Raw genomic sequence first — 72,089 nt, 5'->3', positions numbered from 1 at the left:
CACCCATGACACCCCAAAATCCAGCCTGAGAATCATACCTGCAGAAGCAAAAGTGTAATCAAATCAATCACTGCAAACTTTTAGACTATCACTCTAAACTGAGATAACTCTTGCCAAAATGATATGCAAAAGGCATGTGAAACTACCAAAAGATAATGTTATTTTGTCAAATGAATCAGTGCAGATGATAAGAACTTAACCGAATCTATATGTAGCAAAGAACCCTTTTCTGTTTTTGAAGCATACTAACCAGTAATTTCCTGGCTGGATTGGTCCAGCAAACTTTTCAGCCTTTTTAATCACTCGATCTGGTATTGGCTGTCCATTTACAGTAACACTACTTTTCCCATTATCTTTCTTAATAATGTTTGCTAAAAATGAATCACTCCTTCTGTTAGACCTAGGATGATCATGTTCTCTGCTTGCATCACCAGAATCCTGGGAGACCCCAGTGTTAGAATAATCAATAACATCCATCTCAGTTGCAAGCACTACTTCTTTCAAAGAATTTTGCCTTGAGGCATTCTTCTCTACTTTTTCCAGCTCTTGATCTGAGCGACTACTCTGGTTGCCTTTCCCCAATCGATTAACCGCATGGTCATTGAATGAACCACCAGGTGAAGGAGATGGAGAGGCTTTAGATGGCTGATGAATGGACCCAGTAGCTTCACCCGGTGCAGTCATAATTTCTGGACTATTTTCATCATCAGAAATACTGGGAGATGAAGAATGGAAACTTTGCGTCGCTCGCGACTTTAAGGTTGAGTCTTCAGCCAGCATAGAAGGTTCTCTATCAACCGAGTGAAAATCATAACCAGAATAATCATCAGATGAGAAGTTCACAGCACTCGTGTTCCCATCACCACGGGAATGGGAAACACGACTGTTCACAACCTCACCAGTGGCATCATCAACCCTTGTGGATGTGGTAGCTTCCTCCATATGAGGAGAAATTACTAGCTTCTTATTGATGATAGCAAGTTTCATTTCAGAAGAACAAACTCCACATCTCATTTTCTTCTGCTTAAGATTTTTAAGCATGAACAGTGTCTTTTTAGGCAGTTGCAGTAACTCAAAGCAACTATGACAAGTGATGAAAGGAGAAGCGCCTGCTATAGGAAGGCACTGCCGAGTACTACTCAAAGGCACTGCTTTTCGAAGATGGCTTCCAACAAACGCACCCATCTCAGAATTGTAGTCTCTAGGCCATCTTGTACGAGGTTGTCTTTCATGGATGGCAGCTCTAGAATTATGAACATAAGGACCAACTGCTCCTGGGATCTCATGACCGTACAACATAGGATCTTTTGGGGCAGGGGTATGAGGGAATCTGCTGTTAACAAATGAAGCAGGTGGCACTGGCACTGATTCTCTTCTTTTGTTGTTATAGCAACGCAAACAAGAGCAAGAAGGTGGGTGAAGCATGGCATTACGAGCATATGGATCATATGAATCTGGATCAGTATCAGCATAGCGTCCAGGAAAGTAGGGATGCATTGGTTTTTGTGGGAACTGGTGGGGTAAAGGATGTGAATCTCTCATCATTGGGGACACAAAAGGATCCCCATATCCAGAAGCATAATTTGGATTATGCATGGAAGGGTGAAAGTTGCGCATACCCATTTCAGGACCTGCTGCATAAGCATATGGATCATGAGGATAATTGAAATAAGGGGGACCTGACATATGTTTATTAGGGCCAAAGAATGGTCTTGAGGTTCTGCTCATAGCTGATGATCCATATCCTTCAGGAAACCAAGTTTCAGGGCCATTATAAGGATCTGGAGGAACCATTCTTCCATCAGGAAGAACCTTTTCTTTGGGGTTACCAACCACCTCAGAAGACTTGTTCAATTGGTTGGTTAACTCATCCAGCTTCCTTAGTATATCGGCTCTATCTTGCTCAAGATGCTGAACTTTATTCACACCATCCATGTCCTTGAAATTCCTCCACTGTTCACCATAAGAAAAACTGGTATAGCTACTTGAAGATCCTTCATTAGGATAACTATGAGTGGGAAATCTGACACCTTCCATATCAGTTTGAGACTTTCTCCGAAACCCCTCCCTCTCACCTCTCTCCCCATAAGGCCAATTAGACACTCTCCCATAGAACTGGTCCCCTACCATGTGAGTCTTCTGCTCCTGCTGCTCTCTTCCAATTGATTTACCCCTTTTGTCCTTACTCACAAAATCACTCTCCAAAACTCCTTTCTCATCCCCATCCATGGAACCATCCAAAAACTTCTCAAGTCCTTTATTTGGTTTCCCCAAACCCCTTCTTTGACCCTCCATTGAGAAACCACCATTGAACCCAACATCAACATCTGAATTATCCCTCAAATCAACTACCCCTTTACCCAAGAAACTTTCTGATCTACCTTCATCTCCTCCACCTCGTCCCTCATCTGAGCTTTCCCACAACCTAACACCTTCAGAACTTTTAAGCTTTCCTACAAAGGAAAAACAAAGCGGAAAACACAATAAGAAATCAGAATATCCAACCCCTTTTTGAGCCTTTGACCTTTGAATACACAAAAAGAAAAAAAAAAGTCCTAATTTAATACAAACATAAAGCTCCAAAGCACATTAAATCAAACAACTAAACCATATGCTAAATTTACGAAAGGGTACCTCGAAGAACAGTACCACAACCACCACATTGATAAACAGTGTAATTGGCATGCTCGGGAAGAACATTCTGACACTTGGGGCACTTCACCAAACGCAACTTGGCCGAGTCCTCCATTGCTGAAGCTGAGAGATAATACAGGAACACACTAACCAAGCACCATAACCAAACAAAGAAGACGCAGCAGCAGAATCCTTGGTTACTTATTAAGATAGAACTTTCACGTAGAGGTCCAAAAGGAAGTGCTTGGCTTCTCGGAAACAACAACAACAACGTCAGAGAGAGGAGTGTTGATGTGTTTTCTGCTTTTTCTTTTTGGTGCTGGTTTTCCTTTTGGGTTTTCTTGTTTTTTTTCTCAAAATCCAAACACCAAAAACCGAAAAAGGAGTAATGAAGAGAGAAGCACAGTGGGGACAAAATTTCCTCTCGGAATCTTAGAACTTTGCAAAATTGATCCTTTCATTCCATTTTCAGTTACTGAAATTAAAAATCGCAGCTTTATATTATTATTGGTAGATTTTTAGACAGAGAAAGAAAAATAGTAATGTGAAATAGTTGTACGGAGTGGAGTTAGTTGGGCCGCAAGGAGAAAAAACAAAACCAAATAATTATGTCTCCAACCAAAACAAAACATGCAAGTGTCTTTTTTTTTTTTTTTACATATAAGATTAATAAATTTCATTTGACATTAAATTTAAAATGAAAGTAACTTAGGTGTAAATACCTATTATAAAAAAAATAAATGTGGACATGAAATTAAAACGAGTAGTAATTATAATGAAAACATTTCTTAAATATTAATTAGTTTTTAAAATTTTAATTCATTAAGAATTATCCTAAGAAAATATGGTACTGCTATTTCCTCAGTAGAATGTTAAAACTGACATAAACATAGGCTGAGATCATGTCAACGCAAAGAATTCGATTCGAAGTTAATTAATGGATTCGATTGGAACGTTCCCAACCCAAAGGAATCGGAAATGGTCTCTGAAAACGCAGCTTCCAAACGCGGCATGAAAAATCTCTTCACGGAAGTACTTTTGAAACGTGTGAAGTGATGAAATTCCAGAAATTACTCACTTTCAACCAACATTTATTATGTGAAAAAGTCTTCTACTGTAGTATATATATTTCTTTCATGTCTTCTTAGTTGACCTACTTCTATTAAATTCACAAAAACTCATCAAATAGGAATGTTATATATAAAAATGCCAAATCATACTAACTTCTTGTAGTTCTATTTTCAATCAAGTTTTGAAAATAAAAAATAGAACATTTCAAATAAAAAGATTTATGAGTTTGTTTTTTGTATAAACTGGATTTTCAATTTAAAGTAATTTTAAAAATTAAAAACAAATTAATTCATTATTATTTAAAAAAAAACTTGCTCTTTCAAATTCAGACAAAAATAAACTTTATTATACTTGTATATAAAATAATAAAATCAAACACAAAAACAACTAACTAGATTTTTTAAAAAGGTAATTTATTTTTAAAAAATTAATTAAAGTAGAATTTAGTGTAAAGTTATAATGAATAAGAGCTGACACACCGAAGGTAAAGTAAAATATAAATTAAAGAAAAATTATTTGAGAATTGAAATAAGCCGTATATATAAAGAATTCAATTATTAAGAAAAGAACATAAATTTAATAAATCCATACATTTAGTGAGGAATAACTCTAAATTTCTAATATCATTTCTCCTTTTATTATTATTTTTTTGGAATTTTCAGATATTTAATACAGAATATATTTTATCTTGGATATCTATTATATAATGTTGAAATTTCCTAGAGGGTTTCAACTTTCCATGTCTTTTTTAATTTAAATAAATAAATTTTCTTTTTCAATATGTAACTCCTATTTTTATGCATAATTTCCATTTTGATAGAAAAACATTTATTTAACCATGTTATAAATATATTAAAAAAATAAACTTCATTTTATAATTTCAATTTAACATTAAATTCATATGTATTTATTGCCAATCATTAAAAATTTAAAAAAGAAGTGAATGCTAACTTACCATCGGAAACAATCAACAAAATTATGAATTTTCACTTATACTAAAAGCTAGACACTACTAACATTCCCAATTTTGAATACGAGAATTTCATTTACTAATATTCCGAAAATAGAAATAACACTGAAGTTGCTTAAAAATAATAATCAATCACGTGTAACTTTTTTTTTTTCAAACATGCACTGTAACTTCTGTGTAAAACACAAATTTGACACAATTTTTATAAACGTGTTGAATAGAATTCCAAACGTTTTTCCACGATTCCACCATGAACCAAACTTCTAGTATTATCAGTTTTCTTGAAATTATTATTATATTTTATATGAAAATCATAGGGTTTTGACCTCAAATATATTGATATAGTATTTTTTTTATGATCAATCTGTCAATCACTATATTTAAATTATTATTCACTTTAAAATTTATAACTTAGATTCTATTTTTAATCGTAACTCTGTAAATAATTCCATATGGAGAAATATATACATTTAATAATGTTAAAACTTTACATTTAACAATGTAAAAACTATTTGAAAGGAGGTTATAAGAAAGCATCGAACTGAACCACATAATTTTATTGTTAAAATACCTTTTTTTTTTTAATTTTCGTCAAATTTTGTCAAATAAGTCTTAATTTAGTTTTGTGTTTAAAAAGATTCTAATTTTCGTCAATTTCGTTTAATTAGATCATATTTTTTCTAACACCGTTTAAATCGTTAACGGTCATGAACAGTGACTATCAAGTGTCACTTTGCGGTTGTTTTTTTTTTTGAATTTTTTTGAATTTTTTTGAATTTTTTTGAATTTTTTTTTAAATGTCCACATGTCAACCCCACGTGTCAAAGTCAATATTTTATATTCAATTTGGTCCCTATATTTGTTATTTTTGTTCAATTTAGTTTCAATTTTTGTTAACATGGATCAATTTGGTTCATCTCCAAATTGAAACAAAATTTAATTTTTATATTAAAATTCACATTTTTTATTAAATATTTTTATATAATATATTAAAATTCTCATCATTATAACTTTGATATAAAAATTAAATTTGGTCACATATTTGATAGGGACAAAATTGGTCAATTTTAAACAAAATTAGAACTAAATTGAACAAAAATAACAAATATAAAATATAAGGACCAAATTGAATATAGAACATTGACATTGACACGTGACACGCTACTGGGTTGACACGTGGACATTTAAAAAAAATAAAAATAAAATTCAAAAATAAAATAAAATAAAATTCAAAAATCACAAAGTGACATGTGACCGTCATGGCCGTTAATGATTTAAACGTTGTTAACAAAAAATGACCAAATTGAACAAAATTGACAAAAATTGAAACCTATTTGAACACAACCAAAATTAAAATTTATTTAACAATGACAAAAAATTGGGACAAAAAAATATTTTAACCTAATCTTATTAATTTCTATATCACTTGATATTCATCTTCTTTTTCAGGTTGAAAACTTTAAAGACACACTTATACACAGATTAGTTAAAAACTATGATTCAAGACCACTTATTAGTTTTTGAATTGATAGAGACACTGTTTAGTTTCATTTTCTTGCAAAACCCTAGAAAGAAGCAAAGGGTGATGTTGAGTGGGGTCACCCTTCTTTAATGTTGTTTGATTTCATTTGTTGCGATTGCTGTGTTGTTTTCTTGAATCAATAGCCATATGTTATCACTTTTCCTTTTCTCTATCTGTTACCGACATGCATTTGACTTAGTCCTTTGATTTGTGTGTTTGGAATTTATACAAAGTTTTTTTTATATATATAATAATTATGTTAAAAGTTACATTTATGATTTTTTTTTTTATATTTGAGAGTAGACTTTTTACATAACACATTAAAATTAGATTTTGTGATTGAAAATTATTGAATTATATATATGTTGTGGTATTGAACATTGATTAATAATGCATATAAACTTTTAATTCGTTGTATTATGCTTAAAAGTTATTGCATTTTAGTTAATTTATTATGCTTAGTGGATGTTTATATTTTAAATAATTTAATACTTGAATCTAAGTTATTTGAACATTGTTTTGATTTAAAATTATTTGATTTTTATTTATGTATGACCTAATTTGGCTAGCTTAAACCATGTATTATAATTTGAGTTGGTATTATATACCAAGTCTCACTTTAATGATACGGAAAATATAAAGGTAAGAGATGGAGCACTTAAAAGTAATAATTTTGATTAGTGGTATATTTTTTTTGGTTGTATTAAACCGCTAGAATGAATATAATTTGTATTAGATTATTTTAACTGTAATAACTTGATCCTTTTATTGAACAATGTTTCTCTTGTACTACAAATTTTTCTCAATCTCGGTCTGAATTGTTTTTTTATCTCTTTCTCTTAAGCTTCACAACTCCAAAATCTTCTCTTTATCTTGACGATGTTGACCTAGAAAATCATAGAACTTTATGGTTTTCATTGCTCATTGGCAATGTAATTGCCTCTTGTCAGATCGGTTGCACTTCCATTGTGTCTTCCTTCGTGTCCTCCTCCGATGTTTTTGCATGTGTCCTTCAATGTGTCTTTGCCTGAAATTTCTAGAAACACTTAAAACACTTAGTTAATGTAATTAAAAACCAAGATATATCTTTCTCAAATATATAAGGTCCATACATGCATGACATTACTTATAACATCCGGTCACAAACTTGCACAATCCACTTCAAAACTATATTTTTCATTACATGATGAGTGATCTCTTGTCATTTAGGTAATGTCAATTTTAAACAAAAAATAATTGCTCCAACAATTATTTTGCTCGAACTTGAAGCCTTAAGTGATTAATATAGTGCTTGAGTGAGAATTCTCTTTCTTAACAATTATTACCATTGCATGAGTACTACTCAGCAACCAATCACTACCATAAAAAAATAGGATTTTTGCATATAATATTTTTGATTTTTTATGTTTGTTAATAATCTTACATAAATAATGGTGACACAAATTTATGTTGGAATAAATCTTCAACGTAATTAACATCAAACCTTATAATATTCGATGTAAATGTTTTGTTTTTTTTTATAAATTGATTTTGGCTTAAAAGCAAAACCTGAAATACAGAAAAATATCAATTGCAATGACTTTGTTTTACTTACATGAAACACAAATAAACAACAATATGCAAAATGAAAGAGAGTCACAATGGAGAGATATTCATCCATTTTCGTTATTAAGATCCCAAAAAATAATCGCAAAGATATAAAACACTTGACCTACAAAAACTCCAATTCAAATAGAGTAACCACCATAAAACACCCATTAGTAGTACCAAAACTGCTTTCTACGACATCAATTGATGACATTTAACAAGTCACAATAGTAAAAAAAAATATGTGGTGGCAAAATTGTAATTTTTGCAGACTTTTTAACAATGATTGGCTAAATAATCATCGTTAAAAATGGAAATGACGACAATTATACAAATAACCATCGCTACAAGTGTGACAAATGAGAAACATTGATGAGTATATAGTCAACCGTCATTAAAGTCAGAGAAATAACGATGGTTATATAGAAAACTGTCGTTTAATATGCAATACTTTGATTAAAAAAAAGAAGAGGTATTTCTTTCCTCCGTGCAACTTTCATTTAAATGTTTCCTCTCTCCTACGCTTTTATTTTTTCTTCTTCCTGAACTTTAATTTTTTCTTTCTCTTACACTTTCATTTTCTTTTCCCCCCTGCATCTTCACAACCACCGCTATCACTAGTGGTAAATCTCTGTGAAGTATTGTTGGTCTTTGTCGCACCATGCTGTAAAGCTCATGCCGCTAGACTTCTCTCTATGAAGCTCTCCACACCGCACCATGAGGCTCCTCCGTGAAGCTCTCCTCACCGTTCCGCAAATCCTTCGTTGAAAGTTTCCTCCTTACCTATGGTTGGTACTTCACATTTATTCAATGATTTGTTTTACTTGTTTATGATTTATCTTTATGACTTCACAAGCAAGCAAATACTAAACATATGGAAAACTTATATGACTTTGTTAACACTCAAATGAAGATGTACATATGCTCTGCTTCAGTAAGTTTGCCTTTGTTAATTTCTTCGTGATATGCAACATGTTATTTTTTTATTTTTTCATAGGGTTTAGTTTTCTTTTTCCTTTTTTCTGAAAAACTTTTAATGACAATTTAAGAACAATCATCATGTTTAAAACTTTTAACGACATTTACTTTTTATCCTTGTGATTAAACATAAAAGTTATTCTTATGTAAAATGTAGAACTGCACTTTTTAAAGATATATTCTTTTTAGTCAGAAATAAATCATGTAATATAATTGACTTGTTTTTCGTTAATGAGTTCAAATCTCATTAGATACAAGTAAAAAAAAAATCATAGATTAAAAACCATGAAATAATCTATCTAACAAGTTTTAAACATCATAACAAAACTTGTTTTTCTCTCATACATGAAATATATACCATTTTACTTCAATTTTGTCTGGTAATACTAAACTTACCAAAACAAGCAAAACAAATAGTTATTAACACTACACATACTTCCAATATTTCACAAATCATAGAATTACCGATTTAACTCCATAATACTCAAGATTTATTTAATTATAGTGCTACAATGTTTTGTAGTGTTGCAATGACACTACTTTATGTGTATTCAAGTTTTTATTGTAATGCAAATTGTAGACAAAGTCAACTTCAACAATATTATCTAATTATTGTAATTACACCAAACCACACACCCAACCCCTCATGGGTCCTTCGAATCGAAATTGTGAGGTTATTATATATTGACTCATGATTATTATAACTAACGTGTATAACATACAACCATTAATGTTCATCATTTCATATATTACTTCTTCACCAAAACAAATCAATTGTTTGTATATTGAAATTAAAACTTAAAAAAAATTAAAATATTTAAAATGTGGACTTCAATGAAACATGTTTTAATATTATATCACTATATATTCTAGACAGTTGGCAATTAATAGTGGTCAACACATTAGTTAAGTCAACTATAAAAATTTAAATTTAAAATGACTTTTCTGCCCCTTGTGTGCCTCTCGTTGCTTTCTCTCAAAGTTTCATATCTTTAAATCCTTTATATTTTATTTACTCATTCATTGAAATATCCTTTTGTTTTCTGAGTTTTTGAATAAACTAATTTTTTCTTCATTTAAATAAAAGACAAAACTATGATAGATACATTTTATCGGTTGAAAATTGTTGGAAATAATATTGCATTAATATTAAGTTGAACCACAATTTCTCTCGCATTTCTTTTCTACTTTACTATTAAACCAATTTTATAATTCATAATTAATCATCCGGTTTAAGTGTTAAATTTTTATTTTACTACCAAACTTGTCACACTGTTACTTGAGCAGTATATATATACACAGGAAAAAAACATGACACATATTTAAAGATATATAAATGTTAAATATTAAAATTATTATTGTTTATTAAAGGATATTGATTTAAAATAATATAAATTCAACAAAAGTAACTAGTTTACCAGCTGATTAAATAGTTAAATCAGCTGCAGCTCGATTAAAATGAGTTAATAAATATACTTTTAAAATATAAAAACAATATTTTATGTTACCTATTATCTTGATTTTTTTTCTTTAAACTTTTTATATTTCCTTTTCTTGGACCAAACCCCGGACCAAGTTAAAATTCTATTGATGTTATTTCAAATCAATTATTATATTTTAGTTAGAAAAGTCAAAAAACACGAAACAATCTTAAACCAAATCCTTAAAGTGATTTTTTTTTGTCAAATTTGCCGGATCTTCAAGCATTATTATTATTTTTTTATTATGATGAAAAGAATGGATATTCAATAGAGGACAATATAAATAAGTCAAAATGTCATTAATGTGATTTTTAGTATATTTAGTTTAAATTATTACACAAATTATTAAATAATGTGACTATTATTAGTTAGGTTTTTGTTGGACATTACACATGATAGTTCACTTAAAGTATATATTTAAGAATAATTACTATATTATATAATGATTTTAAAATTCACATATATCAAAATCTCTCTTAATAAAATTATTAAATGTATCTCATTATTTTTTATTATTTCGTTATTAAATAATCCACAAATATTTAATTCCACACACTTATATTTAGGGTTAAATATGCGTTTCATTTATTAACTTGTAGTGAAAATTGAAATTAGTCCCTTTCCGATCCAATTTAGTTCTCAAACTTCAAAAATGTGTGGATCTAGTCCTTTTTATCAAATTTTTTTAAGTTTATTTGATGTTTAAAATATGTTTGATGATAGTAATTGAGTTATTCATATCGTTTCACATATTTTCGCTTTAATGTTAGCTAATAAACTATCATAAAACACATTTGAAATGTCAAATAAACTTAACAAAATTTCGCTAAAAATAATAAATCTTCGTATTTTTTAAGTTAGGAGACTAAATTAGACCAAAATTTTGAAAAAAAAAACTAATTTCAATTTTCACTTATAGTTAAAAGACAAAAACATATTTAATCTTATTTATTTTCAATTTGATTTTGTTATCTAAAGCGATTACAATAGTGGTTATGAAAAAAAATCAATTTCAGAATTCAGACGTGTAGGTTTTTATTGATGATTCTCGTATCTTCAAGTTAGTATTTTTACTTTTACATACTTTTATTCAATATTCTTAATCAAATTCTTAATTCATATATTTTTACCTTTTTAATTGACTCCCGTCAACTCCTCTTTTGGAAGTCCCTTCAAATTTTAAGCTATAACAACATCGTTCATACAACTAATTTTATGAAACACGTAATACGGAAGAATGCCAGCATATAATTAAAAAAAAAAACAAATTGGAATTAAAACAGTATTTAAACCTATGTTTTATATGGTGTATGTATTTATAGGAGAGTTATAGATAATAAATAAAAATTAAGATTTTGTCTTATTTCAGATTTTGAATGGCCTGACAAGAAGATGAAATTGAGGAATAAAGTTTAGTTTACATAAAAAATAAATTAATAATTAAATTGTTGTATTCAGATGATGTTTACATTTAAAAGTTGCATTATATAATTTATCTGTTTTTTTAAATATTTATGATAATATTTTATAAGAAACAATGTGTAAGTCTTTTTAAATAATTACAAATTTTAACAAAATTTCATAAATAATTAGTGCAATTTATTTTATTGAATATTTGTATCCGTCCAGTGAGGTGGCAGGATAGGAACAGAATGCAGTATCCCTGTGGTTTGGGTTGGGTTGTGACAAAAGAAATTTATCACTTCTGTGTCAAAGGCCCAAATCAACTTTTGTGTTCCGTATAAGTTTATTGCTTCTTGCACACCACAATTAGTAACTGCACTCCTAGAAGAATAAATTCAAACATCTCTCATCACTGCATCGCATCACGCTACTACTGTCACCACTTCCACCACAAAGGAAGAATATCAGAGGCAGAACCAAAGGAAGAAGAAAATAGAAAATGCAGAAAAATAAAAACGCGTTTTGAAAAAAAATTTCCAGAACACATGAAATGTGTTCTTGAAAGCTCTTTCCACATTTATGATTATTCCGGAAAGCATTATATGAATTCTGTTTTTGTTTTTTTTTTCAAATATTCCATTCCCTAAAATTAATTTCGAAATACATTTCATACATTTCGAAAATTACATTATGAAAATTTTATTCTAGAATTTTTATTCCAGAAATTTCATTCCAGGAATGTTGTTCCGAAAATTATGAAATTTTTTTTGGGATATGTAATTTGGAAATTACTTTTTTGGAAAATAAAATAGTCATTTAAAAAGTTTGAGACGGTTCGTGAAGAAATTGTAAGGGCGCAGAAAGTACAAGTCTCCATCTAATATTTCCAGGCCCAAATGACAATCTCACTATTATCAAGCCCTAATTAATTGGTTCTTTTATTTTCTGTCATTTTTTGGGAAATGATGATTTTTATTATTTTACTATGAATAAATTTAATCTGATATTTTTTAAAACAAATTTCTGAGAACTCTGTTTTCTAAATTCAGTTAAAGTATGCTTTTGAATTTCATTTTACAAACAGTAAATCACACACTATAATGATATAAATTAAGTTAGATAAGTATACTATTTGCTACATTTGATTTGAAGTTATCTTCTATATAAAGAAAAGAGGAAAAGGAATAAAACATGTGTTGAGAAGAAAAAAAAATAACCATATTAAATTTCTCAACAGAAAGTAAAACAACATGCACCCACATTGTAATAACAAAAATAAAACATAAGATATCATTACAAAAAATTACAACACTGTAGCAAGAAAGTTAAAGCAGAAAAAAAATGCAGAGATGAAAACCAGAACACAAGAGTTGTTGCAGATGCAATGAAACTCATTGATTGCAAGAAAAACTTGACATCCTTAATTAATGTCGAAATTAAATGACAACTTTCTTATTTCTTCCAGGAATAAAGCAAAGCTACGACAAATCCAGCAAAGCCTCTTCTCATTTTATTGTTTCCATTGATCTCTTCATTGTTCTTCCTCTTCTTCTTCTTCACCATCTTCACTGAGATTTTGCTCATGCCAGTCACCATGAAAGACCCTTTGGATTTGTGTGGCATCTTATCATGATGATGATGATGATGAGTGAATGTGGTGATGTTGTGGTTTGATGATCCAGTGGAGGAAGGGAATGCCATTAGATGCCTATGAATGATATGATCAAGAGACACCAATTCATGAGCATCATATAATGGACTACCACAATCCCATATTCCCATTGTTTCTTCTTCTTCTTCTTCTTTCTCTCTTCCTTCTTCCTTCACTGTTCTTGAGTTCATCATCATCATCATCCTTTCGTTTCCCTCAGATGCTTCTTCTTCTACCCTTCCACGTGTTTTCATGTTTTTTAGGTTAAGGCTTTCGACGGAGTTTCCTATATATAAGAAACTTTATCATGTGAGGATTTTGTTTGATAATAATTGAAAAGTTAGATAAAAATAATATTTATTGGCGAGTTTTTGTGGAGGAAAATGACAAAACTAGAAATAAAAAAAATGAGAATCTATATGCATGTATTTCAAGACTCACCAACCAAGTGTAATTAAATTAAAGCATCTTAAGAAAATTTCCATTTTTCTTTAATTTTCTTTGTTCTTATTTGCAACTTAATCCTTCATACAAATACATAGAAAACGAATAAATGATTACACATTCCATGTGAGTTTGATCTTCACGTGGCACCGATAGATCTTATTCCTTGAAAATAATTATCATATATATTTGTATTAAAGGTGATATTTTATTAAATTTAATAAATGTGTACTGAATCTGATTACAATTATTATTAGTTAATTATTTGCTATATTAAAGGAAAACACATCATTAATACATAAGAAGTTTGTTTATTTATATATTTATATTACATAAACATTATGTTAACACTTACATAGGTTATAACTAAAGTTTACTTTCCCTTATATGTTGAGTTATTTTCAAATATTTTTCTTTACGAATGATAATAACAAAATAAAGGTGTTAAAAATATAGTTTAATTAAAAAATGATAACAAATTATTTAGAATGATTAAAAAAGGTTAAGTGCTAAGTGACTATTTCTGTATTATTTATATACACATTTATATATTTTTATATAATATTATATTAGTATCTTTTTAACTTGTATATATTTTGTATTTTTAACCATTATTTAAACTTTTCCACTTTAAAATATATGTTAGAAACTAATTTTATAAACAATAATAATAATGAATAAAATCTATAATGTGTATTTGAACATTCAATATATACTACTTGGTATCAAGTCTTAATTTTTTATTTAATGAATTCATAAAAGTTGTATTAAAGTCAAAATGGACATATTAATTATATTATTTATTTTATTATTAATAATTAATATAGTAAGTATAAGAATAACCGTTTTTTCCTACATTCATTATTATTTATGTTTAATAAAAAATAATTTTTTTAATAATTAATTAACATTAACTATATTTTATTAGTATTAATGTTAGCAGTTATTCAAATAAATTTGTATGATTTTTTTTAATTAAATTTAATTATATTTTTTTTCAAAAACTAAATATTAATTACCTTTTTAATATATTAGTTGATAAAATTTGATTCACCATTTAATAATAATCATGGAATTATTAAATTTTATTTAATATACATATTTATAAAAAATTTATATTTCACAAACAATGTTATCTATATCTATTATATACTATATATTATATTATAGATTATATATTATGCATTTACGTATATATTTTTAATATTATTAATGATAGTAATTATACAATTTAATATGTAGTATAAATAATTTCTTTAATTATTTTAATTTATATTCATTAAATTTTTAACAATCAAAATTACTTTGATTGAAAAGATAATCATAGTATTTATAATATTTTAATAGTTAACACTACAACAAAAATGCTAATTTGCAAGGGAAATTAGTGAGGAAAAAAATTCCTCACTAATTCCTCGATATTTAGCTAGAGATTAACGACAAAATATATCCATAGCTAATTTGTGAGACAATTAGCGAAAGAAATTATTTCTCATTAATTTTTCGTTATTTAGCGAGGGATCAACGATAAAAAAAATGTTCTGTAGCTAATTTGTGAGGAAAATCAAAAAATTTATTTTCATTATTTAGCGAGGGATCAGTTATTAATTCTTATTTAGGTTTTAAATTTAAATCTATATATATTATAGATATTTACGAAAATTATTCATATTTCAAAAAAAAAATATATATATTATACTATTTATCATATATATATATATATATATATATATATATATATATATATATATATATATTATGTATAGGGACGTCAAAATAATCTATACTCGCGGGTATTTGCGGATAAAATCTGCAACAGATAGTAAATGAACATTGAAAATGAATACCCACGGGTAACATGTACATGTATTTTTATACCTGCATGTTAATGGGGCGGATACGGGTGTCATAGTATCTGTACTCATAGATATCTGAATCCGTTATATTCTAATTTAAATTAAAAAAAATGATTAAAACATTAACACATTTATTTTGAATGAGTTATTTTTCATCAATTAACTTTAAAAAATCTCCATTTATTTGTAAACTGTCATTCAACACTATTTAAATGGGTTATTGCACTTTCTTTGAAATTTATAAATATTATGCATTGTATTTTTATTTGGATTTATGATTAAAATTTGTTGTTAAATACATTTTTTTTTGTAAATATCCGTGAGTACCCGTAAATATCTTTGGACATTAAAAAATTATGCGGGTACTTGCATAACAGATACCCGAATGAATATAGGTACGGATACGAAACAAATATTTATCTAGCGGGTAGGATACAAAGAGCTACTACCTTATCCACCCTGTTGACATCCTTAATTATCTATCTATTATTGATTATTAATGTAAATAACTACGTTGACCTTAACTAAAATGATGATGAGAGTAGTTTACACACAAATAATATATTATTCATATTACTTTTTTCTTTATTAAATCATTATAATTCAAATTTTAATAATCAATAATATTTTATTATTTACTTAAAAGATAACACCTTGATTTAGTTTATATTTAAGAATTGACAAATTATTATTTCTATTTAATGAAAAAAAAATTGTTGTAATAACTAATTAATATTATGTATATTTTTATTACTATTAATGTTAAGAGTTGTACAGATTAATTTGTATGATTAATTCTTTCTTTAATTAATTAAATTTAGTTACATTTATTAAAAACCAAACATTAATTACTTTTTTAATATATCATATATTAATAATAGATAAAATTCGATTCACAATCGTTAAATTACTAATTATTTAATAATTTCATATACAATTCTATTATCTTTAAAAAAAATTATAAACTCGGACTCCAATATTAAAGAATAAATAAATAAGAATTAAATTTATTAAAAGAATCTGGCACATTGCTTTTTGCTTTAGTTTATTAACATGCATGTAGCATAACATGCATGTAGCATTAAGAACAATCTTTCACCGTAAAGATGAAATTAATAGGTGCAAATGAGTTTGGAGAATTGTTTACTCAACTGATTAACATCGAAATTCAAAATATTTGTTTGCTTAACCAAATGAGTTGGGAGACTCACACTCAGATTTTGAAAGATTGGTGCTCTAACAAAGTTACAAGTCTTTTGGACGACTTGCACTCTATTAAAATTACAAGTTTATATTGGAAGTGTAACGCTCAACCAATTGTCTTTTGGAAAAATAAGTTTCTCAACAAAATTTTTATATTGAGAGTCTAACGCTTAACCAATCACCTATTTGGGAGAATAAATTTCTCGACCAAATTTTTATGTTGGGAGTCTAACACTCAACCAATCGCCTTTTGAGAGAATAAGCTTCTCAACCAAATTTTTATATTAGGAGTCTAATGCTCAAGCAATCACCTTTTTGGGAGAATAAATTTCTCAACCAAATTTTTATATTGAGAGTCTACCACTCAACCAATCGCCTTTTGAGAGAATAAGCTTCTCGACCAAATTTTTATATTGGGAGTCTAATGCTCAACCTATCACCTATTTGGGAAAAAAATTTCTCAACCAAATTTTTATATTAGGATTTTAACACTCAACCAATCGTCTTTTTGGAAAAACAAATTTCTCGACCATATTTTTATATTGGGAGTCTAACGCTCAACCAATTTGTCAGACTTTGAAAGACATGTGCTCAATCATTTTAAATCGGACTCTCAGAGATATATATTCAACCATTTTAAATCAGATTTCTGGAAAACATGTGCTCAATCATTTTAAATCAGACTTTGGAAAATATATGGTCAACCATTTTAAATCGGACTTTGAGAGACATATGCTCAACCATATTAAATCGAGTTTTGGGAGACATGTGCTCAACCATTTGAAATCAAACTTTGGAAGAAATATGCTCAATCATTTTAAATCAGATGTCGAAAGACATATGCTCGACATTTTTATTTTTTTTAGACTTGTTGTTCAACCATTTTAAAATAGACTTCATGTAAACTTTGAAATTTCAGTTAAATTCCAAAATTTATCTATTATTTCTCATCACAGGAAAAACTCTCAAAATTTTATTAAAGAGAAAACTTCTTAAATCTCAATAACTACTAAATTAATAAGTTGAGCTGCTCTATCATGATTTGATGGTGTTTTTAAAGATTATTGTAGTTGATTAAAGTTTCTGATTTAAGTAAGAATTTGTTGAACAAGAAGAAGTGATGAGATAGGAGTAAACATTGTTTGAGTTTGAAGCGTCCATAATCCACTTGCATGAAAATGCGATTGTGTTTATCTTTTCGGCTTCTGTTGTCTTCCACCATGGAAATAGCAACTTCCATGATCCAAATTGGAAATCCACTATATACAGAAGGAAACAAACAACCCTCAATTCTTCTGTGAAAGAGACATCATCAACCCTATTTGCGTACATCAACTTAAATTCAGCTAAACGTGTGTGAACTAATGAAGATTTATGAACAGTGGATGGAATGGATAGTACAATACAAGGCTCAAAAATGGGACAAAAGTATCAAAATGCTGTACTTTTTTTTTTCAAATTTATAAAAATAGTATAGATTATTTTTAGTGATATGACAAATTTAGAAAATAAATATTGATTATAAAAACTTTGTATTTAAATCAAGAGGGAGTTAAAGATTTTTTCAGTGAAAGTAAAATCAATGGTGTTATAAACACAAAAAGAAAGAAAAAGGGACAAAAATTAAAATATTTTCTTTCTTGAATTTCTTTTAGGTTGTGTATACAGTTTAAACCAATGATTGATTAGTATCCGAAACATTATTGCCACATTTTTTTTCCGCACGTTTCTCTTCTTTTTTGTACGTTTTTTGAGATCTTCGTCAGCTTATAGAAAAAAGAAAAAAGAACTGTTGTGGTGTATACTTTATTAATTTAACTTTAGTTGAACTTTCTTATATCTCTAACTAGACCTCACAAAGTTTGTTTCAATTGTTGAAATTATTGAGTCATACAATTTATTTATATTAAATGTACGTGAAAATACATATAAGAGTTATATAATTAAGTAGCCAACACTAATTTATCTTCTTTAATTAAATTATTTGAGTTTTGAATTCTAATGATATCATTCTGGTATATGAAATAACTCGTCAAAGAAACAAAAATATTATTCTTATGTGTATTCACAGTTTACCACAATATTAACTATTACTTTTAAGGATAAGTAATATGCATAAAAATCATAATTAATTAAAAAATTATAGTTGACTTATATTCCTAAAATCTTTAATGTGTCTGTGTGAATTGGTTAGTTGAATTGCTTTCCAAATTATTTTTCCATGCTAATTAAAAGGAGATTATTTTAACAATTTTGGCTCACATATCCTCACCAATTTTAATTTTTTTATTAGTATCAATCTCATTAGGCAAATAATGATTATTAATTAGAAAGTTGGTAGGTTAAAAATGAGTTATTAGAAGTAGGGGTGATCATGATGCAATCCACATCCATTTTGGATCCAAATAATTGGATTAGATTTTTAATCCAAATCCATTTTTTCTCAAAAAAAAGTAGATTAGATTTTTTAAAAATCCAGATCCAAATATTTAGATCAAGTTTAAATCTAGATCTAAATATTCAGATCAAGTTCAAAATCTAAAATCTATTTTTCATAAAATAAATTCAAATTAAATTTTTTAAAACTTGTCCATAGGGCTGACACCTTAGAATTTGGCAGATTTTTTGTTGAGGCCGAGGCCAAATTTCAGCATGGGATGAACTTGGATGACTTTCGGACGAATTTCGGTCGGGGATGATGTGACCAAATTTGGGCCAAGGTCTACTTGACAAAATTTCAGTCGAGATTGACTTGACTGGATTCAACTGAATTTCGGTCAGGGCCGATTTTGCCTAATACGACCAAATTTTGGTCAGAGCCGACTTGGCCAAATATAGCCACATTTGGGCCAGGGCCTGATCAGTCAAATTTCGGTCAGAGTTGACTCCACTAAATTCATCGATCGGGACCGACTTGACTGAATATGGCCAATTTTCGATCACAGCCGACTAAGTTGAATATAGTCAAATTTCGTTCAGGACTTAGTCGACCGAATACGACTAAATTTGGGCTAGTGCCGACTCGACCAAATTTTAGTCATGACCAACTCGACTGAATTTGGCCAAATTTAGGTTAGGACCGACTTGCCTAAATATGACCAAATTTCGGTCGCGATCGACTCTGCCGAATACGATCAAATTCAGGTTAGGACCAACTCAGTCAAATTTTGGTTCAGGCCAACACGACCGAATTTTGACCGAAGCCAACTCGACTGAATTCGGCCGAATTTCGGTCGTGGTCTACTCAGTTGAATACGACCAAATGTCGATCGTGACCAACTCATTTGAATACGACCAAATTTCATCCTAGGCCGTCTCAGCCGAATACGACCAAATTTGGGCTAGGGTCGACTTGGTCAAATCTCAATCGAGGCCAACTCGATTGAATTCGACTGAATTTTGACTGGAGCCAACTAGGCTAAATACAACCAAATTTTGGTCGCGGTTGTCTCGGTCGAATACGGTCAAATTTTGTCTAGGTCGACTCAGCCCAATGCAGTCAAATTGGGTCGGGGTGAACTCAACCGAATACTTCCAAATTTTGTCCAGGACCAGTTGGGCCAATTTTCGACCGGGACCGACTTGACAGAATTTGACCTAATTCAACCAAATTTTGTATAAGGTCACGCCAACTCAATCAAATATGACTAAATTTGGGCTAATCCGTCTCAACCTTTAACCTAACCAAAAATATAAACTCAAAATTTGGATTGGATATTTTAGATTATCCATTTTGAAAATCTAGATTTAGAGTATGGATATATAATCCATAAAATATATAAAATGTTGATTAGATTGATATCCAGATCCAATAAAATGGATTGAATTATTAATAAAATGAATATTAAATGGATTGGATCATAGCAAAAATGGATTGGATCATGAAAATTAGATTTTTTGTTCATCCTTAGTTTAACTTTTTAGATCATCCTCTACTTTCTTGTGCTCATTTAAGAGTTCAATAAATATAAATTATTGTTGTTATCCTAATAATTCTTATTTTTAGGTGTTAAATAAACATTAATTATTACGTTTACCCTCATATTTTTATTCTTTCAGTTTTATATGTATTTAATCTCTTTTTATTAATACATTTTTCACAAGAGTATAATTTAAATTTGTTAGTACAAATTTATGGATACATTAACAATTTTTTTATTAAACTTCTAAAATTTTTAATTAAATTATAAGGTTTAAAGTTTATGAATATAAATTTCAAGATTTAGTGTTTACGGACGTCTCAATTCTCACGCCACACGTCGTCGCACGTCGCACGTCTCACGTCTCATGTCTCACGTCTCTCGTCTCACGTCGCACGTCTCTCACGTCCCACGTCTCTCACGTCCCATGTCCCACGTTTCACGTTCCATGTGTCACGTCTCACGTCTTGCATCTCACGTCCCACGTCTCACGTCTCACGTCACACGTACCACGTCTCACGTCTCACGTCACACGTACCACGTCTCACGTCTCACGTCTCACGTCTCTTGTCTCACATCGCACGTATCACGTTCTACGTCTTACGTCTTTCGTCTCACGTTGCACGTATCACGTTCTACGTCTTACGTCTCACATCTCACGTCCTACATCCCACGTCTCACATCTCACGTTCCACGTCCTACGTCTCACGTCTCACGTCTCTCACGTCTCACGTCTCACGTCTCATGTCTCACGTCTCACGTCTCATGTCTCACGTCCCACGTCTCACGTCTCACGTCCCACGTCTCACGTCCCACGTCTCACGTCTCACGTCTCACGTCTCACGTCTCACGTCCCACGTCTCACGTCTCACGTCTCACGTCTCACGTCTCACGTCTCACGTCTCACGTCTCACGTCTCACGTCTCACGTCCCACGTCTCACGTCTCACGTCTCACGTTCCACGTCTCACGTCCCACGTCTCACGTCCCACGTCCCACGTCTCACGTCTCACGTCTGTGTCGCGTCTCATGTTTCACGTCTCTCGTCTCTCGTCTCATGTCTCACGTCGTAGGTCTCACGTCTCACGTCTCACATCTCACGTCCTACATTCCACGTCCCATGTCTCACGTTCCAGGTCCTACGTCTCACGTCTCACATCTCACGTCGCACGTTCCACGACTCACGTTCCACGTCTCACGTTCCACGTCCCACCTCCCATGTCCCACATCTCTCACGTCCCACGTCTCACGTCTCACAGCTCACGTCTCACGTCTCACGTCTCACGTCTCACGTCTCACGTCTCACGTCTCACGTCTCACGTCTCACGTCTCACGTCTCACGTCTCACGTCTCACGTCTCACGTCGCACGTCTCACGTCTCACGTTCCACGTCTCACGTCTCACGTCTCACGTCCCACGTCTCACGTCTCACGTCCCACGTCTCACGTCTCAGGTCCCACTATTATAAAAAATAGATTTTTTTATTGTTTAGATGCGAAGAGATGTGTCACAAAATTTTAATCAAGGGTGGACAAAAAATCTATTTTTTATAATCCAATCTATTTTTTCTATGATCTAATCCATTTAATATCTATTTTATTAAAAATTTAATCCATTTAAAATCTATTTTATTGGATATGGATATCAATCTGATATATATTTTATGAATTGGATATCCATTCTCTAAATCTAGATTTTCAAAATGGATAATCCAAAATATCCAATCCAAATTTTCATTTTATATTTTTGGTTAGGTTAGGCTAAAGGTTGAAACGGACTAGTCCAAATTTAGTCGTATTTGAGTGAGTTGGCGTGTTCCTATACAAAATTTGACCGAATTCTATCAAGTCAGTCTCGATTTAAATTTGGCCCAGCTGGTCCTGGACAAAATTTGGAAGTATTCGGTTGAGTTCACCCCGACCCAAATTTGACGGCATTGGGCTGAGTCGACCTAGACAAAATTTGACCGTATTCGGCCGAGATAACCGCGACCAAAATTTGGTTGTATTCAGCCTAGTTGGCTCCAATCAAAATTTGGCCGAATTCAATCGAGTTGGCCCCGATTGAGATTTGACCGAGTCGGCCCTGACCCAAATTTGGTCGTATTTGACTAAGACGACCTAGGGTGAAATTTGGTCGTATTCAAATGAGTCGATCACGATCGAAATTTGGCCGTATTCAACTGAGTCGGCCACGACCGAAATTCAGTCGAACTCAGTCGAGTCGACTCCGGTCAAAATTCGGTGGTGTTGGCCTCGACCAAAATTTGATCGAGTTGGTCCTGGCCTGAATTTGGTCGTATTTGGCAGAGTCGATCGCGACCGAAATTTGGTCATATTTAGGCGAGTCGGTCCTAACCTAAATTTGGCCAAATTCAGTCGAGTTAGTCATGACCAAAATTTGGTCAAGTCGGCACTTGCCAAAATTTAGCCGTATTCGATCGACTAAGTCCGGAACGAAATTTGACTATATTCAACTTAGTCGGCTGTGATCGAAAATTGGCCATATTCAGTCAAGTCGGTCTCGACCGACGAATTTAGTGGAGTCAACCCTGACCAAAATTTTATTGATCAGGCCCTGACCCAAATGTGGCCATATTTGGTCAAGTCGGCTCTGGCCAAAATTTGGTCGTATTAGGCAAAATTGACCCTGGCTAAAATTCAATCGAATCCAGTCAAGTCGATCTCGCCTGAAATTTTGTCTAGTCGACCTTAGCCCAAATTTGGTCACATTGTCCCCGACCGAAATTCGTTCGAAAGTCATCCAAGTTCATCTCATGCTGAAATTTGGCCTCGTTGGTCTCGACAAAAAATCTGTCAAATTCTATGGTGTCAGTCCTATAAAAAATCTAATACACATCCATTTTGAATCCAAATAATGGATGTGGATCCAAATTTGTGTCCATAGGGCTGACACCAAAGAATTTGACAAATTTGGCCGAATACTTCCAAATTTTGTCCAAGACCAACTGAGTCAAATCTCGATCGGGATCAACTTGACAGAATTTGGCCTAATTCAACCAAATTTTGTATAGGGTCACACCAACTCAATTAAATACGACTAAATTTGGACTAGTCCTTCTCAACCTTTAGCCTAACCTAACAAAAAATATAAAGTAAAAATTTGGATTGGATATTTTGGATTATCCATTTTGAAAGTCTAGATTTCGAGAATGGATATCCAATCCATAAAATATATAAAATGTAGATTAGATTGATATCCAGATCCAATATAAAGGATTTTAAATGGATTAGATTTTTAATAGAATGAATATTAAATGGATTGGATTATAGAAAAAATGAACTGGATCATAAAAATTGGATTTTTTGTCCACCGTTAATTAGAAGACCGTTAATTAGAAGAGAATATGTTATATATCTACATGATGTGTGAAATGTTGGCTCTTCTTCTATCTTACCCTTCAACAATGGAATTGGGATTTACATGTGATACTAACAAGAGTCTCATAAAAGCATTGTTTTCCTAATAAGAGGAAGATGGTGTTGCTACATACGACATATAATCATAATATAAGGAGCACATCATCAACATTGCTCATAGTGTTTTCCTAATTTACATAAAGTCTAATTAATTGGGAATGTAAACTTTTTGCTTTGGCTTCTTTACTCAAATGGGCAACTACACCATACATATATCGATTTAAAGTAAAGATCTTTGGAGTTTTTTTTTTTAAATCTTAATGGTAAAAACATTGGTGCTATCTATATTTAATAAGATAAATATAGTTAATTATTTTACCTCTATATTTTTTGTTTTGTTCTTTTTTTATATATTTAAGAACTTCATCTTTTACATTTTAGTTGTAGTGGTGGTTTTGTAAGAAAAGTATTTATGGACAACAAACATGTTATATGTCCAAGCTGCTTAAAATAATTTGAGATTAGATTTTTTTTTTATTAATTTTAAATTGAATAAAGAAGAAAATAATCAATCATTTTGAGTTGTGTTGAGTCTATAGGTACCTAAAAAGCAAAAATTATTTATAATTTAAAAATTAATTATTAATTGATTAAATGAGTTTTCTTTACGAACATACTTCTACGTAACTTTTAAAAGATTATATATATATATATATATATATATATATATATATATATATATATATATATATATATATATAATGCTTTAAAATAATTTCAGTCAAAACTTAAATTAATTAAGATGGAAGTAATGTAGATGTGATACAGACTTGGAAATGACAAAAGAAAAATGTGTTGAATGTGAATCTTCTATATCTTTATTGTTTTTTTTAAACATAATATATTATTATATATAAAAAATTTTGTGAGGTGCAAATTCTCAAAATCTAATATCTAACTCAATAAAAGGTAAATTTAATTGAAGTTGATTAAATTTAAAAAAAAAATACTAGGTTAAATTAAAAGGGGTTTTAAATTGAGTTAAATTATTTTAGATTTGGGAATAAGTCCATGTGTACAAATTTTTGAACAAGTAGAAAGTTGTTGTGTATAAAAATGTATAGAAATTATAACTTAAAAAAAGTGACACTAGTGAAAAAATAATTGATTAAATGTTTTTTTTCTATTTTTCAACCATCAATTCAAGTCTTATGTGGCAATATTTATTGTGCAAAAGAGGAAGTTGATCCATATAAGGAGTGAGTGAAGAAAGACAACACTATCTTTCTTCGATGTGAGATCCACTGAGGTGTTTTTTAGCACTGGATTCTAACATTTTTCCTCTCATAATAATCCCATTAAATAAAGTCCTAGTCATGTGAAAGGTACAATAATGAAGACACCTCATTTGCCCTTTCTCTTAATTAAGGATCCTGATTAGTTTAAGTGACAGTTAAATCTCACCAAATTAGTGAGAAAAGTATTCCATACTTTCTCTTAGAAACCAACTTTTGACCCTCCACGTTTTCTCCTCCAATCTTTTGGTTGGAAGCGTTTTGCACATAAAAAAAAATAAAAATCCCTTTTGAACCTTTATGTTAGCCACACACATTCAATGACAAAATTCCAAAGCAACAACAATCCAACATATAACAGTTCGGACTTATAATGGGAAGTATGTTAAACTGTCCAAACATCCTTTGTCAATAACAATTTTAGTGTCTGTGTGAGTGATATTTTTAAACCATAAATCATTTTAGAAGTATTTTTTTTGTTATTCTGACCTCAAATTTATTGAAATATCATCGTCAAAGTCAATTTTCACAACGATAATCGTTCACTTTGAAGCTTAAGGTATTAGGGTGGAAATAGAAAGCAATATTTAAATTGCTTTTTACTTGAACTTTTAAGTAATATAAAACTATTTGAAATATTAAAACATGTGTATATGAATTTATCCAATGCCATATGCAGCTTATCAAACCATTTTAATATGCAAACATTGTTTTTGGTTTGTGTTTTGAACATAGGGTGCATATTCATATGATCCTTCACCTTTATTCCCGACAACTGTGGTCTTTATATCGAACATTATTAAAAGTTAGCACTTGAGATTTTAGTTCCAACCAAACATGTGGATTTCTATCCATTATGGTCAACCAATGGTTAATATATTATAGAGAAGGTGCAAGAGAGGTGTTAAAGATGACGGAGGTGTGCCTGAACTGTGTCAGGCAAAACATAAAGAATTGAACATGCGAAGAAAAGTAGAAATAAGGTAAACTTTTATTCATGTGAGGAAGGAAACTATATATATAGATAACTATAACTACTAAATATTATTATCATAATTTATTGCTATTATCATTATTATTATTATTATTATTATTATTATTATTATTATTATTATTATTATTATTCAGTTGAAGGCAGTACTGAGATAGTTCTTGACAACATTTTCATTCAATATTTGCAACACTCTGGTGTTTGTAGGGCCTACGTATCTTGGTGTCTTGAACTGATTAGCAGCAGATCCAAGTGCCACGTAATGCTCCAGAATCTTCTGGAATGTTCCTTTCCTCACAACTCGGAGTTCAAGGGCACCAATGCAGTTGACTTTGCGAGAACTGGTGTAGCCAACATCAACAAAAGCCTTGTCCATGCAATTGCAGCATCCACCAAGAACTTCTTCACTTGCTTCTCCACTGATTTCCCAGAATATAACATAATGCCCTGGCTCTTTGGACAAATCTATGTGGCTTGTGTAGTCTATAACTTCTAATTTCTCCTCTGCCAACAACTGAGATGCTGCTTCCACAGCTATCTGCAAATCTTTCTCTGTGTTCTTGTCAATGTTGATGGTAAGCAGAAGATTGCTTCGCCTAACAAACTTCACTTCTGGAGCTGAGTTATGGAACCCCATAACCTTCACCACATCTCCAAGTCGGTACCTGTACAGGCCTGTAAATTTGGCCAAGTTATAACATTCATGATCAGTATATATAGGAGTGATAAGGTGGATTAGTGGTTAGATAGAGGGAAAGGGAGAAAAGGTTTCGGGTTCGATCTTCCTGCTAATATTTGCCCATAAAAAAATTCATGATCAGTATATACATATGGTAGGAAAAAGCTTGGTTGTACTGTTGTATTGTTGTGACAGCATAGCCTGTGTTACAGAATGCATGTAAATATGACAAACAAAGGACATGCATATAAGTCAAGGTAATGTCAGAAGCACGAAACAAGTGCAGGTAAAGATATGTTTGGATGAACTTTTAGAAGAAAAAAAAAATTAAATTCATGCAGTAACATTTATAAATTATATATAAACTAATTTTAACATATAATGAAATCAATTTAAAATATTTTTCCTATTTTTCTATTAAGTGAGTGTTTGTGAAGAGAGAGATCCACACGTAGCCTAAATCCAAAATTTGATGCCAGCAACTAAGAATGGACCTGTCTCTGAATGGTACAAATATTGATGTGATTAGGTATGTACTATATGTTACTTTGGAAATCACTAGGAATTCTTTTTCTTAAAGTTGGTCCCATGTAGGTCATCTCAAGAAGCATAAAAAGAAACAGAACCTCTTAACCATTCTCCCTCCGAAAAAATTAGAATTAAAAAACACTAATCTGTGAAATAAAGAATGAGTTTCTGCAAACATTATGGCAGTATCAAAATTTCCAATTTTGACAGAAGAAAGAGATGGTTTGAGGAAGGGTCATGATGATGAATTCATGGTCCTGATTCATTAATTGGAACAGGAAAAAATTGCACGAGAAGAGTTTGAATACCTGCTGGATTGGTGATGACTACCTCGTACTCCTCACCAACCTTCACATCAGTGAGCCCCACAGGCTTAGGATCCATACAAAGGAAACTGCCATTTGCATTAGTTTCTGCCGGCTCTCTCATTGGAATGAATTCAAAGTAGCCAATTTGAGGAAGAACAGTGTAGGTGGCCAATTCAGGTGGCACTCTTGGTTTCACATTGGTGCCTATCCACCCTTCAGAAGATCCATAATCTGAAGTCAACAAAGGCAACTCTCCAGCATAATGCCTCAACTTCTTCAAATAAGGTTCCATTGACCCAGTCATGATGCCATAAACATACTTCACATTTGGGAAAAGCTCTGGTATTAGGCCATACCAGTTGCTCAGTCCCATGCACTTATTGTGGATCAAGTTGGCCAGCTCAGGGTCAGGTTTCAGCAGCTTAGACATCGCTATCCTAACAGAAGGCACTGTGATCTTGCTGTTCAGCACCCCTTCTTTGATGTCAACACAAAGCTCCTCCCACACTTGCTCAAAGGTCCTAAAAGCACTCACAATGCTGTGTGCAAAGGTGGAAGACACCATATGAACTTCCTCCCTGAAGATTAGTCCACACAAGAGGTGACAATACAGTGATTGGTGAAAATCAGGACCAAATATAACTTCATCAGGGCTGCAAAATGGGGACTGAATGGCCTTCATTGCAGTCCTGAACCCTGGACTGCGAAACACATTGGTTGTGGCAGTTCCTGCTAGCACACCCCCTTCTGTCTTGAACTGCTTGCTGCTGTAGACAAAGCCCAAGGCTTTGCCATTGTTCATGGGAAATTCCCTACATCATGGAATTGTTGTCGGTTGTTATTTCCAACTAGTACAAAAAATTATTGAGGAAAAGGATAAACAAGAGATGAAATTGAAAACCTGTTCCTGAAGGCAAAAGAGGTGTGGTATATCTGCACTGTGGTGTCAAACAGTTCCTCATTCCATGGTACAAATTTTGGCTTTCCTTGAGTGGTGCCAGAACTGCAAGAATACAAATTTTCTCCCTTTTCAGCATCTGAACTGCAAATTCAATTACTTATTTGAAACAAACTGACCTCAAAGACATGGCTGTGATGGGTTTGCCAGTGAGAACAGAAGAAGTATCTCCATCAAGTATTCTATTGATGTAAGGCTCCAAGTCCTTGTGAGTGACCAGTGGAACAAAGGCTTTAAAACTCTCAGGGTCAGTCCTTCCATTCAGACCCAAATTCAGTAAGTACTCAACAGAAGCGTTATCTTCCAAAATCCTTTTCAGTGTTTCCCTTTGAATCCTCTCAGCATCCTTTGTCACCCTCTCAAATTCCTCCATCACTCTCTCCATGTTAAAATCTTCCACTTTCTCCAACATCTTCACAATGCTTCAGCTGCAGCTATTACTGAAGAAGAACGAGAAAACTACTCAATTATACATGGACGAGCAATAAGAGTTGGAGGTTGATTAATGAAAAGGGTAAAATAATAAGAAAATAAAAATAAAATTTGTATAAATAAGAATGACCACATAAATTAATTTTATTAATTTATAATAAATTTCTTAATTACTTTTCAATAATAATTTATCACGTTGGAATTATTTTTTATAAATCATACAAAACAGATATCTAAAATATTATCTTCTTTTGTAATAAAGTATTCATTTTTTTATCTACTAAAGAGAAACTTCTAGAGTATCTAAAATATTTTTTTAATTTAGTGAAAATAAATTTCTAACATGGTGATATCAGTATGATATTCACGATAATAGTGATGAATATTATACATTCAAGATACTTGAAATAAATATTTTTGTTTTTTAAGTTCAAGAATCTAAATAGTTTCATTTGATAGTTTAGTAACTTCCTTACTTTAAAATGGTTTTATGATTTATTTTTGTTCGGTTACAAAATTTTTCAAACTACCGGTGTTAGAAACTGATACTGCTTTGAGCAAACAAGTCTATGAACAATATATATATATATATATATATATATATATATATATATATATATATATATATAAGAATATTTATTGTTTTTCTTTAAATAAAATTTTCAAAATATGGCTAACACCCCAAATTATAATAATTTTCGTAGGTTGGTCCAGAAATAATAAAAATAACCTAAATGGGAGTGTAGTTATCATATACGGAGTGAGTTAAGTAATTTAATCCCAAAATAAAACTAGAGGTATATTTGAAGAAAACTAAACTGAGCTAAGTCCATATCCACTTTTCTGATCATTACATTTTATTTTATTATTGATTATTAATATATTTATTTCAATTTCAATAATTTTATTAACAAAATCCAGAAGCTTCTCTACTTTCATATCTCTGAGACAATTATTTTATTCTTTATTTATTTACTATTTTTTTTAAACACTAAAATTTTAAAAAAGTTATATTTTGATAAAGATTTTTTTATAAATTTGACAAAGTTTGCATAAATAAAATTAAAATAAATATATTTTTAATTAAAATAAAATCATAAAATTGTATTTTTATCTAAATTGATAATTTATCAAAATTTGTTAAAAGAAACTTTATCAAAGAATCATTTTCCGAGTCCTAAAACTAGTTCTGAACCTACAACTTAGCACTCAGCCTATTCAAAACATCATCCCTACCATCATCTTCATCTCTTTCAAACGCGTTTCTCTGTCGCGCTTATCGACAGCCACCAACGACAATGTCAGTTTCCTCCGTCACCACCGACAATATTATCGGCGCCGGCCAACATCAGAAGCCCTCTCAGCCTTGCCGCCGTTGAAGACCTTCTCCTGCAACCATGACCTCCGTTCACCGTTCACCCCTTTCGTCTCCGACTTCGAACCACCAACGTAACCTCCGTTGCTGCTACACCATTTCCTTAACGTATCTACCAGTTTTCGTCGCCTTTCACCGCCGGTTCTGCTCCACACCAGCCCTTGTCCGGGCTTTCGCTGGAGTCAACCGTCAGAACTTCGTCGGGGCTCCTCCCTCATTTCCATCCTCGCGCCATGTTCGAACGAGAACCACCAGCAGCCCGTCGCCATTCCTCTGCTCGAAGTTAACGTCAAGATATAAATTGTGCTGTTCTCTCTTTGAAAACGTCAAGATAGTCGCGTCTTGGTCTGAACCCTAACTCCTCTGCTTCACTCCGACCACCGTCTGTACCACCAGTTCTAATTCTCCGATTATCCCCTTTTTATTTAATTTTCTGTGTTTTTTTTAATATATGAATTGGACATTATTCTCCGACAATGGAGATTTTCTTCTGGTTTGATTAAGCTGTGCAGAACAGTAGCTTAATTGTTATGATTCTCTCTGATTTAATCACTTTTTTTAGCATATGAAAGGAATTTCTCTTAACTAATTCACGTTTTCTATTTTGTTCTTCTTTAATCTCTCTGTCTGTTTTTTATGAAAATACGTTTAAAACAGTCATAACATGAAGAATCAAGCAAAGGGAAGATCAAATGAATCAAAAGAATGAATTAAAAACGAAGAAAATCATAATGCAAGAGAGATCATAAAGCTAAACACACATGAAGAAGCAAATTACAGAAGAATATATAAGAGTATTCAATAGAATCCATATAGAAGAGATGATGAATAAAAAACCTCCGTTGCAGTGATAGTGTGATGGCTTTCAAAAATCCTCTTCTCTACCTTCTTCCCGATCCTTCAAAATCCAGTCGCTCTGACTTTCTCTGTTTTTCTTTATTCCCCAATTTCTTTCTCCGTCTGTATTTATAGCCTCCCAAAAGTTAAGTGAAGCGTGGTGTATGCGTTAGTTAAATTAGTAATGTTGTCTTTGAGTTCAGTGAATGCGAGTGAATGCACGTGAGAATTAATTGTGTTTTGTGTTCTTGTGTTAAGTGAGTTACGTGAGTGCGTGTGATTGAGTTAGTTTTAATTGCAGTGCGTGAGTGAGTGACAATTGTGAGTCAGTGTGTAAGAGTGTGTTAGGGTGAGTATGTGGTGTAAAAATGAATTAAAATCATTTTTAAATTTTGCTTAAAACTACCTTTTTGATCCAAATCTTTTCCAAATTTTGTCTTATAAGTTCTAAAGTTATTTTTGTGTTTAAATAAATCTTAATTTTGGTCTTGTTCAATTTAGTCATTTTTTTAATACCGTTTAAATCATTAATTATTATGAACAAGTGAATATCATGTGTCACCTTGTGTTTTTTTTTTCTTTTTTTAAATATCCACGTGTCAATCCAGCAGTGTGTCACAAATCAGAAACAATGTTTTATATTCAATTTGATTCTTATATTTGTTATTTTTGTTCAATTTAGTCCCATTCTTTTAACATGAAACAATGTTGTCCCTATGTAAATTGAGATCAAATTTAATTTTTATATTAAAATTTATTTATTATTCACATCATTAAAACTTCTATATAAAAATCAAATTTGATCCCAATTTCGATATGGACAAAATTGCTTAATTTTAAACTAAATTAAACAAAAATAACAAATATAGGGACTAAATTGAATATAAAACATTGACTTTGACACGTGTCACGCTACTGGATTGACATGTGGATATTAAAAAAAAATAAAAAAATATTAAAAAATAAAAAACCACGAAATGACACGTGACAACCACCGTTCATTACCCTTAATGATTTAAACAGTGTTAGCAAAAATTGATCAAATTGAACAAAATTAACGAATGAGCACAAAAAATAAAATTATGACTGATTTGACATAACTTGACGAAAATTGAGACAAAGAAGATATTTTAACCTTAAATTATTAACCAATTAATTCTTCTTTTAAATTGTTAATTTTTATTTTTTATATAAAATTTATTTCACTTTTTTTTATTATTTACTATTTATTATTTTTTAAAAGTTTTGAAAATCATTTTATGTGTCGGGACAAAATCAGAATTTGAGAATCATTTAAACGATCTAACCATAATTGATCTACTCAAAACAACAGTTTCCTTTAAGCATACAATCATTTGAATCTCAATAAGTAGACAAAGTTCAACAATTTCATTAAAACTAACTATAGAAAATCTATAAATAGTACATTTATCAATTGGCAAGTGTACTAACCAGATCACCCCTTAGCAATAATTTATCTATAACTTGAAATCAAAAAGCATTAGTTTCCCTTAGTTAGATCAAGCTCTAACTAATTAGCTTAAAGAATTTACTCTTCCTAGACACATATACATATAATACTCATAAAGTTGAACATATTTTAATACTCCTAAGCAAATATAGATTCATATTGAACTTTTGAGTCATATGTATCTATAACACATACATGCAAAACTTCTACAAATGACTCAAGAGAATGGTAAAATATGAACTTATTTAAAAAAAAAAATTGATCAGAAGTAATTGTTGTAGTCTAAGTCAAGATTCTTATGACATACTCTAATTTTGAAAAAGAAAATGAATAAGTTAATCATAATCTTAAAAATAACTTCGGAAAATAAAAATAAAAATGATAATTTTAGAGAGATGATTGTTTTTATAAAATAAAAATCGACTAAATTATTGTTTTCATTTATAAATTTTATATTTTAATAATAAAATATTCAAGTTCAATTTTTAAACATCATTAGTATTTATTAAATACTTCCATGATTAATCTTAGTTATGGGATTAAATTATGAGCAATTAAACTAAATAAAAATATCATGTATTTTTTAAGTTATGTTGAGTAAATTTTAGTTTTCATTAAGCAATGATGGGCGATGTATATAAATTTATAAATGTATGAGATAAATTTGTTAATTTTATCATGACTAGATAGCAATTCATTAATTTTATCTGCCACAAAATCTTGTCTTAATTTTTAAAATTTATATGGAATATGTTTGCCTTAACTTGTGAAGTATAACTAACTATATATACATATTAATTTATCTTGAAATAAAAAGAAAATAAAAAGTAAGCCAAATAAATTAAAGTCGTTGTTTCGGACCACAATTTGTACACACACGATAAATATGTGAGGGATAGAAGAAGAGTCTGATTGAATTGATGAACTGAATAATGCGAAGGGTAGTGTTGGGCTTGCATCACACATATAGGATGCAAAATCCCCTTAAAAATATATAAATTTATTTTTATAATATTTACATAATTCTTTGGATATATTATCTTCAAAATAAAATGAAAGTTTCATAAAATATAAATATTTTGAATAGTTCCTATACATATTTTTAATATATATATATATATATATATATATATATATATATATTTACATCACATAACATCTTATATTAAAACTAGGTCAGAACAAATCAAATACAAAAATTAACATATGATAAACGAACTAAACCAATAAAATACATAAAACAAGTAATAAATTTTAAACATTGAGTCAATAACTTTTATCTAGTTCATTTAATGAATTAAACATTATTTAACTCAAGTGGTCACTCGTAGCTTGAACAATTAAATATCTAAAAGAAGAATAATGGCTACAGTTTTCTCTTTAATTTGAGTTAAAGTGGTAATTCAAGTTAGTTTTTCCCACCTTTTTCGTTATTTTATTTTGGATGATTGTTGAATGTATTTGGATTTTTTTTTTTTCAAATAATCTTTTAGAGAGAAAATCGATAATAAAATAAAAAAACTAACTTGTACATACAAACTATTTTATACAAATGATTTCATATTCTTATTCTAAATCTGTATTTTTAATTTATAAAAGATTTATTTTTTTCTCTCCTTAAAATTCTCATAAAAATGTTTCACCAAAATGGTTGCGCCGTCCATATATTACGAGATGGATGATTGAGGCGCAGAGAGTTGCAGGGATAGAACGGAAAGTTAACGAATTCCGGCGCCAACAGTGCCACGTCACTCTCATTATGAAGCAATGTGGTGAAGAAAGAAAGAAAGTTAATGTTAATGTTAATGTGATCCAAACAAAAAGTTTGTTCATCTCATGACATGTGAAAAATGGTGTTATTTAAGTTTGTAAAGCAAAAAACAACCTTATCCTTAACGATTATGTCTTAGTTTGTCTTGTCAATTCACCCACAAAATCTAAGAATCACTTTGAATGGCTCTCCTGTATCTTCAACTCATCTCTATTACACACCGGCCATCAAACTTTCTTCTTATTGCATCCATTAATGCACTCTTATATATTAAAGTTTGAGTACAGATTTCATTCACATCTTTGATTCATTTTATGGTTTAACAAAGACAAACTTTTAAGTTGTTTGCCATTGAAATTTTAAAATTATAGGTTAAAAATGAATTTTAAATCTACTTAATCTCACATAATCAATTTGTCAGTATTTCACTCATATATTATAAAATTGTCTTATTTCTGGGTCGATGTAAAATTTTTAATATTATATGAATTTATCACGTTCAAAATTCAATTTTTTAATTTTTTAAGTTATATTTAAAGTAAATTTGAAAGTTTGAAGAACTTTGTTTGTTTACGAGTACAAGGTGTTTAAGATTAATAAAAAGATAATATTTTACTATTTTAAGCTATAAAATAAATAAATAAAAAAACTTAAAGTTATAATGATAAAAAATATATATTTCATTCTTCAATTTTTATATATGTAGCTATCTAAATTTTGTTTTTCTTTTAATTTTTGTAAGTTGTTGACATAGTCTTTTTTTTTTCCCATTAGAATTATAATTTTTGATTTGTGTAATTTTTCCTTTCGATCTCAAATCTTTCTTTTTGTGTTTGTTGCATGGACGGAGTTATAGAATTATTGTCAATTTCAAGTTAACTATTTTGCTATATATATTATTATGCTTACAATCAACTTCATATAAATCTTGTAAGAGATGTGAATTCATATCAATCTTATAAGGGATGTGAATAAGATAAGAAAAGAAAAATCAGTTTTAGTTCTTTTATTATTTTATTTATAATTAAATTTTGTATTGTAAAATTCATCTATTTAGGTAAGATGACATTTTTCAACTTTAATTTAAATTGGGTAATGTTTTTATCATATTTAATCAAATAGACTGAATTGAGCTTCCAGTGAAATCTAGTAAAAAATTTACTGGTAGAAGACTTTTTCAATGCTTAGATTAAGAGAGTAAAGATTTATTGTGAAAATAATGAATGAGATGAGTTAAAATTACCCTCTTACTCTTTAAAAGACAAATAATATGTATAGGACTCTCAAGTACATGAATTTTAATTTTTATTAATAACCAGTACAAGATAATAATATATTAGTAAAATACCACCAAATATCAAATAATATATTCTGAGTGTTGAGAGTGTAAAATACTTACATGAACCAAAATACGCATAAGTTTGAAAATATATAAGCAAAATTCATGAAAAAAAAATGTAATTAGATACTTAATTTTAATATAAAAAAAGTATGATTTAATTATTTTATTATGTTGATGATCTCATAAAAAAAATATTCGTGGATGCAATTCATACTAACATTACCGACCACACTAATAATTAATTAATACCGAAAACAGACAAATTATATAACAACAAAACAAATAAATTTTTAAAGTTTGAGACTTAGATGTGCAATTAAGATAACATATCGAAATAGAAAATTTAAAATTATACTTTAATAATTTATTTATTTTTATTACTTCACATTTTCTTTATCTTGAATAACATTAACATGCATACATGAGAGCATGCTTTGTTAGGTGGACACTCCTTCCATAGTGTGTTTGTTTTTTGAGCAAATGTATTCACTGTTCGATAATAAAGTTAGAAAAATGAGATTACATTACAAAATACTATAGAATCGAAAAATGAAAATTATCATTTCAATTAAACTATTTTCCTTAGAGTAAAAAGATTTGTGATAAAAGCTGGATCAATAATATTTTTATATTGATTATCTTTTAATATTTATAATATATTTTTATTTTGAAGTATAAATTTTTATAATAATTGTATACTATAATCAGGGACGAATTTTAGAAAGATGATAGAAGTCATCCACAATTTTTAATTTTTTTAAAATATATGTTAAAATTTGTTTTAATTTTGTTTTAAATAATTTGTTTTAATCTTTTAGATAAATTTTAATTTTTTTTATAAAATATAATATTTAGTGTTAATAAATAATAAAATATAAAACTAAATATAATAAAAATAATAAAATTTATTGAGCTATTTTTCTTCTTTCCTCTCATTGTTTTCTCACATATTATATTGATCTTCTACTTTTTGCCTATCTTCTTTTGTGTCTGAAAAAGAAAAAAAAAAGTTAGACACAAATTCATTTCATTTCTCATCTTTTCTCCTCTTTCTTCCATTTTATAAAAAGGTATCTCTCATGTTTCTTGATAATGAAATATTAGTTTGATATTTAGTGTTTTTTCATCTCATGAATTTTTTTGTATATTTTTTTTTTATGAATATGGGAGGAAAAGTTATGCCTATATTTTTGTTATAACTATTTTTATAAAATAAGTTTTTAATTGTGATTTGATTATAATAGATTTTTCTTTGAATAACTACGTCTCTTGATTTTCGATTACATTTTGATAACTTATTTTTTAGTTTTAATTTTTTTTAAATAGATATATTTAGGAAGAATAAAATAAGGGATTCATTTTTTTAAGTGATAAAACTGTGAAGATAAAAATAAGACAAATTTACTTCACATATTTTCAAATATGATACTAAGGACCAATTGTTAAAGGAGATAAATCCTTTTTTAACCATTTCAAGAATTATAGGTGAGAAATTTCATATTAATCACCAGTGTAATAAGGGCTTTTGGCCCCGGTTATGTTCGGCATTCTGCCTCGGTTTTAGAACCGAGGCATATTGGGGTGAGACCAAAAGGGGGTGCCTTTTGGCCTCGGTTATCACCCGAGGCGTAAAAGCACTTTTCTGCTTCGGTTGTCGAGGGACCAGAACCATAGGTTCAACAATATTTTTTTTAATTAAAAATTTCGCAGAGCCTTTGACCTCGGTTATGGTAAGAACCGAGGCCATATACCCCGTCACTACCCATCAACAACCATCCATCATCAACAAACCCATTCTCAACAAACCCATTCTCTTCAGATTCACCCACTTTCCACTTTCCAGTTCATGAAAAAAGATTTAACAGAAACCAACAATATTACAGACGAATCATGTGTGTATATCAGATATCTAACAGTTCAAAATATTACCCACTTTCCACAACAACAGTTCAAAATAAAACAAAAACACATAACAAATGAAAAACTATGATTTCATAAAACCCTGCAAGAACTATAACTGAGATTCATCAGGGAGAGCGAAAGTTGGAGTAATCGCGAAGAGCTTCTTGCGGCGAAGACAACTGGGGCTCGTGAGATTGACTGGGGAAGTGAAGCATGGAACCCCATTTTCCTGGTTTGGGGAATGATCATCAAAACAAAACACGACATTCACACGCTCCTCTTTCTCACTGCACTCATCTTTTTCCTTTCCACAACCACCTCCCCTGCAGACAACATAAACTTGATCTACAAGGGTTGCGCGGACCAGAAACTGCAAGAACCCTACTCGCAGAATCTCAAACCCCTGTTATCGTCCTTGGTGGCAGAGTCTGCGCAAAAGGGTTTCGCCGCAACTACGCAGAACGGGCTCACCGGTGCGTACCAATGCCGAGGAGACCTCACCGGCTCCGACTGCCACCGCGTCACGCTCAACGCTGTCTGGACCTGCAACCGCACGCGAGCCAGATTCGAACGGTCCTCAACGCCTGCCTGCACCCGTGTCCGTGACCACCACCATGCCATCCGCGCGGCGGCGCGGGATGCGGACGGTGAAGGAGGAAGAAAGGGAAAGTGAAGGAAGGGCTTCGCGGAGAGAGAGAAAGTGGAATTGCAGAGGCGGCGCGGGGAGGAAGAAGGCTTTGTGAATTTTGAACCCTAAATAAACCCTATGGCTTCGGTTGTTAGAGGAACTGAAGCAATTGACCCCCTTTTGGCACCGGGTCTCCTTGGACCGAGGCCTATACCCCTGATTTCCAGCCACTTTTTGGCTTCGGGTCCCACTGGACCGAGGCCTATACCCCTCTTTGGCACCGGTTTTGAGCGAACCGGGGCCTATACCGCTCTTTGGCTTCGAGTATTTGGAGAACCGAGGCCTAAAACTTGGCTCTAATTGCAAAAATGCCATCGTGCCATTATATGCTTCGGTTTTTGGCCAACCGAGGCATATAAGGCGAGGTAAAATGGTAATTCTGCACTAGTGAATTCATTTTAAAATATTCTCAAATATGAGAATATCTAATAAATGAAAGAGATGAAATTAGAAAAATTGATTTAAAATGAATTCATATCAAATACAACTTCAAAATTATTATTTTTATAAAAAATTTATAAAAAGAAACATACAAGAAAATTTTAATACAAAATAAATTATATATACTTTGTTAAGAATAATGATTAAATATATAAATTTTGAGTATATTAGTTTCATCCCTTCAAATTTTTTTTATCAAAATCCACCCTGATTATAATATTATCTATTAAAATGATATCCTTATCATTCAATCAATCAAATAATTTTACTTCATTTTTTTTTCATTTCTCATTTTTCATTATTTTTTTAATCAAACAACCTCACTTTTATCTCTAATTTTTTTAATTTCGTCAACCTCACTTTTGTCTCTAATTTTTGAATTTCGTCTTTTAAATCCACCTTCTAATCTAAACACAAACTTAATAAAAATTCTTCTTCAGTCACAAAATCATCGTTCTATAAATATGAACTGAGGAACACTCATTTTGATTATGTTATTCATTATTTTTCATTTTTCATTATTTCACTTTTATCTCTAATTTTTTTAATTTCATCTTTTAAATCCACATTCTAATCTAAACACAAACTTAATAAAAATTCTTCTTCAGTCACAAAATCATCGTTCTACAAATATAAACTGAGGAACACTCCTTTTAATTATGTTATTCATTATTTTTCATTTTTCATTATTTCACTTTTATCTCTAATTTTTTTAATGTCGTCTTTTAAATCCACCTTCTAATATAAATAGAAATTTAATAAAAATTCTTCTTCAATCACAAAATCATTGTTCTATAAGTATGAAGTGGGAAACACTCCTTTTAATTATGTTATTCATTATTTTTCATTTTTTATTATTTCACTTTTATCTCTAATTTTACTAATTTCATCTTTTAAATCCATCTTCTGATCTAAACACAAACTTAATAAAAATCCTTCTTCAATCACAAAATCATTGTTCTCTAAGTATGAACTGAGGAACACTCCTTTATTGATTATCAAAGTTTCACAAGTGATAGAATGTCATTCATGAAAAACGGAAACTTTGTTGAAATAAGACAAACTTAAAAATTCAAAAAGCTTGTTCCTGAGTATAATTATATTCTTATAAGTTGAACCAATGTCCACACCGGAAAGTTGACTACACATCATGTCATGCGTCATATATATATATATATATATATATATATATATATATATATATATATATATATATATATGCAAATAAATTATGATTTACATATAAAAATTAAACGAGTTAAACAAAAATTTATAAAATTTAGCTTCTGTATGAAAACTATTATACTAATATATTATCATTTTGACAAGTGTATATATTAATTAGTGCCAAATTTCAAATATTAGATGCATGCATGACTCTCGGGGAACAGCATGGTCAGATATCACTTTCAATACTATTAGCCACAGGACTTTCAGTTTCCCACTCTTTACCATATTATCTTTAATTCGATCTAGTTTAAACTTTCAAATAGTTCATTTACCAGCTTAATTTTATTTTTTTTATTAAAAAGTTATTTAAATCAAGCATAAAAATTAAATATAGTTCAATTTAGTTTTTATTTAATATATAACTTGAATCAAACTGATTAATATTTTTGTATTTTAGTTTGAATTAATCTTTACAAGTTTTTATTATAATTTTGTTAAGCATTTTTATTAATAATTATTAAATATTTTATAGTGAAAAATTATCAAATAAATTATATGAGATTTGTTTTTCCTAATTACTGTAAAAACACGTGTTTATAATAAAAATAATAAAATTATTATTATTATTATTATTAAGAACTACAATTATTATTATTTTTATTATTATAATTATAATAATAATTATATATTATTATTGTTATAATTATTATTATATTATTATTATTATTAGTACGAAATATTATTATTATAATTATACACATATTTTACTTTTATTTATTACAGAATTATATCTCAATTATTTATATTTTCTATTTGTCAATATATATCTTTATATATAATTGTAAATTATTATTGTTAACACTAATATAAACATTTATAGTATAAATATTATTATTATCATTAATTTGTTATTATTATTATTATTTTTATTTTTATTATTATTCATAGTGGTATTATCATTATAAGTGTTTTTTTAATTATAAAAAAAATGTTATTATACTAAATATTTTTGTTAAATAAATTTTTAATCTTTTTAAAATTTTATAATTCATAATTTATATTAATATTATTATTATTAGTATTTTTAATGGTTAAATAAATATTTTTTAAATTTATTTAAATAAATATAATAATAATTATATTATTATTTAAAAAAAATTGAAAGAAAACAAAACAAAAGGCCTTATGCACGGTCACAGGCTAATTAGGATAGAAAGTGGAAAATTGTGGAATATACATAAACTATTGTTGCCCACTGAAAGTTTTCTCCTTCCATCATTAGAAAAAATCATTTCCAAATTGAAATGAATGAAATAACTAAAGCACATGCAAACAAGCATCATATCTTGTCAATTTTATGTTACTGCTAATTTCAATTATTAACCCATGCAAATCAAAGAACATATGAAAGTAACTATTTGTGTCACCAATAATTAAGGAATTGATTACCTGGCCAATTCATATTACGGTACATTATATTTTGCTAAGAATAAAAGTATGAATAAACAAATTTATATTAAATAAAAAAAAAAGATATTTAGTAACTTTCCAATAATAAAATTCAAAAGACAATTTAAACTGAATGATGAAAGGTTTATTTTTCTTATTGATGTTTTATACTAAATTTAAACTAAACTATATTTAACTTTTATGTTTAATTTGAAGTATTATATTTAATGAAAAGTCAAATTAAATTTAATTGAAAAATACATTAAGTGGGGACAGTTAAGTAACCAGTGCTTCTATTTCTTCCTTAGAAAAACCGAATATTTAAATAGTAATGCGAATGATGAAACTAACTTAACAATTTTCTTTTTTCATTTTTCAACTAAGTTGGTCTTTAATTTTATTGTATATTACACGACAAATACCTGTTAGTTAGTAACGTTATATCTATCTAAACAGAATTGGAATATATACTGTAATCTTTCGTTTACTTTAGGTGTGGCTAAAATTTTAATTCTTAGATTTTTCATGTTCAACGATGGACTGAAAATTCTATTATAAATATTTTCTGAAATTGTTAATAGTGTTTCCTCATCTTACAAGAAAACATGTGTTTCCCTGATCTAATAAAAAAGCAACGATTTTTTTTCCTTTCAGATATCAATATACTTAGAACCGAACCTCATACCAAAATACAAGAAAAAGAATACTTAAGGTTACAACACCATAGACTTTGGTTGCTTTAAGAAAAGGAAAAAGAACAAGATTCATATTCTATCACATTTTGCTTAAACCTAACATTTTGTTTAAACCTAGCATTGATGTTTTGGATACTAAGAATGAGAAGCATGAATATAACTAAAATTAGTGATGGTATAGATGTTGAGAATTTTTCTTTTAAGTAAACGAAAAAGATATTACATAAAGTTTATTAAGTTTTAATTAGTTGTAACATCCCAGTTAATAGTGCAAAACTATTAAATAAAGATATTGCATAATTGATACTCAATAGCAAACGACATGAACTATACAAAATATTAGTATAGTTATAGTAGTATAATATATATATACTACCAAGAACTACAATATTAAAGAGTTTTTCTCAAAATTATACAAGTTACAAAGAAAACTATTTTGTACGATCACACATCATGCTCTTCTTCTTTTCAACATCTAGAGTACCGATGACAAAAATACTCGCATCCACGGATATCTACAGATAAAATTTGTAGTGGATAGTTAGTACCCGCTGCTAATTATTACCCACAGGTAACGAGTATTTAAATACACGTTTTTAAACGGATTGAGTGCGAATATCATACTACTTGTACTTCTGCACCCGCAGGTACCCATTATAAAAAAAATTAAAATTAAATTAAATTTATATTTATTAAGTTAAATTTAACTAAAATTAAAATTTAGTTTATATTTTATTAGATTAAATTTAATTAAAATTAAAATTTAATTAATACTTTATTAGGTTAAATTTAATTTAATTTATATTATAATATTTTTTTTAATTTCATTTAAATTTTATTTAAAAAAATTATAAAATATATATTTTTTAAATATTCACGGGTATGCAGGTATCCACGGGTATCCATGGGTTTTAAAAAAATTTGCAAGTATTTTTTAAATGGGTACTCGACGAGTAAATAGGCAAGTAGCGAGTGAATTTTTTTTTTTTGTGGGTAGGCACTATTCGTGCCCGACCCTGCATCATTTTCTACTCACACCATAAGTGATCATTGCAAAGAGAAGAAAACAGAAACACAACAACAAACAACTCACAAGGGTAAGGTAGCTGAAAAGAGATAACCTATAATAATAACATGCCAAAAGCCATTTAATTAACACACAAATACAAATGTAGTCATCAATGAATATCATACATGTAATCAGACTCTTCTAGACTCTACTTATTTGGATAAGTGCATTTTAGTACAACTAGTGAAGCTCCGCACTTGTGGTGGTGGAACAACTCGCCCACTCGTGTTATCGCACACAAGGTTAAGCCCTTGCCTAGTCATAAAACCCTCGTGCCGTTTTCATGACAGAACCTCTTACTACTCTCATCACCTAGTCATCATCCACCACATGAGTAAAAATGATTAGTATAGTTTTAGGATAGCTTCACAAAAATGGAACAATTCATTCCTCAATGCACACCCTATAGAAAATTCAATAAGATTCCCTTATTGGAATTGCCCTCAAATTCACCATATCATACCATGGTTTCCTTCTAAATCAAATACATCCATGTGATAACCATCAATATCATAAATTCAAGAAAAACAAAACATAAAATTTCTAGAACAGGAATGGCGCCCAATGATAGGGAGGTGCGCCTAGCGTTTCACTTGTAGGGGATTAGTGCCCACAAGAAAAACTGACGCTCAACATCAGGGCCCCTAGAAGCTCTCTAGATTAACTTTTAAGAATTTTGCTTAACGACAAAGTTATTGCCCAACACCACAAAGTCAGTGAGCTCCTTGTCTATGGTTTTGCCCAACAAAGTGGAAGCTCGCCCAACGAAAACCACTATAGAGGCTCACTATCAAAGTGATGCTCAGCGGCACAGCCATCGCCCAACGGTTTAGAGAAAAAAATGCTCCTAAACTTGGAGTGGAGCCCAGACTTGGAAAAATTAGGTTGGCGCCCAACGCCATCTTCTACCACTCAATGCCATGACAAAAACCAGAAAACGAATGTGAGAAATTACAACTTGATTAATTGCCACTAATTTGTACCTCCATTTTTTTTTTCAAACAAATGTAAATCAATCCTTAAATGGTATTAATCATGCCAATTGTTCAAATTAGATTCTCCTCTTTCAATTTCCCTATCCAACCAAAATTGATCGCAACACAATGCAATACACATTTAACACAAAAATACAACTTCCCTACAAATTTACATAGGTTTATCAAAGAAAACCAGTCTAGTATTACATTTTCATAATCTTAACATGTTGAAGTTCAATTCAACCTAAAATTTACGACAAAAATCATAGAAACATATTGGCTTCCCTTACCCTAAAATAGTCTTAAGTTCTTTAACACCTTCTCACAACTTCAACTCCCAAAAAACCCAACTACACCTACAAGGAGATCAAAATAACGAATGGAGGAGAAAATTTACTCTATTCTTGACTTTGATTGGTAGATTTTGTAGAGCTCCCCGTAGTGATACCAAAGGTAGGCTCTGTTTGAAGTGTAGGTGGGATTTGAGTGAGTTACCAAAGAGAGGAGATAAAGGTTTTAGACAGGAGGTTGTTTGAAGGGAAGGCGAGCACTGCATTTGCGTTTTCTTTGGTAGTTGACTTTGAATTTTGTTTATTTTTATTTTTAAAGAAAGGGGGTTTACATAAGTAAAATAAATAATTATTGTTGAGAATTTTCTTTAATGGTGAAGATTTATTAAGACATTCAACATTAATGAGTCATCATCGATTTTGATATCATTATTGAAATTTTTTAGACAAAAAATATCTTGGAAAATTTAACATCGAGTCACAAACAAACTCGTATAAGATATCATGATATCATTTTTAACCTATTGTCTTAAGGTTATTTGTATGTTGACATTTTTTTATCTAAATATGAGTTGAAAGTTCTAGATCGAGTAAAAATAAAAAAGTTGGGTGACGTGAGAAAATAAAAACCCATAAACTTTAGGAAAATGATATTTTAACCCACTTTTTTTGATCCACTTTTAACCCATTGCTTTAATCACCATTAGATCATCTTTTTTTATTCTTTTTAGTGATGTGATGTGATAATCTAATGGTGATTGAAGTGGTGGGTTAAAAGTGGGTCAAAAAAAGTAGGTTAAAGTATCATTGTCCTAAACTTTAAGGGTCGTTTGTTTCAATGAACACAAATAAGTTGATTAATTGTTTAAAGGGAAAGTAAGCAATAAGTATAATAGATTTCAGGAAGTAAATTTGAATTTGATGAGAAAAGGAGGTTAAGATATTGTTTGAACTAAGAAAGAAACTTTGAGAAATGAGAAAATTTGAGATGAGAATTTATAAATGTTAGTGAATAATGTAATAAATTTGATAGATAAAAAGTATTTTAATTGATAAAAAAAATATTATTATTTATAATTTATAATTATTATGATTATTTATATTATTATTTATAATTTATTATTATTACTAATGACATATATATATATATATATATTAAAAAAATAAATTGTTGAATATTATTTAAATTTGACTAATATTTTTGAAAGCTTAGTTTTAAAAAGAAATTATATTTAAAAAATAATTATTATTATATTATCCAAATAAAAAAATAAAATATAATAAAATTTTCTAACATATTTTTCCGATAACGAAAAAAAAGTATTTCAACACGCTTGAATCATTAATCACGGGTTAAATGATGGATGAATTTCCACTAACAACTATATTTGATTTTATATTATTTTTAATTTTTTAATTTTGCCTTGGATAATAAAAGTGACCAACAAAAATAAGGGACCCATCTTCTCATAGAAATGCAAATTAAGCTTATTTGAAACAAGTAGAAGTGAATTTAAAATTCTTTAAATAAAGATGAGATCCACCAGAAAAGATGAATGAAAGTGAGGAAAAATGTGCACTAACTATGCATCATGGTTTCCAAAACTATATATACCTATCACCAATTATTATTTCTCATTTTTTAATTTTATTCCAAAGTTTGTGCACCACTCTCTTAAGCTTCTTAATGGATTTTGAAGTCAACATAGACATCAATGATGTAACTATAAAAGAACATATTTTAATATGTGAAAGACAATATAAAATACATAATTTTATTATAATAAAATTTTGACATGTTTGAAGTCATTAAAGTCATTAAGAGGCTTTTTAGTTATAATAATAGATTAGAATGACATATAATTTGGTAATTTTAATCAAAAAATTATTTCTTTTCATTCTTTCCAATCAAAAACAATTTTTTTATTACTTATTTCTAGTGAAACAAACAATATTTTATGTTTCGAAAACTTTATTCTGAAACTTTTATTCCAAAAATTTTATTTCACAAATTTTGTTCCGAAAGTTATGAAAAATATTTGGAATATGTAATTTGGAAGTCATATTTTTGGAAAATAAAACAGTTATTTCAAAAGTTTGAGAGGATGCGTGAAGAAATTGTGGAGGTGCAGAACGCAAAAGCCTCTATCTAATATTTGAAGGTCCAAATCAACTCTGAATTACAGTGAACAATTTTTATTAAAGCCTACAAAAATCTAAAAAATATCAACAACATTATTAAGCCTAATTTATTGGTTCTTTTATTTTCTGTAATTTTTAGGTAAATGATGATTTTTATTATTTTATTCTGAATAAATTTAACCTGCTATTTTTAAACAAAATTCAGAGCACTCAAATTTCTAAATTCAGTAAAATTATACTTTTGAATTTCTTTTTGCAAATAGTAAATCACACACCATAATGATATAAATTAAGTTAGATAAGTATACTATTTGCTACATTTGATTTGAAGTTATTTTCTATATAAAGAAAAGAGTAAAATGAATAAAATATGTGTTGAGAAGTAAAAAAAGAAGCATATTAAATTTCTCAACAGAAAGTAAAATAACATGCACCCACATTGTAATAGTAAAAGCAAAACATAAGATATCAGAAAACCAGAACACAAGAGTTGTTGCAGATGCAATGAAACTCATTGATTGCAAGAAAAACTTGACATCCTTAATTAATGTCGAAATTAAATGACAACTTTCTTATTTCTTCCAGGAATAAAGCAAAGCTACGACAAATCCAGCAAAGCCTCTTCTCATTTTATTGTTTCCATTGATCTCTTCATTGTTCTTCCTCTTCTTCTTCTTCACCATCTTCACTGAGATTTTGCTCATGCCAGTCACCATGAAAGACCCTTTGGATTTGTGTGGCATCTTATCATGATGATGATGATGATGAGTGAATGTGGTGATGTTGTGGTTTGATGATCCAGTGGAGGAAGGGAATGCCATTAGATGCCTATGAATGATATGATCAAGAGACACCAATTCATGAGCATCATATAATGGACTACCACAATCCCATATTCCCATTGTTTCTTCTTCTTCTTCTTCTTTCTCTCTTCCTTCTTCCTTCACTGTTCTTGAGTTCATCATCATCATCATCCTTTCGTTTCCCTCAGATGCTTCTTCTTCTACCCTTCCACGTGTTTTCATGTTTTTTAGGTTAAGGCTTTCGACGGAGTTTTCTATATATAAGAAACCTTATCATGTGAGGATTTTGTTTGATAATAATTGAAAGGTTAGATAAAAATAATATTTATTGGCGAGTTTTTGTGGAGGAAAATGACAAAACTAGAAGTAAATTAAACGAGAGTCACAATGAAAGGTATCACTCGATCTATATGCATGTCTTTCAAGACTCACCAACCAAGAGTAATTAAAGCATCTTAAGAAATTTTCCATTTTTCTTTTATTTATTTTTTTGTTCTTATTTGCAAGTTAATCCTTCATACAAATTAATAGAAAACGAATACATGATTACACATTCCATGTGAGTTTGATCTTCACGTGGCACCGATAGATCTTTATTCCTTGAAAATAATTATCATATATATTTGTATTAAAGGTGATATTTTATTAAATGTATACTGATTACAAATATTATTAGTTAATTATTTGCTATAGTAAAGGAAAACACATTATTATTACATAAGAAGGTTTGTTTATTTATACATATTTATATTACATAAACGTTATGCTAACACTTACATAGGTTACACTAAATTTACTCTCCTTTTTTAGTTTAGTTATTTTCAAAAAAAAAAAATATGAATGATAATAACAAATAGTTATTTTTTAAATAATAAGAAAAACTGTTTTTTCCTACATTAATTATATTAATATTAGCTGGTAACATTTACATTAATACTTATAATTGATTTTATTATATTTATATTTAGTAACAACTCAGTTGTTTTGATGAATAATGATATGGTAAAAGTAGAGAAAAATGGCAAATAGTTGATGACATGACATGGATGATGTTTTATGACCTCTCCTTTTGCTAGAAATAAAACTGTGTGGAGTGTGTTTTTCTTTCCTCAAAAACTGAAACAGGCTTATTATAAATTTGTAATATCTAGAATGTGTTATTGATAAGACAATGAATATGAGAGTTAAGCATTTGTTTGTATTGCTTGATGTTAAGGTTTTTTCCTTGTTGGTCTTCTAAGGTTTGTCCTTCCCAAACAAACGCAAAAACTTGCCAAAAAAGTTTCTATAATTGTACTGTCAAAAGAAAAATACAAAGTGTAGGAGTATACAAAATTGATTTATTTATCGACTTCCTTTGCTGGAAAATGTGTCAATCATGTTACGTTAAATCTTGGAAATTTTATTGAAAAATAAATGTTTTTTTTTTCAAACTGTAACATTCTATATTTATGTAAGATGTAAAATAAAATATATTGGACCTGAATCCTAAAATCTAAGATGTCTGATGTGAAAATTGATTTACATTTTGCACATTGTTTCTTCTTTGCTTCAAGTATGGTTGTAAAAGCTTATTTTTTGTGGTTCTTCACCTTAAGCAAGGTTTCCTTGCACCCTTTGCTACATTTATTTGGTGAAAGTTTCATTCTTATCATATTAGAACATCTCTCGATCAACATATCAGATTTGTGTTTTATATCTTTTTATTATTGAAATTGAATTCATGTTGTTGTTTTTTTTACACCACAACCATAAATGCCTCATTATTAGTTTGTTTGTCATATAATTAGTGATTGATATTCACCTTTGTCTAGGATGTTGTACATGTTAAAGATGAGATTGTAATAATGATAACGATAGTGATAATGATAATGATAGAAAAATAACGAGCATCATCACAGAAATTTCAGAACAGTTGATGGAAGTATGTCTAGGAACTTCAAAAGAATCTCGGATTATCTTCAGATTAAAAAATAATTTTTTTTTTGTATTTTTGTAATTTTTATGTTTAGACTTTATCAAACCTTTAGTCATGTTGGACTTTTTGTATTTAGACCTATAATATAGAAACTATAGTGAGACATGAGATAAGTTTGTTCATAGATCTTGAGTAAATGAAAATTTGAATTTTTCTCTAAATTTCTCAAGGATTTTTTTCAAACCACCGATTTTTATGATTGAAACTTCGATTTGAAGTTACAAATCTTCTTCACTTATTTTGGAATCTCCTTCGAATGTATGATTTCTTCTCGTTCCACAAATTCTCCAATTGATGTCCCCTAGCTTCTTTGTTTGATTTTCATTCTAGGATTTTCACCCTTTCTATTCAAGATGCGATTTCTACCTCCAAATCCAAAACGACAAATTCATCAGATAACATGATGCAGAAACGTAAAAGTTCAACGTACGATTTTCACCCCCTTTTTGTTGGTGCTTAGTTTTGACGTACAAGTATTATTTATGTCAGGTTAAAGTTCAACGTAAAAGGACTTGCTTCGTGTTTTATGTTTCCTTCACGTTGGTTTATTTTTTATTTTTTAACAAAAATTGAGTTTAAAATCAATATAAAAAATGTCTTTTGTAACAGTGAGAGTGATAAATGTTTAGGAAGGATCTCATACTCAGAAAATCAATAAAATAAATTTTAATATATATATATATATAGACATTTTGCACATGCTCAGTTTCCTACAAATATCTGCCACTAGTTGCTTTATATAAACAAAATAAATTCAGAGTATAATTTATTTTAAACTCTAAAATTATTTTATTTTATTTTTAAAAAACTTTAAATTAGACTTCCAATAAACTTTGACATTTAAGTTAAATTCACATTTCAAAGTTCATGTATTATTTCTTCTCACATGAAAAATTCTCAAAATTTTATTAAAGAGAAAACTCGTTAAATGTCCCAATAAGTATTAAATTAATAAATTAAGCAACTATATCATGATTTGATGGTGTTTATCCTTTTGGGTTCTGTTGTCTTCCACCATGGAAATAGGAACTTCCATGATCGAAATAGTTAAGTTGTGCATTGGAAATCCACTATATATAGAAGGAAACAAACAACCCTCAATTCTTCTGTGAAAGAGACATCATCAACCCTATTTGCGTACATCAACTTAAATTCAGCTAAACGTGTGTGAAATATTGAAAAAATTCATTTAATTTGAAACAAGTGGGAATTAAATAATTTTTCTAATGAAAGTGAAATAAATGGTGTTATAAACCCAAAAAGAAAGACAAAGGGACAATAATTAAAATATTTGTTTTCTTGAATTTCTTTTATGTTGTGTATACAGTTTAAGCCACTATTGATTATTATCCGAAACAATTTTGCAACTTGTTTTCTTCTTTTTTTTCGCACGTTTCTCTTCTTCTTTTTTTCACGTTTTTTTTATATATATAATATTTTGATATTTATATATTGGTTTAGCCTAACAACCAAATAGAATTAAAAAAATGAGACGAGAAAAATATACATTATCTAAATATTTTCATTCTTTTCTGAAGCTCTCATTTTTCCTCACTTATTTTTTTTTTCTTAAAATCAAAATATTTTCGATGTTCCATTACCATCAAATTCTTATTCAAACTCTTGTTTAAGATAACTTGTTACCTACTTAGCATTATCACTACATTATTGGTGAGTATGACTTTTTGTTTCTTAATGGTGGTGTATTAATCAAATATCGTTCTCATCATTATTAGTTAACGTTTTTTTTCACTGCAGATGGAATCAAGAAGATGCTTATGTGATAAATATTTTGTCTTACCGATTAAAAATAATTAATAAACATTAAATTTTACAAAATTTAATAGTTAACAGTGACATTAAATGAATTCTCATTTCAATAATTCAATTTTATTTTATTTAGAAAATAAAAACGTTCATAAATATTATATAAGTATAATTGATAATTTATTTTATACACACAATAAAGTTAAAAAATAATTTGCAACAAACGAAAAAAAAAGGAAGTAAAAAATCTAGTATATAAACTATCAAGTAATAAAGTGTTAAAAATCTAAAATTATTTTATTATTTTTTAACTTTTTTTATCTTAATCAAATAGAGTATCAATTACAAGGACATTTTTGTCTTTTAAATAAAATAAAATTGCATTAATAATTATTAAAGTTAGAATTTATTTATCACGGTTAATTACAATTATATATTATCATTGATTATACCTTGAACAATATTTGTGTTCTTAGAACATCGGTTAATAACAGAGGAAAAAAATAATTCAAAAGAAGCAATTTGTTATCAGTTTTCATAAATAGCAATAATATAATTTTTTTTATACAAGAGATAATAAATAATAATGTTATAATTAATAAATACGATAACTAATAAATACTAATGTCTAAAATTACAATTAATAAATACTAAACATTATTATGTTTTAGGTCTGTACAAAATTGTGGCTGTAAAGTTGAGAAATTGAAATTGTATTAAATTTAAGATGGAAAAATAGTGTGTTGCAGCTTGATTTTAATTGTATTAATTTTTTATTGAGAAATAAATTTTAATTGTATTAATATTTAATTTAATTCGGTGAAAGGTGGTTGTGTGATTGAGAACACATATAATAATGTAAAATTTTAATTATTCACCAAAGAATATGAACATGTAGTGACCCACAGGTTGGCTAACTGACCCACTTATTAAAAAAATATAATTTTTTTCTTCACTCTAAAAAAACTAAATTATAATTATGATTAAAATCTAATGAACTTTAATAGAATCCAAATACAATCCTAAAAGATGTTAAACTCCAAATACAAATCAAAATCACAAAAAATACAAATTACCAATGTGTTGGCTAAAAATACAACCTAACCTGACCCAAATGCAAAACCCAATATAATAAAAAACACTTGTGTAACCCTTTATTTACGGGTTGGTGAGCAAACCTGACTCATCATGGGTTCAACCCGAGTGAGTCGGGTTCTAGGTGGGTTGGGTCAAAAATTAACTCATACTAAAATTTGTAAAAAAATTTCAACCCAACCCGACCTGACCCCATGATGGTCCGGGTTGACTCGCAGATTCTAACCCATTTTAACAACTCTAGTATTACAATTATACGTGCGATCTGACTCGTGAATAATAGATAAATTGTAGGATCTTACTATTTTAATCTCGATTTTGACTACCTTAACAATAACATAGGAAAAATAAATCAAGAGAAGTAATTTGTTATTAGTCTTCATAAATAGCATAATATAAATTTATCTATACAAGAAATAATAAAAATTAACATTAAAAATAATAAATACGAGGATTAATAAATACTAATGTAATAATTAATAAATAAAAAAACGTTATTATGCTTTGAATTTATACAAAATTGTGGCTGCAAAATTGAAAAATGATAATTGTGTTAAATTTAATTGAAAAGTGTTAGTGATATGTTCGAGTTAGATTTTAATTGTAGTAATTTTTTAGTGAGAAATGAATTTTAATTGTATTAATATTTAATTTAATTAGATGAAAGATGACCATGTAATCGAGAATACATACAACAATGCAAAATTTTAATTATTCACCGAAGAATATGAACATATAGTGCAATTTCAAAAAAAAAAGACAATAATTTACACAATTTTACAATTTTATCTAACGATACTACCGATATTATATTATAATTATGCGTGGACTCTTACTCATATAGATACTATATAAATCCTAAAATCTTATTAGGATTACAAATTTTGTTTTAACTACTTTATCGGTTATTAACTTTTTATTAATATCACAATGTTTACAATTATAAAGTTATAGGTTGAGGAAACTTTCTAACATTTCAGCAAACATTAATTGTCTGGTGAGCTTTAATTGTAATGTTAAGAAAATTCTCCAACATTTCGGGTGTCATTAATTGTCTTATGAGTTTCATTTCTCATTAAAAGTTACTGTGAGCTTACCCATTAACCATAATGATCTGAAAAAGGCTAAAACCACTTAAATCTAATAGCCTTAAAATGGAAACGGGATCTGAACTTAATTTCTAAAATAAAGTACAAAAAATATATTAAAATAAGAAAATAGGACTTAATTTTATTTTTTATTTTTTATCAATAATAAAAAATATATAAATAGAGAAACAGTTGGATTATTCTAATTTTTTTACGCATCAAAAGCAAAGATAAAAAAACTAATTAAATTACTTCCATTAATGCCTATTGCCTTGTAAATTTAATATTTTCATGTTATCTTCATTAAAAATTAGAGATCTTCATCAACTTATAGAAAAAAGAAAAAAGAGCTGTTGTGGTGTATACTTTATTAGTTTAACTTTAGTTGAACTTTCTTATATCTCTAACTAGACCTCACAAAGTTTGTTTCAATTGTTGAAATTATTGAGTCATACAATTTATTTATACTACTTGTACGTGAAAATACATATAAGAGTTATATAATTAAGTAGCCAACACTAATTTATCTTCTTTAATTAGATTATTTAAGTTTTGAATTCTAATGATATCATTCTGGTATATGAAAATAACTTGTCAAAGAAAAAAAATATCATTCTTATATGTATTCACGGTTTACAAAAATTCTTTATATATATATATATATATATATATATATATATATATATATATATATATATATAAAGGAAAGAATTTTAATTAAATTTTGTTATTAAAAGATTTTTTTTTTCAAAAGTACAATTTTCATTAATAACTCAATTTGTTTTCTTTTTTATTTTTTATCTACACAATAATTATTCATATGTGCATTCTAACAAAAACTTAAATTAATTAAGATGGAAGTGATGTAGAGATGATATAGACCTGGAAATGTGTAGACAATGGGATAAATAATAACAAAAGAAAAATTTGTTGAATGTGACTCTTCTCTATCTTTAATTTTTTTTTCCAAAATATAATATATTATTATATTAATAAATAAATTTGTTAGGTTCAATTTTCTTCACCGATCTCTATCATATCTTGGTGCTTCTTTTTTTTACATCTCACAATTTTCTTGTGTCAGCACTTAGACAAGATTGTTCCGAAATGAATTAAAAGTGACATAAAAAAATTGTGTGGTGCAATAAATTAGATTCTCAAAATCTAATATCCAACCCAATAAGAGATAAATTTAATTATTAAATTAAAAAAAATACTTACCTAAGAGAGTTATGAATATTACTAAAAATTCTCATATTATATGAGATCTTTTTTACAAATTTGTTAAAAAAATTTACAAGAAAAGACTTTTTTCTACTATTTTCTTCTAAGAATTTTAATTGACAGATAATTTTTTCGTGGGTAATCATTTCTTACAAAATTATTAAATTTGCAAATATTTTCTACAATATTTGTTGCGAAAAGTGTTTTATAGAAAATATTTTACAAGAAAATTGGAAGCAATTTCTTGCAAATTTTTTTACAACAAAATTTGTAAGTATTTCTTACGAAAAAGTTATCAAAATAAAATTAACAGGAAATATAAGTTTTTTTAGTAGTGGAATTAGGTTAAATTTTAAGAGGTTAAATTATTTTAAGTTTGGGGATAGTCTACAAAATTATGAACAAGAACAAAGTTGGTCTACATAAAAATAAAAATGTGTAGAAATTATAACTTAAAAAAGTGAGATTAGTGAAAAAAATAATTGATTAAAACGTGTGTGTGAGCGAAATTTTTAAACCATAAACCATTTTAGGTTATATTTACTTCAATTTCATTTAGATAACATCCTTTTGAAGCCTAAAGCGCCACGGTTGAAGTAGGAAGTAATATTTAAACTATCCTTGACATCAACTCCTAAGTAATATACAAGACTATTGGGTGTACTAGAACATGTGTAGTTCTAACATAATGAGTTTATCCAATGTCATATACAACTTATAAAACCATTTTATACAAACATTGTTTTTGGTTTGTGTTTTGCACATAAGGTGCATATTGATAAGTGTCTATTATTAGTTAAATTGCATATCATTTAGATACTTATCTTTCACTAAATCAATATAAAAATAATTAGAATTGTCCCAATTTTACATAATTACATAATGAGGTGATAAGAAAATATAAAAAGTAGAAATTAATACATTTTGTGCTGAGAAAAAATGAAGGAAATTATAAAGTTGGTGTTGAGCCCCAAAAGTTGCAGCTCAAGTCAAAAGAAGAACTGAGAAAGTTAAATTTTTAGTCTGTGAGACTAAGCAACAAAATTTGGCGCTTAAGCTGCATTTTAAAAAAACTCACTACAAAGAAATATGAAGCTCCAAATTTGAAGTTAAGCACGAAAAAGAAAGCTCCATGGCAGAGAAACCTCCATTGTTGACCTACAAAAGATAGATGCCCAAACTTGGGAATAAACCCACTTAGGGAGGAAACCTCCATGGCTAAACTTCAATCTTGGAAGCTAGAGCAAAACCTTAAAATGTATAAATACAGGACATGACCCCTAGGTTTGATATGCTGATTTTGTATACTATTCTAGAGAGAGAAACTCTTATATTAGTGTAGTTCTTATAGTATAAGTAGTATATAGCTATGGAATGAAGGATGGATGCTACTCTAAGTTCATCTTGCATTCATCATCATGAGCAACTAATTCCTTTATAGTTGGGATTTAATGTAATTCCTAAACTCTCTATGTATTGCACTTGATTTTATATATATATATATATATATATATATATATATATATTGTGTTCTTGTTTACATGTTGTTTACTACGTGGTGATTTGGCCAATCATCATATCTCATCAGCACTAGATGTAAAGACATTTGGTCTGGTGTTTATATCCAATCAAGTCTCCTAATCCTTGGCATATATCAGACATGGATATGTAGGTTTAGTTGGTTTAAAGAGTCTTGTTTTTAAAGCAATGGTTCCTCCACCTGGATTGGAAAATCTTACGTCTAACACCCTTAGATTCTCTCTCACAAACATGTGGTTTGATCTACAAGTAAGCATATTTCCAAGAACATTAAGATAAATTACATAATATATAGATAATTAAATGGTAGTAGAGTTAAAGTTAAGATGTCAAGTTCAATCCCAACGTCCTAATCAACATCACCTCTCTCATATTTATCTAGTTTATCTTTAATAATATAAAAACCAAAACTCATCTATTGTTCCATTGCCAAACTTTGAGTCAAATCATAGAATACTGATCTAGTTACAAATCTCTATGGATACAACCTTGTTGCACTACAACAAAACATTGGACCTTTCATAGGGCCATCAACACATTCATATGATCCTTCACCTTTATTCCCGACAACTGTGGTCTTTATATCCAACATTATTAAAAGTTAGCACAAATCAGATTTTAGTTCCAACCAAACATGTGGATTTCTATCTATTATGGTCAACCAGTGGTTATTATATTGTAGAAAAGATGCAAGAGAGGTGCTAAGGATGACAGAGGTGTGCCTGGGCTGTGTCAGGAAGAACATAAAGAATTGAGCATGGGAACAAAAGTAGACATAAGGTAAACTTTTATTCACGTGAGAAAGGAAACTATATATAGATAGCTATCACTGCTAATTATTACTATCATAATTTATTGCTATTACCATTATTATTATTATTATTTAGTTGAAGGCAGTACTAAGATAGTTTTTGACAACATTTTCATTCAATATTTGCAACACTCTGGTGTTTGTAGGGCCTATGTATCTTGGAGTCTTGAACTGATTTGCAGCAGATCCAAGTGCCACGTAATGTTCCAGAATCTTCTGGAATGTTCCTCTCCTCACAACTCGGAGTTCAAGGGCACCAATGCAGTTGACTTTGCGAGAACTAGTGTAGCCAGCATCAACAAAAGACTTGTCCATGCAGTTGCAGCATCCACCAAGAACTTCTTCACTTGCTTCTCCACTGATTTCCCAGAATATAACATAATGCCCTGGCTCTTTGGACAAATCTATGTGGCTTGTGTAGTCTATAACTTCTAAATTCTCCTCTGCTAACAACTGCGATGCTGCTTCCACAGCTATCTGTAAATCTTTCTCTGTGTTCTTGTCAATGTTGATGTTAAGCAAAAGATTGTTGCGCCTAACAAACTTTACTTCTGGAGCTGAGTTATGGAACCCCACAACCTTCACCACATCTCCAAGCCGGTACCTGTACAAGCCTGCAAATTAGATTAAGTTATATCATTAATTATCAATATATACATACAATGTCGAATCTAAGATCTTAAGTCAGTGGAAACAATATGTTCAGAGAAACAAATATATAAGATTAGAGTGCAAAATAAATTTTTCATACGCTTAGTAATAATTTTAACAAAAAAGAGGTGTGCCCACGTACATGTACACATAGGTTTACCAATGTATACATGTACATATACATGCATATACATATATACAAATACCAGGAAAAACCTTAAAATTTAGCTAAGCATAATATCAGTACTCCATCTGCAATGTACTACTGTGCATTGTGTTTATTGTATTTTTTGTTTTACCTGTTAGAGTAGGGTAAGATATCTTTCAAAATCTGTATGTATGATGCATACACAATTGTACTCAATGTAGATGAAGAACAACTTAATTAATACAGGAAGAGGGGAAAAATGAATTTAATAGGGAATAAAAGTTGCAGGGTTCTTTGATCCATGCTGTGAATTCTATATAGTAGGAAAAAGATTGGTTGTACTATTGTATTGTTGTGACAGCATAGTCTGTATTACAGAATGCATGTAAATATGACAAACAAAGGACATGCAGATAAGTCAAAGTATTGTCAGAAGCACGAAACAAGTGCAAGTAAAGATATGTTTGGATGAACTTTTAGAAGAAAAAAAATATGAATTTCATACAGTAACATTTATAAATTATATATAAACTAATTTTAACATATAATGAAATCAATTTAAAATCTTTTTCCTATTTTTCTATTCAATGGGTGTTTGTGAAGAGACAGATCCACACGTAGCCTAAATCCAAAACTAGATGCCAGCAACTAAGAATGGACCTATTTCCGAATGGTACAAATATTAATGTGATTAGGTATGTACTATATGTTACTTTGGAAATCCCCAAGGAATTCTTTTTCTTAAAGTTGGTCCCATGTAGGTCATGTCAAGAAGCATAAAAAGAAACAGAACCTTTTAACCCTTCTCCCTCAAAAAAGATTAGAATTAAAAAATACTATGGCAACATCAAAATTTCCAATTTTGACAGAAGAAAGAGATGGTTTCAGGAACGGTCATAATGATGGATTCTTAGTCCTGATTCATTAATTGGAACACAAAAAATTGCACGAGAAGAGTTTGAATACCTGCTGGATTGGTGATGACTATCTCGTACTCCTCACCAACCTTCACATCAGTGAGCCCCACAAGCTTAGGATCCATACAAAGGAAACTGTCATCTGCATTAGTTTCTGTCAGAGGGATGAATTCAAAGTAGCCAATTTGAGGAAGAACAGTGTAGGTGGCCAATTCAGGTGGCACTCTTGGTTTCACGTTGGTGGCTATCCACCCTTCAGAAGATCCATAATCTGAAGTCAACAAAGGCACTTCTCCAGCATAATGCCTCAACTTCTTTAAATAAGGTTCCATTGACCCAGTCATGATGCCATAAACATACTTCACATTTGGGAAAAGCTCTGGTATTAGGCCATACCAGTTGCTCAGTCCCATGCACTTATTGTGGATCAAGTTGGCCAGCTCAGGGTCAGGTTTCAGCAACTTAGACATGGCTGTCCTAACAGAGGGCACTGTGACCTTGCTGCTCAGCACCCCTTCTTTGATGTCAAGACAAAGCTCCTCCCACACTTGCTCAAAGGTCCTAAAAGCACTCACAATGCTGTGTGCAAAGGTGGAAGACACCATTTGAATTTCTTCCCTGAAGATTAGTCCACACAAGAGGTGACAGTACAGTGATTGGTGAAAATCAGGACCAAATATAACTTCATCAGGGCTGCAAAATGGGGACTGAATGGCCTTCATTGCAGTCCTGAACCCTGGACTGCGAAACACATTGGTTGTGGCAGTTCCTGCTAGAACACCCCCTTCTGTCTTGAACTGCTTGCTGCTGTAAACAAAGCCCAAGGCTTTGCCATTGTTCATGGGAAATTCCCTACATCATGGAATTGTTGTCGGTTGTTATTTCCAACTAGTACAAAAAATCATTGAGGAAAAGGATAAACAGGAGATGAAATTGAAAACCTGTTTCTGAAGGCAAAAGAAGTGTGATATATCTGCAATGTGGTGTCAAACAGTTCCTCATTCCACGGTACAAACTTTGGCTTTCCCTGAGTAGTGCCAGAACTGCAAGAATACAAATTTTCTCCCTTTTCAGGATTTGAACTGCAAATTCAACTACTTATTTGAAACAAACTGACCTCAAAGACATAGTTGTGATTGGTTTGCCGGTGAGAACAGAAGAAGTATCTCCATCAAGTATTCTATTGATGTAAGGTTCCAAGTCCTTGTGAGTGACCAGTGGAACAAAGGCCTTGAAACTCTCAGGGTCAGTTCTTCCATTTAGACCCAAATTCATTAAGTACTCAGCAGAAGCGTTATCTTCCAGAATCTTTTTCAGTGTTTCCCTTTGAATCCTCTCAGCATCCTTTGTTACCCTCTCAAATTCCTCTATCACTCTCTCCATGTTAAACTCTTCCACTTTCTCCAACATCTTTACAGTGCTTCAGCTGCAGCTATTACAAAAGAAGAAAAAAGAAACTACTCGATTATACATGGAGGAGCAATAAGAATTGAGTTGTGACCATTTAACCCCATAAATGTTCTTGAAGAGCTAAAAAAAAGGAGGTATGGGGATAATTGATTTGCATAAAGAAACAATTCTGACAAAGGCAAACAACAAGAATAAGGTTATCTTATTGCATACCAGAAGAAAAATATGAATAAAGCCAAACAACACAATTAATTGAGGTTTTATGCTTATTTGACTTAATATCAAAATTGGCATTTTTTTGGTGCTGTGATCTTCAATCCTTGTTTTGGTGGCAATAGGACACAGATTAATAAATTCCGAAAAATAAATGCTAGAAATCGGACAAATGCGCTTTCAAATGATACTCTGAACCATTGGAATGACCAAAACAAAGGGAAACGTTAAAACTGTGGACAACGATGTAGAAAATGAAAGAAAACAACCAAATTGGCAAGCGATGAACCAAGAAAACGAAACAACAAAGCCAGGAACAAATATCAGAGAGAAAATTATGAACTTCGATCTTTGGCTTTTCCTCCTTTGTTAAAGTCAACTACATTATTCCAAAGAAGATCTGTCCCAAACACCAATACGAAAATTGAAAAATCTTCAGCCTTCAAATACTAAGTTCGTGTGAAGCAAAGAAACAAGCCCATAAAACATGGAGATCCAAGGAAGAAAATTCAATATAGGAAGTAATTTTAAGTTACCACTTACCATTACCACGCACGCATAGAAACAACCAAAAAAGAAAGGTAAAAACAAAAAAGTCAAAGGGAACCAAAAAGTAGTCCTGGAAGGGTAAAAGGACGAAACAAAAAGTGGGTTCCGTAAAGATTAATGTTTGAAATACCCTTTTGCAGAGAAAGAGAAACTGCCTGAATTGGGTTAGAGAGATTCAACCAGAAGACACAACTAGGAAAGCAAAATTGAAGCATATCGTATCCCATCATAAAGCTCACCAATCACAAGTGAAATATTTTAATGAATACAAAAAGAGACATGTTATGATAAAAATAACACAAAAGTCAATAATAACATATCATATTCGGTTCCAAATACAAAAAAAAAAAGAAAACAGAGAAAATTTCATCTGGTTTTCTGGGACTCCTACAACCCTGTCTTGTTACACAACCAGAAGCCACTAGAAGAAAGATGTAACATCAGAGCTAAGCTGAAATTGAAAATTTTCCTTAAAAAATTATTAAACAGGTATATGGCCAAGAATTTGAAAAAGAGTTTCAATGAAAGTCACTGTTGAAAAGGTTACAGATATGATTGCAGACAAGAAAATAGTAGAAAAAAAAAAATGAATATATCTACCTAAGAATCTTGGTGGTGTGTGAGAGAAGGTAGCAGTGTGTATTTGTTTATGTATTGAAGTTATGGTGTGAGTTGAGTTTGAGAGTGTTGTGTTGAGGTCAGGATTCACCTCGGGGTTTGCAATTTATAGGCAACATCAATTTCAGTTTTTGGTTTGCCAAATGACATTTTTGCAGTCAACAAATTTGCCCACAGATTCTGGACGGAATTACAACTTAGTCTGTCACTCTATCTATCTGTGTATGTATTCATCACTCAAACAATTCAACTTCTTTCAAGTAATGCAGTTGCCAACATTTCCTCATTAGTCCTTGTCAGAAGGATCATTTTCTTCCTCTGATGGGATTTCAATTATGTTTCAAATAATGTGATTATTGTTTTCAATTAATACTTTTGCTTTCTGCCTACCATTTTTTAATCTGGTCTGTTTATGTCTAATAGTATCATATGACTTAAGAGTTGAAGTTTAAGGTACTTTAAATATTTCTTTCTCTTTTCCTCCTTCAAAACTTTGACTTTGACTGGGGTCTTGTTCAAGAGTTGCTATTCAGTATTTTCAACACAGTGTGCATTGATTAAGGTATAACAGTACTCTAAAATGTTATGTGAAACTTGTTTTTCTGCATCTCAATTTCTTGTTAGTTTCTTAAGCAATGTGTAAAGAAATTGTCTTTTAATTTTTACATTTTTGTTTACTTTTAAGGTTAAGATAATCGAGTCCGTTAAAGTGTCTCGATTTTCATATGTATAAGAAAAAGTTTATTGAGAGAGGCCAAATTCATTTATTTTTATCTCTTTTTGGAATAAGTTTTTAACGGTTCAGTTAAGGATATTTCGGTGGAAGTGTGAAAATAATTACACATGAAATTAATTTATCTATAAAATTTGTTAGTAAGATTTGTCAATAAATTAACATTTTTATTATTGAATCAAAGGTCAAATTCTTCGATAATTTGTATTGTCGACAAATTTGTTTGTCAACAAATCCATTGTTAAAATGAACGACAAATTTATCGACAAGTTTGATGAGATTTTTTATATATATTAAGCGAAGATGTGTGAGAATAAGAAGAATAAAAGAATAAGAACAAATGGACGAGAAGAAGGAGAAAGAAAAAGAGGATGAGCAAAAGGAGGCACAATGGCGGTAGAAGTATGTCGATGGTGGTGGCATGTCAACGACAGTTCGCGTCAACGGTAATGGCTATTGGAGTTGAAGGAGGAAGAGGAGGAAAACGAGGAAGAGGAACAGAAAAATGAAGAGGAGGAGAGGAGGAAGAAGAGGAAGAAGAAAAAAAAAAAAAGAGAAGGAAAAAAGAAGACTTAGTCACAACATTTACTGACGACCAAAATACATCAGTAATTATCCGCAGATATTTGTCGACAATTGTTCGTCAACAATTGTTCATCGACTTGTGGTCATTAATAATCACCGTTAGATTTCGCGATTTGTCGTTAAAATTTATTGACAACCATTTTGTTGGCAGATTTTTTATTTTTGATAATCCGTTGGTAAACTCGAGTTATTAACAAATTCTTTTATTACCAACAGATTGTGTCTATGGATAATACATAATTTCCCTGTAGTGTTAAACTCTACTTCGTCCCACTTACATCTCACAGTCAATTTTGGTTAACATCCTAGCTTTATTTGACCACAAACCCACATTTTATTTTAAAACCTTAAAATTATTTATTTTTATTTATAAAATATTTCCTTCTAACTCAACGAGTACACATGCTTGCCCAACGAGACAAAGCTGAGTCTTTCATATTTGGGCAAGTAATATACATTTGATATTTTTTTAGTAGCGATTTGGAATGGGATTATTTATGTAGTTATGAAACTTAGACACATGAAAAATTGAGGTGTTACATGACTCACTCAGTGAGACACCTCTGAAGGTATACTCGTCTAATGAACGTTTAACTTGCCTAACAACTACTTTTCTCTAAGCTCTCCGAATTTTAAAATTTCAAAATTTCTTAGTGTAGATATTGGCCAACCCAACAAGCAAGTACTATAAGCTCTCAACAAAAAAATAGTTCACACGTCAAGATTATATTGGCCTAACAACCCAAAGTTCTACATAATTTAATGAAATGAATTTTTCTCAGCGAGCGGTTTACTCGCCCAATGATCCAAATCTTGGGAGCCTTACTTATAAGGCTCCATTGGGTGTTGGCTTGCTTAGCGAGTGAAATGACCTAAGCTCTTTGGATTTTAAATTTTGAATTCTCATTCAGTGAATGCCTAGCTCACTCAACAAGTCTATATAATTTTAAGAACTTCACAAATATATTAGATCATCAAATTGGTCTATCTTAGCAATCTTGCTTCCTTCTAATGTCAAAATACTACCATTTAGCTAAAAAATATCTTTAGATAGAATAAATTGATATATCAAAATCATACAACAACTAACTTACTCAACACAAAACCATTTGATCAAATCCCTTTCACTCAACATTTAAAAGTTTTCGCTATCTATCGCAATTGCAAAATCGCGACGGGAAGACAACCAAAATTAATCGATTTTAAAAATGTAAATTTTAGAATGGGAATCACCACCATAATTTATCAAGAAAAACTATGGAAAACCTAAGAAACAAATGGTCTACAAAACCAGTTTGAATTTAGGAGTTGTTTACAAGTGGAGAAGGTATTAGCACCCCACATGTCCATCATAAAACCATCATAAGACGGTTCTCTTTAATTAAGTGTGCAAGGCTAAGGAAATTTTCAAATATTTGTTTTTACCAAAAACTCAAATAAGGTAGAAAAATGTGAATAAAGAAAACATTTTTTTAATTTTTTTAAAATTTTTAATTGGGCCTGACAAGGTGTTTAACCTTGCTCTTACGTATTCTCATTCAAAATGAGAAATCATAGTTAGTTCTTTAACAAACAAACTATATAGAAAAACCTTGATTTGATTAATATATTTTTTAATGTATCAAGTAAATCTGAGCTCAACGTGATAAAAGATAATTATCAAGCAAATCCAAAACTAGATACGACAATTATTATTTTTTAATCAGGTGAAAAATTAAATTATCAAGTAAGTCTGAGACTTAACATAATAATTAATTTTATTCAATAGTGAAATATTTAATTATCAAGTAAGGTTTTAAGACTTGAAATGACAATCAAAATACTTTTTAAGAACGAAATATTTATTTATCAAGTAAGTCTAAGACTTAACATGATAATTAAATTTTATTTAAATCAAATAAAAATTATAATTATCAAGTAAATATGAAACTTAACATGATAATTAACAATCTCACAATCTCCAATATTAAAATGTAACTTTGATTTAAAAAAATCTATATGTAAAATCATGAGAGCTCAGATAAAACATGAAATATAGGTGTGGGTAGCCAAAATTGGGGTGCAGGCAGCATATAGAGTAAAGGTGCAACACATAAAATATGAGGTGCACGAAGTAATGAATTGGGTTGGCCCAGAAATAATTTAAAAAAAAAGCCTAAATGGGAGTGTAATTATCATATACGGGATGAGTTAAGTAATCTGATCCCAAAATAAAACTAGAGGTATAAACAGCAAACATAGAAGTCTAAGAAGAAAACTATACTGGGCTAAGTCCATATCTACTTTTCTTGATCATTACATTTTATTTATTTATGGGTTAAATAAGTTTTTTTTTCTACACTATCAGTGAATTTTGAAATTAGTCTATCTCAAAATTTTGGACCAATTTAGTCATTCATTTTTTAAAATACGTGAATTTAGTCCTTTTAATAAGATTTTATTAAGTTTATTTGATATTTCATACGCATTTCAATATTGTATTTGAGTTGTTTATACTATTTGACACATTTTTGTTTTAATGTTAAGTCAAATAGTAGTATGAAACGTGCTTGAAATGTTAAATAAACTTTACAAAATTGGGTTAAAATGACTAAATTCATGTATTTTGAAAGATGAAGGACCAAAATAGCCAAAAGTTTTAAAATAGACTAATTCCAAAATTCACTGAAAGGACTAAAAACATATTTAACCCTTTATTTATTATTAATATATTTATTTCAATTTCAATAATTTTATTAACAAAATTCAGAAGCTTCTCCTCTATTTTATTCTTTATTTATTTACTATTTGTTGTTTTTTTTCTTAAACACCAAAAAGCCTAAAACTAAAACGTTCTGAACCTAAAACTTAGCACTCAGCCTATTCAAAACATCATCCCTGACATCATCTTCATCTCTTTCAAACCCTAGTTTCTCTGCCGTGCTTATCCACGCCACCAACGACCATGTCAGTTTCCTCCGTCACCGGCGACAATATCATCGGCGCCGGCCAACATCAGAAGCCCTCCCAGTCTCGCCGCCGTTGAAGACCTTCGCCTGCAACCATGACCTCCGTTCACCGTTCACCCCTTTCGTCTCCGACTTCGAATCACCAACGAAACCTCCGTCGCGGCGACACCATTTCCTTCACATCGCCACCAGTTTTCGTCGCCTTCCACCGCAGGTTCTGTCCGAACACCAGCCCGTGTCAGGGCTTTCGCTGGAGTCAACCGTCAGAACTTCGTCGGTGCTCCTCCCTCATTTCCATCCTCGCGCCATGTTCAAACGAGAACCACCACCAGCCCGTCGCCATTCCTCTGCTCGAAGTTAGCGCGACCTTGATGCTGCTGCTCTCGGGGTTTTGATTCAGAGTGAATACCGCCGGCGCGGCCATCGAACGAACGCAAATCTTGCTGTTCTCTCTTTGAAAACGTCAAGATAGATCGCGTCTTGGTCTGAACCCTAACTCCTCTGCTTCACTCCGACCACCGTCTGTACCCGCAGTTCTAATTCTCCGATTATGTCTTCTTTTTATTTAATTTTCTGTGTTTTTCTTATTATATGAATTGGACCTTATTCTCCGACAATGGAGATTTTCTTCTGGTTTGACTAAGCTGTACAGAACAGTAGCTTAATTGTTATGATTCTCTCTGATTTAATCACTTCTTAGCATATGAAAGGAATTTCTCTTAACTAATTCACGTTTTCTATTTTGTTCTTCTTTAATCTCTCTGTTTTTTATGAAATATGTTTAAAACAGTCATAACCTGAAGAATCAAGCAAACGGAAGATCAAATGAATCAAAAGAATGAATTAAAACGAAGAAAATCATAATGCGCGAGAGATCATAAACCTAAACACACATGGAAAAGCAAATTACAGAAGAATATACAAGAGTATTCAATAGAATCCATAGAAGAGATGATGAATAAAAAACCTCCGTTGCAGTGTTGCAGTGATCGTGTGATTGCTTTCAAAAATCCTCTTCACTTCCTTCTTCCCGATTGTTCAAATTTCAGTCGCTCTGACTTCTCTGGTTTTTTTTTTTTTTCCCAATTTCTTTCTCCGTCTGTTTTTATAGCATCCGAAAAGTAAATGAAGCGTCGTATGTATAAGTGTTAGTTAAATTAGTTACGTTGTGAGTGAGTTCAGTGAATGCGAGTGAGTGCACGTGAGAGTTAATTTTGTGTTTTGGGTGCTTCTTGTGGTAAGTGAGTTACATGTAACCACTCTATAACAAATACATGCAAAACTTCTAAAATTGATGATTAATCAATTTTTAAACATCATTAGTATTTATTAAATATGATGATTAATCTTAGTTATGGGATTAAATCATGAACAATTAAACTAAATAAAACTATCATGTATTTTTTAAGTTGTTATGTTGATTAAATTTTAATTTTGATTTAGCAATTATGCGCGATCCATATAAATTTATAACAATTATAAATATATGAGATAAATTTGTTAATTTTATCATGACTGGCTAGCAATTCGTTAATTTTATCTGCCACAAAATCTTTTGTCTTAATTTTTAAAATTTATATAGAATATATTTGCCTTAACTTATGATGTATAATTAACTATATATATACATATTAATTTATCTTGAAATAAAAAGAAAAAAAAACTAAGCCAAATAAATTAAAGTCGTTCTTTAGGACAATAATTTGCACACACGATGAATATGTGAGGGATAGAAGAAGAGTCTGATTGAAAATGAACTGAATGCGTAGGGTAGTGTTGGACTTGCATCACACATATAAGGTGAAAAATCCCGAAATCAAACATTTAAAAATACATAAATTTATTTTTATAATATTTACATAATTCTTTGAATATATTATCTTCAAAATAATATGAAAGCTTCATAAAATATAAATATTTTGAATAGTTCCTACACATTTTGAATAAAAACTAGATAATTGAAACTCAAAATCAAAATATAACTAAGTCATATAATTTATATGCCTGATAATGATAAAATAAAAGGTAAAAAATATATTAAAAAATCTAGAGAAAAATTAAAAAGTTTACATTTTAAAGAGACAAATTTAATATTTTGCATAAATAATAAATAAATTTATTTATAATATATGTAATATTTATAAATGGACATGGTTATATTCATTATAGAAAAAATTTGAGAAAGTTATAAATCCAGTTCCCCGTTTTCTTTAATTCAAAGGATATGAGAATAAAGGCAAGAATGTCAATTGAGTTTTGAAATTATAAGTGAAAGCGTGTTTGCTTAATATTTTGTTAGCACTTTTTAATACTTCATAAAATAGGAAAACAATATTTAATGTTGTCATTGATTTTAGTCAATTGTTATTTAATAAACAAATGAGGATAAAGGATTTCTCAGATGGAGTGTTATTATTTTCCAAAACATGTAAACAATAAATAGAAATGGCCTTGGATCTCGTATGAATAGTTAGTTATTTAAAAGCATTCTTACAAAGAAATTATGGAATTACATTCATTCAAACATTTTGTCAGCTACTCTCCTGAAAAGAAAGGTGTTTGGTTAGAAATAGAAATTTAAGCAATATTAATACTTAAAAGTAAAAATATTAATACTCTATCTCTTCTTTGGAAACTATGAATGAAATATTATGTTTAGATAAATACAAAATTGAAAATATGGCTTTTTAGCTATGTCTAAACTGTAATTAACTTATTTTTTCATAGATTAGACATTTATCATGATTTCTTTCCTACCATGCTCAATAGTCTTACGTTGCTTAATAGTTGAGGTAAAAAACGATTTAAATACTCTCTTCATTCATCATTCAAGATGTTTTTTTTAAAGACAATATGGTAACAGAGTTCCAAGCCGCTTCAAAGCAGACAATACCTCATATCATGGGTGATTGACTTTAATGATGACAGTTGTCGGTCTTGGGATGAGAAGCGGTGACAAAATTTGGACAAAAAAATTCAAGAATGCTAAATTATCATTAAGTGTTAAAATAGTTAAAGTAATCTTCAAAATAAATTATAAATAATATATAAATTTAAATTTAACATAATAATACATAAATATAATTTTAAAAAATATATATAAAATATAAAATGAGAAAGTTTGGAGAAGTCATGACTCTCTTTTTGTCATAACCATGGTCCGTCTTTGATGAGAAGGATCAAGTCGATTCTTTTAACAAATATGAGATTATATCAAGTAAAAAAGATGAAAAAATTCAATTAAATAATTTAAAATTAAAAATGATATTAAATCTTGATTATAGTGTAAAACAATTAAACAAAACTCTTATTAATCCTCTCTTACTTCTTTCTTTGCGTAAGTCAAACACTCCAATTAGTTAACTTGGAATGAGGATTTTAATAAATAGATTTAAAGATGTATTATCCAAGTATAGTGTACGGCAACTTTGATATTTCCACAGCATTGTTTTGTTTAGAATAATTAAGTCGATATTTAAACGAAAGTTAGATTTAAAATGTGTTTTGAAGACTATAAACAGATAAAAATCACCCAACATCGTCGATGACTCTTTCAAGACTAAAAATTAACTTCGATGTGTCGACAATAATTTTGTTTCTTCCAAAAACCTTTCCCTTTCATGAAAAAGACATTTATTTGGGTAGAGAAAAAAAAAACATTGGAATGGGGTTGCTTAATGAATAATCAATAATTAATGCCACATGCTAAGAGCTTCACAACGCACCATTAAATTAAACCATAGTAATTAATTAGTTAGGCATAGATTATTCATATTAAGAAAGAGAGTAATGGCGACCATTTTTATGCCTTGCCCATGTGATTTGTAAATTTCGATACAAAGAAAAGTTGAAGAATAAAACACACTCACTAAGATCTTCGATCAGATTATCACAACAATTGAGGTTATCTTCTTTAGAAAAACAAAATTACTTTTAAGTTACCAACAAGGTAGGAAAAGACAACACCTTAGTACAAGTAAAGTGTTGATAGGTACAAGGAAGAGGTTTCATTAGGGAGAACAAACATCAATGAGATTTAAGTTCAACCACATAAGACATTGACACCACTCTCAACTCAAAACTTTAAGACAATGGGTTTATAGATCTTTATCTTTATATTATAGTGTTCTACTTTCTCATTTCTAACAAATATGAGACTTAGTTTCACTTTCACACTTAGATTCCTAACACGTGTGACTCAAATGATTTAATTATTTATACAGAAAATTCAAACTAATAAATACTTATCTATATTCAATTCAATGTCTGTGAAACCCTCTTGAGAAACTAATCTCCTTGTTAATAAAAAATGCTAATAAGATAGGCACTTACAGTTATAAACATGCCTAGGTTTGGGACAGTTGTAGGTTCATTTTTTTATAGATAGTATGAGCCAAGTTCAAAGCAGTCAAAGGGTTAATTAATATTTTTTTCCTTCACATTGGGTTCCTCGTGTTCTTCATAATTGTCCCTCAACAATGTTACAAATCTATAAACAAAACGTGTTTATATTTTTATTACGTTTTAGAAAGAAAGAAAATGTTCTAAATTAGTTATATATAGTTTTGTAAAATTAATGGTCCATTAGTATTTATTTTTTTCAAGTGTCATTCATTTGAATGGTGTGGTAAGAGTAAATGAGTATTGGATTAGAAAAATGAAGATTACATTTTAGAAAGTTATGTAACACTTTTCTTAAAATTGAAAATATTAATTATGTTACTTAATTATATGTCAAAACCTCGTACAAAGTGAGTACCATGAAGTAATTAGTGGGAATGAGGTTCTTCAACTTAAATTTTAAAATTCCGTTGTTACCGTTGATCATTATAATTTATTGGCACTAGGAAATAATCGATGCTTTCTAGAATAGCTTCACCGAAAACTGATTTAAAATATATAATATGTTGGTAATCTAGAATCTTCATTTTTTTTTCATAATTTTGTTGAAATTATTTTTAAAATATATTAGATTGGTTACGCTGTGAGAACGTGCAATCTTTATTTTATAAGTCGGTTTTGTGGAGTTGCGTTAGACTTAAAACCCACTTCTAATATAGTATCAGAGTCGAGTTAGAGCCTATTCTAACGAACTTTTTTGGACATTCTACTCCACTCGATATCGGGTCACTAACGGACCACCCACCAAATTCTTGTCCCATGCACGAAATGAATGGCGTGAGAGAGTGTGTTGAAAGTCTCACATCGACTAGAGATAAGTCAATTTATAATATATAAGTGGGTGCAATTCTCATCTTACAAACCGGTTTTGTGAAGTTGAATTAGACTTAAAATCCACTTCTAACCGTACTTTCAAATCATTAATACAATTGATATTATTAATAAGGGGTGTCTTTATAATTTATTATTACGGAAATTTAAACGTACTTTTAAGTTCAATTTGTTTCTCATGAATTTGACAAAGACGAGAGTGAATTGTATTAAAGATAATTTATAAACCCCCTTATAATGTAATATATTAAAGAATATTTTATAGATAAAACTATATTGTGTGCTAAAGTCTCAGTTAGTTAAAGGTGCTATCCAACATAAGGAAAAAAAATGAAAACATAAATGTTTTTTGACTAATGTAGTTCAACTACTGTATGGTACCACCATTATTTCAAGCAAAAATAGGAATAGAAACTTTAGACAATGATTACCATGTTAGACATTAAAAAATGAATTATGTATTAAATATTATTTAATGTGTTTCACTATAATTCTATTTTTTAAAAGATAAAGTAATACCATTATCTTGATGTAGTTGGTAACAACTCCCTATCTTCCATAAAAGAGTTGACATAGTAGGATCTTAATAAACTTTAAAATACCATTTGTAATACACTATTATTTTTTAGTTACATTTATAGAAAATTGCAAAATAAGAAGAGGAGTTATTAAATAAGAGGAGACCCTCTAAAATTTATTATTTTAAACGAATTTCAATTAATAGTATACAGTTTGTTGGACCTACTGTATTGGTATGTTTTCAAAAATAAAATTCACAAAGTCTGCTATAATCATTTAAAATACAAATATTTATTTTATGCGATAAATATAATATATTGTAAATAATTCTTGATCTTTTAATTGGATTCA

At 29.7% G+C, this 72,089-nt stretch overlaps 3 protein-coding genes across 6 annotated transcripts in view; all 3 read right to left on the bottom strand.

Moving 5' to 3' along the window:
• The window catches only part of LOC114166779 (uncharacterized), a 4,394-nt gene extending 1,274 nt beyond the window's left edge, over nt 1–3,120 (bottom strand). Inside the window, exons 1-3 of the mRNA XM_028051601.2 lie at nt 2,635–3,120; nt 251–2,453; nt 1–38 (exon numbers count right to left, since the gene is read on the bottom strand). The exon at nt 1–38 is cut by the window's left edge and continues 23 nt beyond it. Coding sequence (XP_027907402.1) covers nt 1–38; nt 251–2,453; nt 2,635–2,749 — 2,356 coding nt within the window. The 5' untranslated portion in view covers nt 2,750–3,120. The remainder of the gene's footprint in view (nt 39–250; nt 2,454–2,634) is intronic.
• A 23,248-nt stretch (nt 3,121–26,368) lies between these two features.
• On the bottom strand, nt 26,369–31,658 carry LOC114166370 (jasmonoyl--L-amino acid synthetase JAR4-like). The gene is made up of 5 exons (XM_028051089.2): nt 31,504–31,658; nt 28,979–29,299; nt 28,803–28,904; nt 27,902–28,713; nt 26,369–27,061 (listed from the first exon to the last, which is right to left on the bottom strand). Exons 2-5 carry the CDS (start codon nt 29,269–29,271, stop codon nt 26,520–26,522), a joined length of 1,749 nt encoding a protein of 582 aa, XP_027906890.1. The 5' UTR covers nt 29,272–29,299; nt 31,504–31,658; the 3' UTR covers nt 26,369–26,519.
• A 25,516-nt stretch (nt 31,659–57,174) lies between these two features.
• Nucleotides 57,175–67,114, bottom strand: LOC114166795 (jasmonoyl--L-amino acid synthetase JAR4-like). Of its 4 annotated transcripts, none has more exons than XM_028051629.1 (5): nt 66,955–67,114; nt 60,049–60,363; nt 59,873–59,974; nt 58,981–59,783; nt 57,175–57,829 (listed from the first exon to the last, which is right to left on the bottom strand). In XM_028051629.1, exons 2-5 carry the CDS (start codon nt 60,339–60,341, stop codon nt 57,288–57,290), a joined length of 1,740 nt encoding a protein of 579 aa, XP_027907430.1. In that variant the 5' UTR covers nt 60,342–60,363; nt 66,955–67,114; the 3' UTR covers nt 57,175–57,287. The 4 variants fall into 4 exon arrangements, with proteins under 4 accessions (XP_027907430.1, XP_027907432.1, XP_027907431.1 ...); XM_028051631.2 differs by lacking the exon at nt 66,955–67,114 and adding an exon at nt 61,704–62,246; XM_028051630.2 differs by lacking the exon at nt 66,955–67,114 and adding an exon at nt 61,234–61,583.
• Between the last annotated feature and the right edge of the window lie 4,975 nt (nt 67,115–72,089).

Source organism: Vigna unguiculata, chromosome 10 (assembly GCF_037176805.1).
Source record: "Vigna unguiculata cultivar grain cowpea cultivar isolate G323 ecotype 2 chromosome 10, ASM3717680v1, whole genome shotgun sequence".
NCBI lineage: Eukaryota > Viridiplantae > Streptophyta > Magnoliopsida > Fabales > Fabaceae > Vigna > Vigna unguiculata.
Note: the sequence above shows the minus strand (reverse complement) of the source record. Positions and strands in the feature narration are given on the sequence as shown.

Excerpts from the sequence above, each read along its gene's own strand:
- LOC114166795 (XM_028051629.1), bottom strand. The coding sequence starts at position 60,341 with ATGTTGGAGAAAGTGGAAGAGTTTAACATGGAGAGAGTGATAGAGGAA. Across the intron at positions 59,975-60,048 it reads ATCACAACTATGTCTTTGAG|TTCTGGCACTACTCAGGGAA; the intron begins GTCAGTTTGTTT and ends GTATTCTTGCAG. Across the intron at positions 57,830-58,980 it reads AGTCATCACCAATCCAGCAG|GCTTGTACAGGTACCGGCTT; the intron begins GTATTCAAACTC and ends TCTAATTTGCAG.
- LOC114166370 (XM_028051089.2), bottom strand. The coding sequence starts at position 29,271 with ATGTTGGAGAAAGTGGAAGATTTTAACATGGAGAGAGTGATGGAGGAA. Across the intron at positions 28,714-28,802 it reads TCTTTTGCCTTCAGGAACAG|GGAATTTCCCATGAACAATG; the intron begins GTTTTCAATTTC and ends TCCATGATGTAG. Across the intron at positions 27,062-27,901 it reads AGTCATCACCAATCCAGCAG|GCCTGTACAGGTACCGACTT; the intron begins GTATTCAAACTC and ends CCAAATTTACAG.